The sequence below is a fragment of the Rattus norvegicus genome, chromosome 6 (assembly GCF_021556685.1).
Source record: "Rattus norvegicus strain SHRSP/BbbUtx chromosome 6, alternate assembly SHRSP_T2T, whole genome shotgun sequence".
Classification (NCBI taxonomy): Eukaryota; Metazoa; Chordata; class Mammalia; order Rodentia; family Muridae; genus Rattus; species Rattus norvegicus.
This window is the reverse complement of record NC_141539.1, coordinates 142,280,954-142,353,042: the sequence shown is the minus strand read 5'-3', so window position 1 is coordinate 142,353,042 and position 72,089 is coordinate 142,280,954. Positions and strand designations below refer to the sequence as shown.

General features: G+C 39.4%; 1 pseudogene; it reads left to right on the top strand.

Moving 5' to 3' along the window:
• The first annotated feature begins 41,372 nt into the window (after nt 1-41,372).
• LOC691950 (Ig heavy chain V region VH558 A1/A4-like) lies at nt 41,373-41,830 on the top strand (annotated as a pseudogene).
• The last annotated feature ends 30,259 nt before the right edge of the window (nt 41,831-72,089 follow it).

The following is a 72,089-nucleotide window of genomic DNA, read 5'->3' as shown; positions in this document are numbered from 1 at the left end:
TAGGGAAAAGACACCCTTCATAATAGACCCAAATAATATAAAGTACCTCGGTGTGACTTTAACCAAGCATGTAAAAGATCTGTACAATAAGAACTTCAAGACACTGAGGAAAGAAATTGAAGAAGACCTCAGAAGATGGAAAGATCTCCCATGCTCATGGATTGGCAGGATTAATAAAGTAAAAATGGCCATTTTACCAAAAGCAATCTACAGATTCAATGCAATCCCCATCAAAATACCAATCCAATTCTTCAAAGAGTTAGAGAGAACAATTTGCAAATTCATCTGGAATAACAAAAAACCCAGGATAGCTAAAGCTATCCTCAACAATAAAAGGACTTCAGGGGGAATCACTATCCCTGAACTCAAGCAGTATTACAGAGCAATAGTGATAAAAACTGCATGGTATTGGTACAGAGACAGACAGATAGACCAATGGAATAGAATTGAAGACCCAGAAATGAACCCACACACCTATGGTCACTTGATTTTTGACAAAGGAGCCAAAACCATCCAATGGAAAAAAGATAGCATTTTCAGCAAATGGTGCTGGTTCAACGGAGGGCAACATGTAGAAGAATGCAGATCTATCCATCCTTATCACCCTGTACAAAGCTTAAGTCCAAGTGGATCAAGGACCTCCACATCAAACCAGACACACTCAAACTAATAGAAGAAAAACTAGGGAAGCATCTGGAACACATGGGCACTGGAAAAAATTTCCTGAACAAAACACCAATGGCTTATGCTCTAAGATCAAGAATCGACAAATGGGATCTCATAAAACTGCAAAGCTTCTGTAAGGCAAAGGACACTGTTGTTAGGACAAAACGGCAACCAACAGATTGGGAACAGATCTTTACCAATCCTACAACAGATAGAGGCCTTATATCCAAAATATACAAAGAACTCAAGAAGTTAGACCGCAGGGAAACAAATAACCCTATTTAAAAATGGGGTTCAGAGCTAAACAAAGAATTCACAGCTGAGGAATGCCGAATGGCTGAGAAACACCTAAAGAAATGTTCAACATCTTTAGTCATAAGGGAAATGCAAATCAAAACAACCCTAAAATTTCACCTCACACCAGTGCGATTGGCTAAGATCAAAAACTCAGGTGACAGCAGATGCTGGCGAGGATGTGGAGAAAGAGGAACACTCCTCCATTGTTGGTGGGATTGGAGACTGGTAAAACCATTCTGGAAATCAGTCTGGAGGTTCCTCAGAAAATTGGACATTGAACTGCCTGAGGATCCAGCTATACCTCTCTTGGGCATATACCCAAAAGATGCCTCAACATATAAAAGAGACACGTGCTCCACTATGTTCATCGCAGCCTTATTTATAATAGCCAGAAACTGGAAAGAACCCAGATGCCCTTCAACAGAGGAATGGATACAGAAAATGTGGTACATCTACACAATGGAATATTACTCAGCTATCATAAACAACGAGTTTATGAAATTCGTAGGCAAATGGTTGGAACTGGAAAATATCATCTGAGTGAGCTAACCGAATCACAGAAAGACATACATGGTATGCACTCATTGATAAGTGGCTATTAGCCTAAATGCTTGAATTACCCTAGATCCCTAGAACAAATGAAACTCAAGACGGATGATCAAAATGTGAATGCTTCACTCCTTCTTTAAATGAGGAAAAAGAATACCCTTGGCAGGGAAGGGAGAAGCAAAGATTAAAACAGAGACTGAAGGAACACCCATTCAGAGCCTGCCCCACATTTGGCCCATACATATACAGCCACCCTATTAGAGAAGATGGATGAAGCAAAGAAGTGCAGACCGACAGGAGCCAGATGTAGATCGCTCCTGAGAGACACAGCCAGAATACAGCAAATACAGAGGCGAATGCCAGCAGCAAACCACTGAACTGAGAATAGGTCCCCTATTGAAGGAATCCGAGAAAGAACTGGAAGAGCTTGAAGGGGCTCTAGACCCCAAAAGTACAACAATGCCAAGCAACCAGAGCTTCCAGGGACTAAGCCACTACCTAAAGACTATACATGGACTGACCCTGGACTCTGACCCCATAGGTAGCAATGAATATCCTAGTAAGAGCACCAGTGGAAGGGGAAGCCCTGGGTCCTGCTAAGACTGAACCCCCAGTGAACTAGTCTATGGAGGGAGGGCGGCAATGGGGGGAGGGTTGGGAGGGGAACACCCATAAGGAAGGGGAGGGGGGAGGGGGATGTTTGCCCGGAAACCGGGAAAGGGAATAACACTCGAAATGTGTATAAGAAATACTCAAGTTAATAATAAAAAAAAAACTAAATAGATAATGAGGACACAGCTGCCTACAGGAAATATACCTCAGATACAAAGACAGACACTACCTCAGAGCAAAAGACTGGAAAACAACTTCCCAAGCTAATGGTCTGAAGAAGCAAGCTGGAGTAGCCATTCTAATATCAAATAAAATCGATTTTCAACCAAAAAGTCGTCAAAAAAGATAAGGAAGGACACTTCATATTCATCAAAGGAAAAAATCCACCAACATGAACTCTCAATACTAAATATAATCATCCTGGGTATAGGGTGCATTTTTGTACACATAGATAGCAAAAAACCCACCAGTTTGTTAAGAACCTCCACTCTCATCTTTCTGAATGGGGTGTAAATATTTGATTTCTTTCTCCTTCCTTGAGCAGGCATCCCTATGTGACTAAAATTCCTGTAGTAAAAACAGCAGAATATAGGAGTAAAATAAGAATGGTTGATAAATGAAATTGAATCAAAAATTCAGACAAGGTTATCCTATTCAACCTTGCTTCTCTGTGAGTACCCGGCCCTCATGCCCTCTAGAATCTTCATGTTAATGTTTTCAATAATATTGATAAATACTTGTTGCATGTGTTAGTGAAAGAAAAACATTATAATTAAATTAGCTGTGCAGAACTTGAGGAACAGGTGTGGAGGACTCTGTCACACTGGGTTCTCCCATAGAGATCTCGTGCCTGACTAGGGATATGGTTTGGGTAAAGGGGGAGAGATCTCAGGCAGGGAGGGGCACAGCTTCTCTAGTCCCTGCTTCTAGTTCTGCTCCTTTCCACTGAGTCTGCCTCTTAGGTTGCTTGGGCTGAGACAGCAGGGGACTTACTAGCTGACAAGGGGTGCAGGGGAGCTTCTGGAGGCAATGATATCAGGGAGAGCAAATCTCTTTCCCAAGCAGATCTCTTTCCCAAGCTGCTTCATTGTTACAGCTCTTATGACAGAAGCTCTCAGAAGATGGACTAGTTCCTGCACACCTGTGATTTTGAACAGGACACCTAAATAAATTTTTTTGAATGGATCAGGTTCTGACAGCAGGTACTTCCTATTGCCTTGGCCTGAGAGCTTGGAAAGACCTTATCTACATATTTGGAGGCATGGTCCTGGTTTTTTTTTTGTCCTGATCTGTCATGAGCCTACATGGCCTGTATTCACATCTTAACCTGTGGAGGAGGTGCTTAGGGCATTGTTTTGAGCCTACGTAACCTGTGGTCACTTCCTCACCTGTGGAGAAGGGGCTTGATGCATAGCCCTACATGACTGATCTGTTTCAAAACTCTCTACAGGGAACTTTGGGGGTGCAGCTATGTGAGGCCCAGATATTCTGGGATACTGGTAATGCACCTGCTGTCCCTTTTAGGGTATCCCTTGAATTAGACTTATCTCCTTCAGGAATCTGGGTACCTCTCATTGCCTGCTGCCCCACAATTCCCCCTTTTACTTTTTTTTAAACAAGAGGTGTTATTTGTAGTGAAAATTATGGGTGGGATTGAAGTATCAAAAGAAAAGACTAAATAGGCTAGAGGGGTAGTGCAACTAAGCTAGTGTGGTAACAAGGGATGAGGGTGCGGTTGGCAGGTCAAAGGATCATCGAATGAAGTTTGTGCTCCATGGATTGTACTGCTTGACGGTATTAATATTGGTTATAAACAACATTAGATGTGAAAACATGTGCACTTTAACAGATGTATAAAGTACAAGGAAATGATACATATACAAAAAAAAAAAAAACCTACACCACAACAGTTACCAGTCCCTATATGAGCGAATTCAAATTCTACAAATGATAGAGGGCTTTTATCCAAAATATACAAAGAACTCATGAAGTTAGACTGCAGGGAGACAAATAACACTATTAAAAAACGGGGTTCAGACCTAAACAAGGAATTCACAGCTGAGGAATGCTGAATGGCTGAGAAGCACCTAAAGAAATTTTCAAAATCTTTAGTCATAAGGGAAATGCAAATCAAAACAACCCTGTGATTCCACCTCATATCATTCAGAATGGCTAAGATAAAAAAATCTGGCAACAGCAGATGCTGGAGAGGATATGGAGAAAGAGAAATGCTCCTTCATTTTTGGTGGAATTGCAGACTGGTACAACCACTCTGGAAATCAGTCTGGAGGTTCCTCAGAAAATTAGACATTGAACTATCTGAGGACCCAGCTATACCTCTCTTGGGCATGTACCCAAAAGATGCCCCAACATATAACAAAGGCACATGCTGCACTATGTTCATAGCAGCCTTATTTATAATAGCCAGAAGCTGGAAATAACCCTTCAACAGAGAAATGGATACAGAAATTGTGGTACGTCTACACAATATTACTCATCTATCAAAAACAATGACTTTATGAAATTCATAGGCAAATGGATGAAACTGTAAAGTATCATCCTGTGTGAGGTAACGCAATCACAGGAAAACACATATGGTATGCACTCATTGATAAGTGGCTATTAGTCCAAATGCTCAAATTACCCAAGATGCACAGAACACATGAAACTCAAGAGGGATGACCAAAATTCGAATGCTTCGTGCCTTCTTTAACAGGGGAACAAGAATACCCTTGTTGGAATTCCCTTGTCAGGGAATAGGAAGGCAAAGTTTAGAACAGAGGCAGAAGGAACACCCATTCATGGCCTGCCCCACATGTGGACCATACATATACAGCCACCAAACTAGATAAGATGGATGAAGCAAAGAAGTGCAGGCTGACAAGAACTGGATGTAGATCTCTCCTGAGAGACACAGCCAGAATACAGCAAATTCATAGGCGAATGCTAACATTATACCACTGAACTGAGGATGGGACCGCTGTTGAAGGAATTAGAAAAAGGACTGAAAGAGCTTGAAGGGGCTTGAGACCCCATATGAACAATGCCAACCAACCAGAGCTTCCAGGGACTAAGCCACTACCTAAAGACTAGACATGGACTGACCCTGGACTCCAACCTCACAGGTAGCAATGAATAGCCTAGTAAGAGCCAGTGGAAGGGGAAGCCCTTTGTCCTGCCAAGACTGAACCCCCAGTGAAGTGATTTTTGGGAGGAGGGCGATAATGGGGAGAGGATGGGGAGGGGAATGCCCATAGAGAAGGGGATGAGGAGGGGTTATGAGGATGTTGGCCCAGAAACCAGGAACGGGAAGAACAATAGAAATGTAAATAAGAAATACCCAAGTCAATAAAGATGAAAAAAAAAAAAACAAAAAACAATAAAACAAAAACAAAACAAACCAAAAAAAAAAAAAAAGAATTCACAGTGTAGAAGAATCAGATTTAAAATTCAATGAAAAACATCAACTAATTAGAGAGATTACATGGAATTTAAAGAAAGAAGTAGGCTTCCAAAAAGAAGAGGTATGTAGAACATCAAATAGGAGTATGGAATATTTCAATGTGGATGTCAAATATAAAAAACAAAGAAACAATACTAAAGGAGGCATCCAAAACACCAATTCACATAAAAAGACAGAAACAGCAGAATTACCCGAGACCCTTTGTTAGCAACCACAAAGTCGGGAAAGATGTGGAATGTAATATTTCAAGCTCTGAAAATAAGCAACTGTGAGCCAAGAATGTTATACCCTGCTACATTTTCTTTCAAAATTGATGGAAAAATAAAAGTATTTCAAGAAAGTACAATCTAATGCAGCTCATGATGAACAAATCAGCACTGCAGAAAGTTCTTAGTGGAAAGTTTTGCAGGAAGAAAGATGGAAAGTATCCTCCCTCCTGATAAGCTCCACAAAGGAAGAATTCACCATGCCCAACACAGCAGCTCATAAAACTCTCTGAACTAATCTGGGAATAGGAAAATAAATAATGTTGTGTGTAATTTTACTAAACACACCTTCTGCAGTACTTGGCCTGCGCTCTGACCTCTTCCAGTTCCCTGGTTCCCTTTTTCCATTTGGTTTAGCACAGGATTGAATGCAACCATCCCCAAACCTGGGAAATATATTTTCATCTCTGTATAGTTAGTGCTGCTTTTTGTCCTCTGGAGTACAATGTGAACAAACATCTAATCTTAGAAGACCCGTGGGTCAGCTGTATTGATTCATGAGGAAAGACATGAGGGTCTGACATGGCTGAGTAGGGCAGTTCTGACCCAGTTCCTGTCCCTGGATCATCCATCACCAGCCATTGATCCACATAATCCCCATGTGTACTTATGACATTGTTGACCTGAAATCGATCTATTGTCTGCACTACTTTACTTACAATCTCTGTTTCTGGGGAGTATACTTCCCCCATTACTCATTGAACAAATAACTCCATAATAAAAAAGCAGATGTCCTTCTCAGCTATGAGGAATGGAGGTGGTCATGAGGCTGTGGATGGCAGGAACAGACCTTGTCCTTTGCCTTTAGGGACATGGGAAAGGATCTAGACAATATAACCACAAAGGCCAAAGCCTACATTCTCCTTTGTAGAAAGTGTTCACTGCCAGAGATCAATGTGAATTTGGAATCATGAGGAGATACATGTTCTCTCCGGTCCAATGCCTGCTGCATTAATCAGCCAGGATGAACGTGGGGACATCAAGGATAGAGAGGTAAAGTGGTCTCAGGAAGAAAAGGTATGGATAGAAAAGAGGAGTCTATAAAATGCAAGGAAATGATTGATTTATTATAGAATAAAACTTGTATATATCTAGAAAAATAGTATGTGAAGGAGAGTACATTAGGCTATTGAATCAGTAAGATGATGGAATAAAGATTAGAGAATTAAAAGTTGATGTACAAGATACAAAAAGTTAGTAGTTTTTTTCCTAGTCACTTGTAGGATTGGCTGTGACAATGCCTAGAGAGATACTAGAGAGAGCTGGCTGCTTTATATGAATAAAAGTAAAAACTTTATAAAAAATCATTTCAACCTTAGTAGTGTGCCTTATCTTTCTGTTCTTACATGAAAACAGTTACTGAGGGCTGCTGACAGGCTGTACCAGGAAACCACAAGAGCTACTCCCAACTGCCCATGAAGAACAAGCTGTGTAAACCTGTACGGAAATGTGCTTTTGCTTTGTGTTTAGTTTCTGCTTTAAGGAAGCAGGGATTGGAACAAATGATCTCGAATTCATAGAACTTATGTAAATTTAAGGATTTTATAAATAATTATTTTTTGACCCAATTGGTAAGATATAATTGCCCACTTAAACATACAGGTAATCTCTTTACTCTTTTCTTTCTAAAAACAAACTCAATCACCTTTTAATAATACCTGTAATTAAGAAGTAGCTTGTCTAACTTGGATTTCAACCCAAAATTCCCGTGGAGCCCACGTTAAAAAGAATACGACTATCCTGAAAGACTTTCTAAACAACTTTCTTTAAAAAGCAGCTTTTAATCTCTAACTCTCAGATCTGCCATTACTTCTTACATAGCAGGGGACCTACAGCCTGCCAGCCCAGGTGGCTTCCCCATTTCTTTGTTTGAATTCTTGCACTTAAGAAATCACATGATTTAACATGGCTCCGGCCTCCTCTTACTTAGAAAATAAAAACTTTCTCTCAACTATCAGGATCACTAGTGGATTCTTGCCCATCACCTTGGCTCACCATCTGTTGTTGTAAAAATATAAAAATAAAATGGTATGCTAGATATCTTGGTGGAAACACATCCCCACTCCTCGGCAACCCAGTGTCTCTTGCTGCCACACACTTTCCTATACTCAAACCCTCACATAAAAGAACACACAACACAATAATCTTTGACCCAATTGGTAAGATATAATTGCCCACTTAAACATACAAAGCCCGGTACCATCCATCCCTTAGGAACATTGATAACAAACTGTAAATACACAGAGCAGAATCTTAATATCACCTGCCATGGCTTCTCCCCTCTCTTCCCATAAATAATTATTAATAATGATCAAAGCCTTAAAGATGTAACTTTACTAAGTAAAAGTCTGTGTTTGGGCTCCCTGGTTGGGAGAAAGAAAGAATGAAAGGAGAGAAGGAAAAAAGAACGAGAAGTTGGGGGAAGGCAAAGGCATGAAAGTAGAGGAAGGAAGAATGAAGAGAATCCTTGGATAAACAGAGAGCACTTGAACTGACAGCTTGCATCCAGTACTGACCCTGAGTCATTATTATCTTAGTGCCACTCCCATTGCTGCCTGGCTTCCAGACCCTCCCCATGCTTACGTTGTACCTCTGCACTGTGTGACAATGAGTCATGACTGTCACAGGTGAAAGCCTCCTGTGGCTGTTCACGTTCAGGAAGAACCTATGTGCCCTTAAAGAAAATAGACTAAGTTCTCTATAAGGTGTGGAGCTGTCCCGGAAGAATCAATCAGAATGTCAGTTTTCCCATTCAAGAACAAGTTCACTCTGAAGCAGAGCTCCGCTGCCACTCAGACACAGCTTTGTGTTACTGTGCAGGAGACACAGTGAGCAGGTTCCCTGTGTGTTCAGAAACATCTCCCTTTGAGGATGCTCAGGATCAGCAGGGGGTGGTGTAGATCCAACTTTCACCAGGAGAAAAACAGTAACAGGTGCAGAGAAACATCTGGAGAGTGAGGAAGTCATAGGAAATTCTGAGGCTTCCTTTCCTAACATCACAACAACTTCAGAGACTAAACCGTAGATGTGAAGTAGTTACTGTGACAACACTACAAATTTAGGAGAGCAAAAGTTAAGTGAGCATATGTTTTATTAATTATGTATTAACCTTATTGGAAGGACAAAAACATATACAAATATGCACATAAAAGAATAATAGAAAATTTCAAGCATGTGTCATGTTAGGACATCATCTTCATTGTCAGCTGCATCTGTACATCTGTCTGGAACTTCTTTCCACTGGTAGGAGGCAGGTTCTCAGTTAAATATGACAGAATGTGACTTGGGAATACAGTCATTGACATCCCATCCACAATGTTAAGCATGTGCAGCTCTGTTGGGAAAGTGTAGGGGACCTGGTCCTCCTGCCATGTGATGCCCTCAGCTCAGGTGAAGGAGACAGGGAGAAGCTGGGTGTATTTTTATAGCCCTGCCCTCCTTATAATGATTGACAGCCAGCATTTGCTATCACCTGAGTTTGTGATCTTAGCCATTCTCAGTGGTGTGAGGTGAAATCTCAGGGTTGTTTTGATTTGCATGTCCTTTATGACTAAAGATGTTGAACATTTCTTTAGGTGTTTCTCAGCCATTCGGCATTCCTCAGCTGTGAATTTTTTGTTTAGCTCTGAACCTCATTTTTTAATAGGGTTATTTGTCTCTCTGCAGTCTAACTTCTTGAATTCTTTGTATATTTTGGATATAAGCCCTCTATCTGTTGTAGGATTGGTAAAGATCTTTTCCCAATCTGTTGGCTGCCATTTTGTCCTAACAACAGTGTCCTTTGCCTTACAGAAGCTTTGCAGTTTTATGAGATCCCATTTGTCGATTCTTGATCTTAGAGCATAAGCCATTGGTGTTTTGTTCAGAAATTTTCTCCAGTGCTCTTGTGTTCGAGATGCTTCCCCACTTTTTCTTCTGTTAGTTTGAGTGTATCTGGTTTGATGTGGAGGTCCTTGATCCACTTGGACTTAAGCTTTGTACAGGGTGATAAGCACGGATCGATCTGCATTCTTCTACATGTTGACCTCCAGTTGAAACAGCAGCATTTGCTGAAAATGCTATCCGTTTTCCATTGGATGGTTTTGGCTCCTTTGTCAAAAATCAAGTGACCATATGTGTGTGGGTTCATTTCTGGGTCTTCAATTCTGTTCCATTGGTCTATCTGTCTGTCTCTGTACCAATACCATGCAGTTTTTATCACTATTGCTCTGTAATACTGCTTGAGTTCAGGGATAGTGATTCCCCCTGAAGTCCTTTTATTGTTGAGGATAGTTTTAGCTATCCTGGGTTTTTTGTTATTCGATATGAATTAGCAAATTGTTCTGTCTAACTCTTTGAAGAATTGGATTGGTATTTTGATGGGGATTGCATTGAATCTGTAGATTGCTTTTGGTAAAATGGCCATTTTACTATATTAATCCTGCCAATCCATGAGCATGGGAGATCTTTCCATCTTCTGAGGTCTTATTCAATTTCTTTCTGCAGAGTCTTGAAGTTCTTATTGTACAGATCTTTTACTTGCTTGGTTAAAGTCAAACCGAGGTACTTTATATTATTTGGGCCTATTATGAAGGGTGTTGTTTCCCTAATTTCTTTCTCGGCTCGTTTCTCTTTTGTGTAGAGGAAGTCTATTGATTTATTTGAGTTAATTTTATACCCAGGCACTTTGCGTAAGGTGTTTATCAGGTTTAGTAGTTCTCTGGTGAAACTTTTGGGATCACTTAAATATACTATCATATCATCTGCAAATAGTGATATTTTGACTTCTTCTTTTCCAATCTGCATCCATTTGATCTCCTTTTGTTGTTTGATTGCTCTGGCTAGAACTTCAAGGACTATATTGAATAAGTAGGGAGAGAGTGGGCAGCCTTGTCTAGTCCCTGATTTTAGTGGGATTGCTTCAAGTTTCTCTCCATTTAGTTTAACGTTAGCTACTGGTTTGCTGTATATGGCTTTTACTATGTTTAGGTATGGGCCTTCAATTCCTATTCTTTCCAGGACTTTTATCATGAAGGGGTGTTGAATTTTGTCAAATGCTTTCTCAGCATCTAATGAAATGATCATGTGGTTTTATTCTTTCAGTTTGTTTATATAATGGATTACGTTGATGGTTTTCCATATATTAAACCATCCCTGCATGCCTGGGATGAAGCCTAATTGATCATGGTGGATGATTGTTTTAAGGTGCTCTTGGATTCAGTTTGCCAGAATTTTATTGAGTATTTTTGCGTCGATATTCATAAAGGAAATTGGACTGAAGTTCTCTTTCTTTGTTGGGTCTTTGTGTGGTTTAGATATAAGTGTAATTGTGGCTTCATAGAAGGAATTCGATAGTGTTCCATCGGTTTCAATTTTGTGGAATAATTTGGATAGTATTGGTATGAGGTCTTCTATGAATGTCTGATAGAATTCTGCATTGAACCCGTCTGGACCTGAGCTCTTTTTGGTTGGGTGACCTTTATTGATTGCTTCTATTTTATTAGGAGTTATGGGGTTGTTTAAATGGTTTGTCTGTTCCTAATTTAACTTCAATACCTGGTATCTGTCCAGGAAGTTGTCCATTTCCTGCAGATTTTCAACTTTTGCTGAATATAGGCTTTTGTAGTAGGATCTGATGATATTTTGAATTTCCTCTGATTCTGTAGTTATGTCTCCCTTGTCCTTTCTGATTTTGTTAATTTGGACACACTCTCTGTCTCCTCTGGTTAGTCTGGCTAATGGTTCATCTATCGTGTTGATTTTCTCAAAAAACCAACTTTTGGTTCTGTTGATTCTTTCTATGGTCCTTTTTGTTTCTACTTGGTTGATTTGAGCTCTGAGTTTGATTATTTCCTCCCTTCTACTCCTCCTGGGTATATTTCCTTCTTTATGTTCTAGAGCTTTTAGGTGTTTTGTCAAGCTGCTGATATATGCTCTCTCCTGTTTCGTTCTGCAGGCACTCAGAGCTATGAGTTTTCCTCTTAGCACAGCTTTCATTGTGTCCCATAAGTTTGGGTATGTTGTACCTTCATTTTCACTAAATTCTAAGAAGTCTTTAATTTCTTTGTTTATTTCTTCCTTGACCAGATTATCATTGAGTAGAGCACTGTTCAACTTCCATGTATATGTGGGAGTTCTTCCCTTATTGTTATTGAAGACCAGCTTTTAGCCCGTAGTCGTCTGATAGGACGCATGGGATTATCTCTATCTTTCTTTATCTGTTGAGGCCTGTTTTATGACCAATTATATGATCAATTTTGGAGAAAGTACTATGAGGTGGTGAGAAGAAGGTATATCCTTTTGTTTTTGCATAGAATGTTCTATAAACATCTGTTAAGTTGATTTTGTTCATGATTTCTCTTAGTCTGTCTATGTCTCTGTTTCCATGATCTGTCCATTGATGAGAATGGGGTGTTGAAATCTCCTACTATTATTGTGGGAGGTGTAAGGTGTGCTTTGAGCTTTAGTAATGTGTTTTTTTTTAATGTATTTGAGTGCTCTTGTATATGGAACGTAGTTATTTAGGATTGACAGTTCTTCTTGGTGGATTTTTCCTTTGATGAATATGGTGTCCTTCCTTATCTTTTTTGATGACTTTTGGTTGAAAAGCGATTTTATTTGATATTAGAATGGCCACTCCAGCTTGCTTATTCAGACCATTTGCTAGGAAATTTGTTTTCTAGCCTTTCACTCTGAGGTAGTGTCTATCTTTGTCTCTGAGGTGTGTTTCTTCTAGGCAGCAGATTGCAGGGTCCTCATTGCCTATACAGTTTGTTAATCTATGTCCTTTTATTGGAGAGTTGAGATCATTGATGTTGAGAGATATTAAGGAATAGTGATTATTACTTCCTGTTATATTCATATATCAATGTGAGATTATGTTTGTGTGCTTTTCTTCTCTTTGTTTTGTTGCCAAGACGATTAGTTTCTTGCTTTTTCTAGGGTGTAGCTTGCCTCCTTATGTAGGGCCTTAACATATATTATTTCTTGTAGCGCTGGATTTGTCATGGAATATCTTAGTTTCTCCATCTATGTTAATTGAGAGTTTTGCAGGATACAGTAACCTGAGCTGGCATTTGTGTTCTCTTAGGGTCTGTATGACATCTGTCCAGGATCTTCTGGCTTTCATAGTCTCTGGTGAGAAGTCTGGTGTGATTCTGATAGGTCTGCCTTTATATGTTACTTGACCTTTTTCCCTTACTGCTTTTAATATCCTTTCTTTATTTTGTGCATTTGCTCTTTTGTCTATTACGTGACGGGAGGAGTTTCTTTTCTGGTCCAATATAATTGTAGTTGTGAAGGCTTCTTGTATATTTATGGGCATCTCTTTCTTTAGGTTAGGGAAGTTTTCTTTTACGATTTTTTTGAAGATATTTACTGTTCCTTTGAGCTGGGAGTCTTCACTCTCTTCTACATCTATTACCCTTAGGTTTGATCTTCTCATTGAGTCCTAGATTTCTTGTTTGTTTTGGACCAGTAGCTTTTTCCATTTTACATTATCTTTGACCATTGTGTCGATGATATCTATGGAATCTTCTGCTCCTGAGATTCTCTCTTCTATCTCTTGTATTCTGTTGGTGATGCTTGTATCTACAGCTCCTTTTCTCTTCCTTTGGTTTTCTACATCCAAGGTTGTTTTCCTGTGTCCTTTCTTTATTTCTTCTACTTCCATTTTTAATTCCTGCAACTCTTTGATTTTGTTTTCCTGGAATTATTTCAGGAATTTTTGTGATTCTTCTCTATAGGCTTCTACTTGTTTATTTATGTTTTCCTGCATTTCTCTAGGGGAGTTCATCATGTCTTTCTTGAAGTCCTCCAGCATCTTGATCAAATATGAGTTTAAATCTAGGTCATGCTTTTCTGGTGTGTTTGCTTTGGTAGGAGAATTGGGCTCTGATGATGACATTTAGTCTATGTTTCTGTTACTTGGGTTCCTGCGCTTGCCTCTCGCCATCAGGTTGTCTCTGGTGTTACTTTGTTCTGCTATTTCTGATAGTGGCTAGACTGTCCTATAGTCCTGTGTGTCAGGAGTGCTGTAGACCTGTTTTCCTGTTTTATTTCAGCCAGTTATGGGAAGAGAGTGTTCTGCTTTTGGGCGTGTAGTCTTTCCTGTCTAATGGTCTTCAGCTGTTCCTTTAGGTCTGTGTCCCATATCCACCAGGCAGTTTGCTTGGAGCAGAAAAGTTGGTCTTATCTGCTATCCCGAGGCTCAAGGTGTTTGTGAGGGGCTACTTTTGAGCTCTCTGTGAGGGGGGCTACCAGGAGGACCTGCGCTGCTTTTTCCTGGAGCCCTGTGCACCGGGGTCCCAGATGGCCTTAAGTGTTTTCCTCTGGAGTCACAAATGTGGGCAGAGTATAGTGTCTTCTGGTTTCCCAGGTGTATCTGCCTTTCTGAAGGTTTAGCTCTCCCTCTAAAGGGATTTGGGTCCAGAGAACTGTTGACTGTGTCCCTTCAGGTCCGGGCAGTGTCTGGACTGCGGGGGACCTGCCGCTCTAGTGCCCTTATCTTCCAGTTCCCAGAGGCCCTATACAGTTTCCTTTTGGGCCAGGGATGTGGGCAGGGGTGGGCACTATTGGTGGTCTCTCCAGCTCTGCAGTCTCAGGAGTGCCCACCTGTCCAGGCAGTGAGCTCTCTCTCCCAAGGTGTTTGGGAGCAGTGAGCTGTGGGCCAGGATCAGCGAGGTTGGGGGTCCAGCTAAAAACCGGAATTGTCCGGTCCCAGAGGAATTTTGCCTCTGTGTATCCTGAGACCACCAGGCAGGTCGCTTGGAGCAGAAAAGCTGGTCTTACTTGTTTTCCTGCAGCTCCAGTTTGGTCTTGGGGGACTCCTGATACAGGAGTGGACATCATTCAGGAATCTTTCCTACATAACCCCAGAGCTGATTACAGTAGAATTGTAATCAGTGATGGAGAGAAATTATCTGTATTTCAGGTTTCCCAGACAGCTTTCCTGCATTCATGTGTCTTTGAAAAACGGCATGAATGTCATCCTTCCTGATATGATGGGTTTTGAACTTACAGCAACCACATACACCTGAAATTCTCACCCTTTCAATATTCTCAGAAATTTGCTCTAACAAATGCAGGACAAAACAGGTGATGGAAAAGCAATGGCTGCAGAGTATCAGGACATCCCAAGCCCCCGTTGTCAGCACAAAGATGTTTTGTTTCCCACAATGGGGAGGCAATAGGAGGAAAAATCAGGAGATAAATAATGAGGAGAAGGGGAAGGGAACAAGGGAGAAGAAGGATATGTCTTCCAGTAGCAAAGGGAGGACTTCCTCTGGATAGGGAGGAAAAAGATGCAGCACACAGGAAAATGACTTTTTATAAAAGTAAAATGGAATAACCTATTTTCTGGTGAGGGGTTTATTTTTAATTGGCCAGGATATAATGGGAGATCCTAAGGAGTGTTATTTATTTATTCCTTCATTTGCTTATTTTTCTATCTCTCCATCCATCAATCTATTCACTCACTCATTCATTCATTCATCCATTCATTTTTTATCCTTATTTGTTTCCCTTAAATAGTCCATCCTTCTGTTCTGCTCTCCTGTCCTTTGAGAGGATGATGCCATATTGGCTATACCCCAACCCTGCTGCATCCACTCTCTGTAGGCTTTTGGGGATCCTCTCCTACTGAGTCCAGGCACGGCAGTCTGGGCCTGGGAATACATTCTACAGATAGGCAACTGCTTTAGGCATAACCCCCACTCCAGTTGTTGGGGGCAACATAGAAGACTGAACTGTATATGTGCTACATATGTGCTAGGGACCTAGGTCCAGCCCATGTGTGCTGTTTGGTTGGTGACTCAGTCTCTGAGAGCCCCTGTAACTATTGAATGATTCTCATTGCAAATCTCTAGGATTCAGATCTTTGTCTGGTTGGTCCTTTTAATTTTTTCTAGTCAGAATGTTCACTAATTATCCACTCTTGTTAATACAGGCTTATTACAGCAGTATGTTCAAAATGTTTTCAGCTCTTAACAGTCAGCCAGGTCCTGAGCTGCTGTAGCATTTCAGTTATTTATGTCAACATGCTCAGTCTTGAGTACAGTTATTGTGTAAATCTTTTTACTTTGTCTATTATACAATGTAGCCTGAGTGATTTACACTCTGAACACAGATTTTCTGCCCCAGGTGTAGCCTATTGAGGATAGAAACGAAGTTATTGTCTCCTGTCACTACCTTTTTAGAAAGGAAACTTCAAGAGCTGGTTCCAAATGCCACCAAGGAGGAACCTAGTTTTGGGAGCGATACTGTAGTAATACTAGCACAATGTCAAATCTCTGACGAATAAGTCATTATCCACATGTAATCTCGATCCATTTTTCCCTTCAGCTGAGTTCCATGAACACTGAATTTACAGGGATACATTATTTCTGAAGCCAGACTTCAGTGTAAACCATCTAAAACCTAGCTGTGTGGAAGTTCATGGACAGCAGGGGGTGCAATGAGGCTGATAATCCCCATAGATAGATGAGGAGGGTGTGGAAGGGACTCTGTCTCTTTTGTGGTTTCCTTTCTTAAGTGTATTAACTGATCTGGCCTGATGTGATTGACATATTCGAATTACATGATGATTCTTTGTGAAACACTTCACAGAAATTTTTTCATGAAATTCTATGTTCAGGAATTGAACTATTCTTAGTGAAGAAACAAACTCTCAGTATCTATATTTACCAGTACAACACACACACACACACACACACACACACACACACACACACACACACACAATTCAATCCAGTTAAAATTACCATAGTGGAGATCTTGAAATGGCTGAGTAAGTAAAGATATCTTCTGTTAATCCTACCAATATCCAGGAAATCTCTTGGAGTTGAGTTAGGCAAGTTGTCCCCACAGGTGAATGTATCCACTTTGGTGCATATCTCATCACAAAATAATGTAAGGTATTAAAAAATAATATGTTACAACATGGATCGGGAGGAAACCTTGAGGGCCTACAACAAGCTGAATGTCTTTTGACATTTGATGGCTGATGGGTAAAATATATTCACTTTTTTGGGGGAAGATTTCTGGATATTCACTATTTACAAGTGATGACTCTATGTGTATATGCATAGTACAATACTTTTAGTCATTGTAGTGAGTGTTGAAATATATAACATGTTGGAGAGGCAGCTATTAGTTCCATATATCTGAAAGAAGGCAGTAAATTCTAAAAAAAAATAGCCATTTTTGGAGTATCCCACCATTTTCTTCTTCTTCTTCTTCTTCTTCTTCTTCTTCTTCTTCTTCTTCTTCTTCTTCTTCTTCTTCTTCTTCTTCTTCTTCTTCTTCTTCTTCATCATCACAACAACCATCTGTAGAGCAACCTGATGGCATTGTGCCACAGTGGAGCAAAAGAACCATGCCAAAAATCTTTTGAGAGCTTAATATGTAAAGTTACATCCACAGATTCTGCTCAGAGTGCAAGTGTTTAGGATGCATTTCCTCAGAGAGGATTAGGACTTGTACCTGAGCATCCTGTGGCCTGACCCATGTGCCTTTACTCCCTCTCCGCCAATTCTTCTGCAGCTGGACTAGGTTATTATGTAAGAAGTCCCCTGTTCATTAATATGCAAATTACCTGAGTATATGATTGTAAATACAGGTTTGTCCACACCCTGAAAACAACCTATGATCAGTGTCGTCTCCACAGTCTCTGAACACACAGACACTACTCATGGAATTGTGCTGGGCTTTTCTCTTTTTCCTGTCAGTAACTGATGGTAAGAGGCTCTCCATTTCCCAATCTGAAGAGGAGACAGGGCGTGAGGTGAAAATTACATCCATGCTGCCTTTCTCTACACAGGTGTCTACTCCCAGGTCCAGTTGCAGCAGTCTGGAGCTGAGCTGGTGAAGCCTGGGTCTTCAGTGAAACTTCTCGCTACACCTTCACTGAATATGATATTGACTGGGTAAAGCAGAGGCCTGGACAGGGCCTGGAATGGATTGGAGGTATTAATACGGAAAATGGTGATACTGACTACAATGAGAAGTTTAAAGGCAGGGCCACAGTGACTGCAGACACATCCTCCAACACAGCCTACATGGAACTCAGCAGACTGACATGTGAGGACTCTGCGGTCTATTAGTGTGCACAGTGTTGTAACCACATCCTGAATGTGTCAAAAACATGGAGGAGCAGCAAGCTTCCATGGTACTGAGATGACAGAAAAGTATAATCTGTAGACTTGCTCAGTTATAGTAATGTTGAATGCTCATTTATTGCCTCCTCCTCACGGTCCTGTAGTGCCTTTGTCATCTTTATAAATGAACATCTATGAATAAAGAGGTGCTATTTGGATAACCCTATAATCCAACATACCTTGTGAATCACTTCACCAGTTCACACTTCCATTGGCATGTTTCTTATTAAATAAAGCAATATAAAGTGTAAAGTATGGTGATGCATGTTAAAAATATCACAGGATACTGGGAAACCAGGATTTGTAATTGTTGGAAATAATGTATGATATAAATTTGACCTATAAAATCTAACATAGGAAAGCAAACAGTCTTTCATAATCTCAATGACCTCAGGGGTGTTGTTTTCTCTTGTCTTGTGTTCCAGAAGAAATTCCAGTCTCTTAGAATGCAAGAAATATTTATCAGAATGCACAGACATGCAAATTTAATTCCTGTACATTGGTCAAAATATCATTAAATCACTTTTCATTGAACTCCTCTATCAACACAATGTATGTACCTGTTAATAGAGGTAGGGTCTAAGATTATACATAAATGTTTGATCTCATATTCACTTCATTTCCAGTCTCAGTAATCATCCCTGCATTCACTCCTCTCTTTAGAATATGGACGTATACTGATATAGCATCCACTCTCAGAGTCGACTGTATACTTATTGCCCAACTTTGTTCTATGCAGTATTTGGGAACTTGTGTGTGTCTCCATCCACGTAGGTTTCTTGTGTTTTTTTTTTAAGTAAATTTTTCTTTTGTTTGTTTGTTCTATTTCCATTTGTTTGCTTTTATTTTTAAGGTATTTATATTCTATATGTTTTCTAATTTTAGGAACAGAGTACAACTGGGAGAAGATTGAGAAGGTGTTGGGGAATGGAAACCAGTAATCAGAATACATTGCATGACGAAATCTATTTTCAATAAGCTTTAGGAAAAAGAACTGTAACGTATTAATAAAGAGAACTTTCTGATAAATATCTGTTGTGTAAATTTCTCATATGCTCAAAAGTCTCATGTCTTTGTTTAAATCTTTAAACCATGTTGAAAAGGCAGGACTGAAAGGATTTACCATGAAGCATGTGTAAAAACTGTAATGTTTAGGTATAAAGAATTATGTAAGTAAAATGTTTGGGTTTTAGTGTATCTCAGTCTCTCTCTCTCTCTCTCTCTCTCTCTCTCTCTCTCTCTCCCCCACTCTCTATTTCTGTGTGTGCGCATAGTTGTGTGTTTGTGTTTGTGTATGTATTTTAAGTTTGAAGTTTTGTATTATTCATCTCTAAGAGCACAGAATAATTTCTCCTAGGAAAGTTTTCTTTATTGAAGTCATCCCTGCAAGTGTCATAGAGGGAAACAAACCATGTGCAGACAATAATGAGAATGTGGTGCTGATTGCCTTGTCAACCTGGAGTGGACTTTGAGGAATCTGAGCACAGAATGTTCATTGTAGGTATATTTCAACATAATAAGAGAATTTGGAAAAGAGTCTGTGGGCAGCACCAATTTGCATAATCATTCCAAATGCAGTTGAACAGTAAAGGTTAAGGTGTGGCCATACAGAAACTTTTTACAAAATTCTTGTGACTATGCGTGTAGTTCTATTGCTACAGCCTAGAGTCTAGTGTTGTCTCTGACTAACAGCATACATCTCAGCAGTTCATAAAGTATATGTAGCACCTCCATAGGATGGAAGAGTCTGGGATAATCAATCTGGGTAATTAGGATGAGTTCTGTTCCCACAAATAGTAAAAAAAAAATCACCAGTTTCTTAAGGACCTCCACTCTCAGCTTTCTGAATGGAGCAGTTATTTGATTTTTTTTTCTCCTTCCTTGAGGAGACATCCATGTGCGACTAAAATTCCTCTAATAAAAACAGAGGGATACTGGAGTAAAATAAGAAAGACTGATAAATGGAATTGAACCAAAAATCCAGATGTGGTAAACCATAAAACTTTGCTTCTCTGTGAGCACCAGGCCCTCATGCCCTCTTCAATCTTCATGTCAATGTCACCATTACTAATGACAATTACTTTTGGCATGTGTCAGTGAAAGAAAAACATCTGAATAGATTAGCTGTGCAGAACTTGAGGAACAGGTGTGTAGGGCTCTGGCACCTGGGGCTCTCCCACTGAGATCTTTCACCTGATTGGGTGCATGGGTTATGGCAAGGGGAGAGACCTCAGGCAGTGAGGGGGAACAGTTTTACTGCCCCAGTTGTAGGCTCTGCTCCTTTTAGCTGCTGCCTACTGGTTTGGTTGCTGGGGCTGAGCCAGCAGGGGACTGACTAGTTGGCAAGGGGTGTAGGAAAGCTTGGGGAGGGGATCATTTCTGGAACGGCATATCTCTTTCCCAAGTGTATGTCTTTGCCAAATGGCAGTGTTACAGCTTTTATGACAGAAGCTCTCACATGATGGAATAGTTCCTGCACACCTTTAATTCTGGACAGGACACTTGAATACAGTTTTTTTGGATGGGTCAGTGACTGACAGCAGGTACTTCCTATTTGTTTGGCCTGAGAGCTTGGGAAGACCTCATCTACATATTTGTAGGCATGGTTCTCATTCTATGTCTGATCTGTCTGAGCCTATAAGACCTGTAGCCACATCTTTGCTTGTGGATGAGGTGCTTAGGGTGTTGTCTTGAACCTATGTAACCTGTGGTAAAATTCTGACCTGTGGAGGAGGGCTTTGGGGTGTTGCCTTCTGTGACTGATGGTTTTGGGCGTATGTAACCTGTAGTCACATTCTCACCTGTGGAGGAGGGTCTTGAGGTATTGCCCTACATGACTGGTCTGTCTAAAACCTCTCAACAGTGGTCTTTGTTAGGGGCACAGGTACATTAGACCCTGATATTATGAGATACTGAGGACATACCTGCTGACCCTTTTAGTGTCTTCTAGGAATTCGACCTCTCTAGATCAGGAATCAGGGTGCCTTTCACTGCCTCCTGCCACACAACCCCCCCTTTAATTTTTAAATGAAAGGTGTCATATGTAGTGAAAATTTTGGGTGGAATTGAAGTATCAAAAAAAAAAACAACAAACCACTAAATAGGCAGGAGGGGTAGGGCAATTAAGTAGAGTGGTAACAAGAGATGAGGGTGGGTTTAGGAGGACAAAGGATCGTTGAACGAAATAATTGTTGCATGGTTTGTATGGTTTGAGGGTATTAACATTGGTTTTAGACAACAGTAGATTAATCTAATTAGACATCAAGTTTTCCTTACTATCATGTAACTTTCCCCAAGTTCAGTAGCTATTTGGCTTTGGAAAGAGAGTTCATTTGTAGCTGTAAGGTTTCAAGTCTGTAGGTCTCAGCTGCCTTCTGTGGATCTCCGTGTGTGTCTCGGGGACTCATCAGACAGATGAGTGTCTGGATAAATGAAGCTTTCTTGTCCCAGGTTAGCATGTGGTGGGGACATCCTTGTTGAGAATGGGGGTGGGGTGGGGAGGAGATATGGGATGTGCAGCTTTTGGGGGAGAGGGGGTTCAGGCAGGGAATCAAACCTGGAGTGTAAAAATAAATTTAAAAAAGAGGTTTTTTTTAAGCATTCATTGAAACTCATATTTGTAACAAAGAGTTAAGTTTCCCAGTGCTTATTTAAGCAAAGATTCCCCCAGTATTTAGTTAAACCTAAAGAGTTAAGTTGTCTGTGCTTATTGACACACAGGGCAGTTAAGTTCTTGGTGTTTAATAGAGCACAGAGAATTAAAGATAAAAGAAGCCAGTGGTTTTCAGGCACAGAATAAGCAAGAGAGCTTTAAGATTCCAGAAGCCATTAGCATCTATCCCCCAGTACAGTTAGAGATTGTTACAAGGCCAGAGGTCATCATTCTTTTATCTAACTATCTGTTTCTCCTCATCTCTAAATCTCCAAAGGCTAGGGTAGACCTCAGCAATATTTATGCTATTTATGTAAATTAAAAATAAATTCCAAAAGAAGACTAGTTTTCATTTGTGATGTCTGCTCAGGAAAGAGCAAGGAACGTGTGAGGATAACCCTTACAGGGGATGAATAAAAGTACTTTGGATAAGGCATTGAGTTCTTGGATTAGATCTGGGGAGAGTTATTTAGCAGCAATCACAGGCTCGTTTGTACCAACTTGAAATAATATTTTGGGAAATTTCAAACTTTATGAGAATTATGTCTTCTGAGAGACAAGCATTACCTTATGATAAGGTTTCTAGCCTGATCACTTCAAGGGCCAAATGTTGACTCCAATGTGGCCAGGATCCACTGAGCGAGAGGAGCTTTGTTTCAAGTGGTATTTGATATCAATACTGGTGTGGAATTCTGATATCTGAAGTGCAAAATGTCACTTCAGAAACTCGTGTCTATATTTCTTTGTTCCTAGATACCTTTGGTCCTTGTATACCTAATCACAGACTCCTGATAATAGATGAACTGCAGGTGGTATGAAGTTTGCTATTCTGACTCCATCAGGCTCATGGTATTCAGGGATGACCAAATTTAACACCATGTACTTACCTCAGACTAAGTGTATAGCCCCAACCTTAGTCATTTGGATACATAGCCAACATAAATTCAACAACTGTTTTTGACAGTCAACACCATTTTCACCAGTCCTTGCAGCTGAACTTCATGCAGCTGTTTCTCTAAGAAGATACATGGAAACCAAAACATCACAAAAAGATCTGAAGAAGATGTGAAAACAAGTGCACTTCTAGAGATGCACAAAATTCAAGGAAACAATATAAAAAAAACTACAACATAACCATTATCTGATACACAATACCAACCTGCCAGTTCCTATCTGAGGCAATTCAAAATTATGGAAAGAGATGAAATTTCTCAGAAAGTGTTTGGAATCTTAATATTCAAAGGAACTAATAATCACACATAAGAGCCAAACAAATATGCATAAATTTACAGAATCTATTCAAGATCTTGATAAGGCAGTCTTCAAAGTGAATGCAACAGTTAATAAATTGGAGTGCAAAGCTCAGAGCGTGGAGGAAAACATAGCAAGGTGATTAAGACCTTGAAAATTATACAAAATGCTTGACATGAAGAGGATGGACAACCAAACAAAAATTTCAACAAATGTTATCATTGACAGACAACACCATGAAGAAGAATCAATTTCTTTGATGGAGCATACAGTTGAGTACATAATATAAACAGACATGAATAAGGAAAAAATTCAGTAGCAAGAATGATATTTCTAAGAACTCCAGGATATGTCCAATAAGCCTAACCTAAGAATTCCCAGTGTAGAAGAAGCAGAGGTAAAATTGAATGAAAGAGATCAACTAATTAGAGAGATCACACCAAATTTACCGAAAGAAGTAGGCTTCCAAATACAAGAGGTATGTAGAACACCAAATAGTCAGTAGTGTGGAATATTCTACTCACGATGTCAAATATAAAAAACAAAGAAACAATACTAAAAGAGGCAGCCAAAACACCAATTCACATAAAAAGATAGACGTAGAAGAATTACGCTAGACCCTTAGCAATCTCAAAGACTGGAAAGATGTGGAATGTAATAGTTCATTCTCTGAAAATAAGCAACTGTGAGCCAAGAGTGTTATACCCTGCTAAGTTATTTTTCAAAATTGAGGGAAAAATAAAAGTATTTCAAGAAAGTACAATGTGACACAGCTCATTATGATCAAGTCAGCACTGCAGAAAGTTCTCAGTGGAATGTTTTACCAGAAGAAAGATGAAAAGTAGCTTCACTGCTTATAAATAAGGTACACAACGGAACAAATTAACATGCCCAACACAGCAACTCATCAAACTCTCAGACCTAATCTGGAAACAGGAAAATAAATAAACACTGTTTTGTGCAATTTTACTAAATGCACCTTTTAGGGTAGTTGGCCTGTGCTGTGACCACTTCTGGTTCCCTGGTTCGCTGTTTCCATCCAGTTTAGCCCAGGATCGTATGCAACCATCCTACAACCTGGGCATTATGTTTTCAACTCTGTATAGTTAGTGCTGAACTCTGTGAGTAGAATGTGAACAAATATCATGCAGTCTTAGAAGGCCTGTGGTTTATCTGTGTTGATTCATGAGGAGAGACCTGAGGGTCTGGCATGGATGAGTAGGGCATTTCTGACCCAGTTCCTGTCCCTGGAGCATCACTAGCCTTTTATCCACATAATCCCCAAGTGTGTTTATGACTGCTGTTGACCTGAAATCAATCTACTGTCTTCACTACTTTACTTACAATCTTTCTTTTTGGGGAAAAAACTTCCCCACCTTTACTCAGACCAAATCACTCCATGGTAAATGAAACAGATGTCCTTTTCAGCGATGAGAAATGGAGGTGGTCATGAGACTGTGGACAGCAAGGAACAGGCCTTGTCCTTCTCCTTTGGTCCATGGGAAAGGATCTAGAGACCATTCTCATAAAGGCAAAAAACCTACATTGTCCTTTGTAGAAATGGTTCATTTCCAGACTTGGGATTGAATTTGTAATCAGAAGGAGATACATGTACTCTCCGGTCCAATGCCTGCTGCATTTATTTGCCAGGATGAACATGGGGACATCAAGGATAGAGAGTTAAAGTGGTCTCAGGAAGAAAAGGCATGGGCAGAAAAGAGGAGTCTATAAAATACAAACAAATGATTGATTTCTATTATAGAATAAAATGTATATATCTAGAAAAAATAGTATTTGAACGGCAGTACATTAGACTATTGAATAAGTAATATGATGAAATAAGATTAGAGGATTAAAAGTTGATGTACAAGATACAAAAAGTTAGTAGTTTGTTCTCCTAGTGATTTATAGGTTTGGCTATGACAGTGCCTAAAGAGGTATTAGGGAGAGCTGGTTGCTTTGCATGCATACAATTAAAAACTTCATAAAAAATCATTTCAACGTTAGTAGTGTGTTATCTTTTTGTTCTTCCATGAAAACAGTTACTGATGGCTCCTGTCTGCTGTACCAGGAAACCATGAGTGCTATGCTCAGATTCCTGTGAAGAATAGGCTGTGAAAACATATAAAGAAATGTGCTTTTGTTTTGGGTTTAGTTTCTGTTTTAAGGAAGCATGGGTTGCAACAAATTATCTGGAATTCATAGAACTTATATAAATTTAAGGATTTTATAAATAATTATTAATAATGATCAAAGCCTTAAAGATGTAACTTTACTAAGTAAAAGACTGTGTTCAGGCTCTCTGGTTGGGAAAAAGAAAGAATGAAAGGAGAGAAGGAAAAGGAATGAGGAAATGGGGGAAGGGAAAGGCATGAAAGTAGAGGAAGGAAGAATGAAGAGAATCCTTGGATAAACAGAGAGCACTTGAACTGACAGCTTGCATCCACTACTGACCGAGTCATTATTATCTTAGTGCCACTCCCATTGCTGCCTGGCTTTCAGACCCTTCCCATGCTTAGGCTGCACCTCTGCACTGTGTTATAATTGCTCATGACTGTCACAGGTGAGAGTCTCCTTGTGGCTGTTCAACTTCCTGAAGAACCTATGTGCCCTTAAAGAAAATAGACTAAGTTCTGTATAAGGTGTGGAGCTGTCCCTGAAGAATCCATCAGAATGTCAGTTTACCCATTCAAGAACAAGTTCATTCTGAAACAGAGCTCTGTTGTCACTAAGACACAACTTTGTGTTACTGTGCAGGGGACAGTGAGCAGCTTCCTTGTTTGCTCAGTACCAGCAGAGGATGGTATAGATCCAACTTTCACCAGGATTGACACAGTAACAGGTGCAGAGAAACATCTGGAGTGTGGGGAAGTTCTGAGGCTTCCTTTCCTAACAACACACAACTTTAAAGAATAAACCATACATGTGACGTAGCTACTGTGACAAGACTACAAATTTAGGACAATAAAAGTTCTTTGTTAAGTAATTGAGCATATGTTTTATTAATTACACATTAACATACTGGAAGGACAAGAAACAATTTCATATACAAATGAAATGATAGAAAATTTCAAGCATGTGTCATGTTAGGACATCATCTTCATTGTCAGTTGCATCTGTAAATCTGTCTGTAACTTCTTTCGCCTGGCAGGAGGGAGTTTTTCAGTTGGAAAATAAGATTGATTGTGACTTGGGAATACAGTCCTGGATGTTCCAGCCACAGTGTTAAACCCGTGCACCCCCACTGAGAAAGTGTGGGAGACCTGGTCCCGCTGCCATGTTATGCCCTCAGCTCAGGTGAAGGAGAGAGAGAAAAGCTGGGTGTATTTTATAGTCTGGCCTTTCTTACATTTTTAGTTTCTTTTTATTTCCAATAACTTTGTATTATTCAGTTTAAATACAATATTATTTGTATTCATGGATCAGAGTATGTAATTTCCATATATTTGGATAAAAATCCATGGGAATTTACATTTCCTCTTTTTTTCTTTTGGAAAATTTTTTAGGTATATTTTTTATTTGCATTTCAAATGTTATTCCCTTTCCCAGTTTAAGATCCCACCCTCTCCTCCTCCCCATATGGGTGTTCACCTGACCTCCCATCCACTGCCATTACTGCCTCCCGACATTCCCCTGCACTGGGTGTCCAATCTTGGCAGGACCAAGAACTTACCCTTCCACAAGGCTATTCTCTGCTACATATGCAGCTGTAGCTCTGGGTCAGTTCGTGTATAGTCTTTGGGTAGTTGTTAAATCCCTGTATAGTTTTTGGGTAGTTGTTAAATCCCTGGAAGCTCTGGTTGGTTGGCATTGTTTTTCTTATGGGGTTGCAAACCCCTTCAGGTCTTTCAATCCTTCCTCTAATTATACCAAAGCGGGTGCTGTTCTGAGTTCCAAGATCATACGCATCTAGGAGATTGAATAAACTTCTCTTTGGTTAGAGTTATTGTTTTCTGCTTTTTATTTTAAAGTTTTCACAAATACAGGTCAATATAAAGATGAAGCTAATGATTGTTGAATAAATAGCAATTTCAATTTTGAGACGCGGTACCTTGACACATCAGTAAAGTCAATGAAATTACTCTCTTTCATCGAATTACAGTATTCATAATTGCCAGCTTGAGATGGCATATACTCTTGTACAAGGCAAGAAGTCTACAATTACTGTACCAATTTTATGGAAAATACATAGTGATAAGACTCACTCAGGCCCCAAAAACAGAGCTTCGCATCTGTCCTCCATGCAGAAGCACAGGGAAATGATTCCTAGATGAGTGGGCAGAGTCAGGACCCTATATGTAAAAGTTAGGGTTTCTATCAATAATACTGCAACCCAACCTCACTCAGCAGAAGTGTTTATAGTGAGGAACCTGGTCTTGGGTGTTACGTACTCTCTGTGGGAAGCAGATATGAACTCTCTTGTGGCTCCTGCATCTCCCATCATAGAATGATACAACTTGAGTCCTAAGACTTAAGTACACCATCAGCGTCAACACCTGGTGAGGGAATGCAAATCTCTCCTGGATCCACCCAACCTTGGGTAGAAAAGCCAAAGGTGGGCCTGTGCACTCACTGGTGTGCAGCCATGGACAGGCTTACTTCCTCATTCCTACTGCTGCTTGTCCCTGCATGTGAGTACCAAGGTTTCCTAAGGGATGAACTATTCTATCCTCACATATTCCAACCTTGGCTTCTTCCCTTTCCTTTCTCCACAGATGTCCTGGCCCAGGTTACTCTGAAAGAGTCTGGCCCTGGGATATTGCAGCCCTCCCACACCCTCAGTCTGACTTGCTCTTTCTCTGGATTTTCACTGAGCACTTATGGTATGGGTGTGAGCTGGATTCGTCAGCCTTCAGGGAAGGGTCTGGAGTGGCTGGCAAGCATTTGGTGGAATGGTAATACATACAACAACCCATCTCTGAAGAGCCGGCTCACAGTCTCCAAGGACACCTCCAACAACCAAGCATTCCTCAAGGTCACCAGTGTGGATACTGCAGATACTGCCACATACTACTGTGCTCACACTCCACACTGACACAGCCTCAGCTTTCAGCTGTACAGTATTTCAGGATGATTCTCAGCTCTGTTCCTTCCTATTTAATCATAAGAGGGTATGTTCACAGTTTTCCTTCTGACCTCTGTGGTTTCCTGTTTACTCTTAGGTTAAGATGTTTCTATTCATTTTTTTTTTTCACCATAGGGCCCTATTAAGATGTTCACAAATGATTCTGTCTGTGGATTTATTTATTTATTATTTATTTTTTCCATTTTAAAAAATTGAATATTTCTTATTTACATTTCAAATGTTAGTCCCTTTCCTGGTTTCCTGTCCATCATTGCCCGTAACTCCTCCCCCTCTCCTATAAAAATGTTCCCCTCCCCGTTCACCCCACCTATATGCACCCCTTCCCTGACAATCCCCTACACTGGGGTCCAACCTTGGTAGGACCAAAGGCTTCTCCTTCCATTAGTGCACACCAAGGCCATCCTTTGCTATATATGCAGTTGGAGCCATGGGTCCATCCATTTATAGACTTTTGGTGGTGGTTTAGTCCCTGGAAGCTCTGGTTGGTTGGCATTGTTGCTCTCATCGGGTTGCAAACCCCTTCAACTCTTCCAGTCCTTTCTCTAATTCCTCCAATGGGGGTCCCATTCTCAGTTCAGTGGTTTGCTGCTAGCATTCGCCTCTGTATTTGACATGTTCTGGCTGTGTTTCTCAGGAGAGATCTGTATCTGGTTCCTGTCAGAATTCACCTCTTAGCTTCATCCATCTTATCTAGTTTTGGTGGCTGTACATATATATGAGCCACATGTGAGGCAGGCTGTAAATGGCTATTCCTTCAGTTGATGTGCTAAACTTTGCCTCCCTATGCCCATCTATGGATATTTTTGTTCCACTTTTTAAGAAGGAGTGAAGCGTCCACATTTTGGTCATCCTTCTTGAGTTTCATGTGGTTCTTGCATTGCATCTTGGGTAATTCAAGCTTTTGGGATGATATCTACTTATCAGTGGGTGCATATCATGTGTGTTTTTCTGTGATTGGATTACCTCACTCTGGATGGTATTTTCTAGTTCCATCCATTTGACTATGAATTTCATGAAGTCATTGTTTTTGATAGCTGTGTAGTACTCCATTGTGTAGATGTACCACATTTTTTGAATCCATTCCTCTGTTGAAGGGCATCTGGGTTCTTTCCAGCTCCTGGCTATTATAAATAAGGCTGATGTGAACATAGTGGAGCTTGTGTCTTTGTTGTATGTCAGAGCATCTTTTGTGTATATGCCCAAGTGAGGTATAGCTGGGTCCTCAGGTAGTTCAATGTCCAATTTTCTGAGCAACCTCCGGACTGATTTCCAGAATGGTTGTACCAGTCTGCAATCCCACTAACAATGGAGGAGTGTTCCTCACTCCCCACATCCTCGCCAGCATTTGCTGTATACTGAGTTTTTGATCTTAGCCATTCTGCTGGTGTGAGGTGGAATCTCAGGGTTGTTTTGATTTGCATTTCCCTGATGACTAAGCATGTTGAACATTTCTTTAGGTGCTTCTCAGTTATTTAATATTCCTCAGCTGTAAATTCTCTCTTTAGCTCTGTACTCCATTTTAATAGGGTTGTTGGTCTCTCTGGAGTATAACTTCTTGAGTTCTTTGTATATTTTGGATATTAGCCCTCTATCAGAGGTAGGATTGGTAAAGATTTTTCCCAATCTGTTAGTTGCCATTTTGTCCTAATGTCAGTGTTCTTTGCCTTGAAGAAACTTTGCAGGGTTATGAGATCCCATTTGTTGATTCTTGATCTTAGAGCATAAGTGATTGGTGTTTTGTTCAGGAAATTTAGCGTAGTGCCCATGTGTTCAAGACTCTTCCCCACTTTTTCTTCTATTAGTATGAGTGTATCTGGTTTGATGTGGAGGTCCTTGATCCACTTGGACTTAAACTTTGTACAGGGTGATAAGCATGGATCGACATGCCTTCTTCTACATGCTGACCTTCAGGCGAATCAGCACCATTTGTTGAAAATGGTATCTTGTTTCCATTGGATGGTTTTGGCTCCTTTGTCAGTGATCAAGTGAGTATAGGTTTGTGTGTAGGTTCCTTTCTAGGTCTTCAATTCTATTCCACGGATCTATCTGCCTGTCTCTGTAAGAATACCATACAGTTTTTATGACTATTCCTCTGTAATACTGCTTGAGGTCAGGGATGGTGAGTCCCCCAGAAGTTCTTTTATTGTTGAGGATAGTTTTAGTTATCCTGTTTTTTTTTTATTCTAAATGAACTTGCATATTGTTCTTTCTATCTCTATGAAGAATTGAATTGGAATTTTGATGGGGGTTGCACTGAATCTATAGATTGCTTTTGGTAAAATGGCTATTTTTAATATATTAATTCTGCCAATTCATGAGCATGGGAGGTCTTTCCATCTTCTGAGATCTTCAATTTGTTTCTCCAGAGACTGATGTTCTTATTTTACAGACCTTTCATTTCCTTGGTTAAATCAGACTGAGGTATTTTATATTATTTGGCACTATTAAGAAGGGTGTCATTTCCCTAATTTCTTTCTCAGTTTGTTTATCTCTTGTGTAGAGAAAGGCTACTGATTTGTCTGAGTTAATTTTATACCCAGCTACTTTGCTGAAGTTGTTTATCATGCTTAGTAGTTCTCTGGTTGAACTTTTGGGATCACTTAAGTATCCAATCCCATCATCTGCAAATAGTCATGTTTTGATTTCTTCCTTTCCAATATGTATCACTTTGACATCCTTTTGTTGTCTGATTGTTCTGGCTAGGACTTTGATAACTCTATTGAATAAGTAGGGAGAGAGTGGGCAGCCTTGTCTCGTCCCTGATTTTAGTGGTATTTGTTCATGTTTCTCTCCATTAGTTTAATGTTAGCTACTGGTTTACTGTATATGGCTTTTATTATCTTTAGCTGTGGATTTTGAATCCCTGTTCTTCCCAGGACTTTTATCATGAAGGGGTGTTGAATATTGTCAAATTCTTTCTCAGTGTCTATTGAAATGATCATGTGGTTTTTATCTTTCAGTTTTTTTATATAGTGGATTACTTTGTTGGATTTCTGTATATTGAACCATCCCTGCATACCTGCGACGAAGTCTACTTGATCATGTTGGAGGATCATTTTGATGTGTTCGGTTTGGTTTGCAAGAATTTTTTTGAATATATTTGTGTTGATATTCATAAGGGAAATTGATTTGAAGGTCTCTTTCTTCATTGGGTCTTTGTGTGGTTTAGGTGTAAGAATAATTGTGGCACCATAGAAGGAATTTGGTAGTGTTCTTTCTGTTTCTATTTTGTGAAATATTTTGAACAGCATTGTTATGAGGTCTTCTATGAAGGCGTGGTAGAATTCTGCCCTAAACCCATCTGGTCCTGGACTCTTTTAGTTTGGGAGAATTTTAATGACTGCTTCTATTTCTTTTTGGATTTATGACATTGTTTAGATGGTTTGTTTGTTCATGATTTTACTTTGGTACCTGGTATCTGTCTAGAAAATTGTCCATTTCCTTTAGATTTTTCCAGTTTTGTTGAATATAGGCTTTTGTAGTAGGATTTGATGATTTTTTGAATTTCCTCTGATTTTGTTGTTATGTCTCCTTTTTCATTTCTGACTTTTTAATTTGGACACACTCTCTGTGCCTTCTTTTAGTTTGGCTAAGGGTTTACCTATCATGTTTATTTTCTCAAAGAACCAGCTCTTGGTTTTGTTGAATCTTTGTACAGTCCTTTTTGTTTCTGCTTGGTTGATTTCAGCCCTGAGTTTGATTATTTCCTGCCTTCTATCCTCCTGGGTGTATTTGCTATTTTTTTGTTCTAGAGCTTTTAGGTGTCCTGCCAAGCTGCTGATGTATGCTCTCTCCTGATTGTTTCTGCAGGCACTCAGAGGCATGAGTTTTCCTTTTAGCACAGTTTTCATTGTGTCCCATAAGTTAGGTTATGTTGCACCTTCATTTTCATTAAATTCTAAGATTTTAATTTCTTTCATTATTTTTTACTTGACCATGTTGTCATTGAGTAGAGCATTGCTCAACTTCCATGTATTTGTGGGATTTTTGTCATTAATATTGTTATTGAAGATGAGCCTTAGTCTGTGGTGACCTGACAGCATGCGTCAGATTATTTCTATCTTCCTGAATCTGTTGAGGCCTGTTTTGTGACCGATTATATGGTCAATTTTGGAGAAGGTACCATGAGGTGTTTAGAAGAAGTTATATCCTTTGATTTTAGGATGAAATATTCTATAAATATCTGTTAAGTCCATTTGTTTCATAATTTCTGTTGGCTTCTCTGTCTGTTTAATTTCTGCTTCCATGATCAGTCCATTGATAAGAATGTGTTGTTGAAATCTACTATTATTGTGTGAGGTGCAATGTGTTCTTTGAGCTTTAGTAAGGTTTCTTTTATCAAGGTAGGTGCCCTTGTATTTCGAGCATAGATATTTATGATTGAGAGTTCATCTTGGTGGATTTTTCCTTTGATGAATATGAAGTGTACTTCCTTATCTTTTTTGATGACTTTTGGTTGAATGTCGATTTTATTCAATATTAGAATGGCTATTCCAACTTGCTTCTTTGGACCATTTGATTGGAAAATGGTTTTTCAGCCTTTTACTCTGAGGTAGTGTCTGTCTTTGTCTCCGAGTTGTGTTTCCTGCATGCAGCAAATGTTGGGTCCTCTATACCTATCCAGTCTGTTAGTCTATGTCTTTTTATTGAGGGGATTGAGTCCGTTGATGTTGAGAAATATTAAGGAATAGTGACTGTTGCTTCTTGTTATTTTCATATTTAGAGGTGGGATTATGTTTGTGTGTTTCTCTTCTTTTGATTTTGTTGCAAGGAAATTACCTTATTGCTTTTCCTAGGGTGTAGTTTCCCTCCTTGTATTGGGATTTTCCATCTATTAACCTTTATAGGACTGGATTTGTAAAAAGATTTGGTTTTGTTATGGAATATTGTGGTTTCTCCCTCAATGTTAATTGAGAGTTTTGCTGGATACAGTAGCTTGTGCTGGCATTTTTGTTCTCTTAGGGTCTGTATGATATCTGTCCAGGATCTTCTGGCTTTCATAGTCTCTGGTGAGAAATCTGGTGTAATTCTGATAGGTCTGCCTTTATATTTTACTTGAACTTTTTCCCTTATTGATTTTAATATTCTTTCTTTATTTTTCTTTGTGCATTTGGTGTTTTGACTATTATGTGACAGGAGGAATTTCTTTTCTGGTCCAATCTCTTTGGAGTTCTGTAGGCTTCTTTTATGTTTATGGGCATCTCTTTCTTTAGATGTTTTCTTCTATGATTTTGCTGAAGATATTTACTGATCCTTTGAGCTGGGAGTCTTCTCTCTCTTCTATACCTATTTTCCTTAAGTTTGAACTTCTCATTGAGTCCTGAATTTCCTGTATGTTTTGGACAGTAGCTTTTTCCATTTTCCATTATCTTTTACAGTTGTGTCAATGATTTTGTGGAATCTTCTGTTCCTGAGATTCTCTCTTCTATCTCTTATGCTGTTGGTGATGCTTGTATCTCCAGCTCCTTGCCTCTTCCTTTGGTTTTCTAAATCCAGGATTGTCTCCCTTTGTGCTTACTTTATTGCTTCTATTTCCATTTTTAATTGTTTCACCTGTTTGATTGTGTTTTCCTGGAGTTCTTTCAGTGATTTCTGTGATTCCTGTTTATAGGGTTCTAGTTGTTTAATTATGTTTTCCTGGGTTTCTCTAATGGAGTTCTTTATGTCTTTCTTGAAGTCTTCTATCATCATTATCAAATGTGATTTAAAATCAAGATCTTGCTTTTCTCATGTGTTTGGTTATTCAGTGTTTTCTTTGGTGGGAGAATTGGACTCCGATGATGCCATGCACTCTTGGTTTCTGTTGCTTGGATTCCTGTGCTTGCCTCTCGCCATCAGGCTGTCTCTGATGTTACCTTGTTCTGCTATTTCTGACAGTGGCTAGACCGTCTTATAGGCCTGTGTGTCAGGAGTGCTGTAGACCTTTTTTCCTGTTTTATTTCAGCCAGTTATGGGAACAGAGTGTTCTGCTTTTGGGCATAATCTTTCCTGTCTACTGGCATTCAGCTGTTCCTGTGGCATGTGTCTTGAGTCCAGCAGGCAAGTTACTCGGAGCACAAAACTTTGTCTTACCTGTGGTCCTGTGTCTGACGTTGCTCCTGGGGGGCTGCTTTTGAGCTTTCCATGAGGGCGGCGACCAGAATGGACCTTTCCCGAGGCCCTGGTGCACCGGGGTCCCTGATGGCATTAGGTGTTTTCCTCTGGAGTCAGAAATGTGGGCAGAGTGTAGTCTATTCTGGCTTCCCAGGAGTGTCTGCCCCTCTGAAGCTGCATGTTCTTTAAGAGAGAATTTTTTCCTTAATATATGAATGCATATGTTTAATATGGATGACATATCATATGGTTAATACATTGCATCAGGTAGAAATCTCTTTGGTCAAGTTTGTGTTAGACATCATTCAAACCTACTTTGCAAAATTTATCTTGAAAGTCTCATTCAGCAAATTTTTTCACTGTGCTCATGTACTGTGGGCATCAGTGTGGGTGTTTCACTTGAAGGTGGGAATGGATGTCTCTGAATATTCAACTTTGTCACTCTCAAGCCATACACAAAGGACTATGCATCCTATTAGAGACACCTGCTAATTTTTATTGATGCCATATTGGTATTAGCTGAAACTGGAAATGACCTAGAAGTCATCAGTGGGATAATTATGCAAAGAAGTAGTACTAAACTGAAAGCTACCATAAATATGATGATCACTTATATCACTTATATCGTCCTGTGCTTGCTGCTTCAGTCTTTTCATTCACATGAGCTTTTCTCAGTTGATTTAGATGGTCTTCTTCTCCTGGTATCTTCCTTCCCCTCTGGCTAGTACACTCTTTTAGCTACATCTTCTGTGAATTACCCTGTGCTCCAAAGAGTGAGATTTGATGGTGGGATTTCCATCTAGAGTTGTGTGCTCCAATGTCTCTCTTTCTGCATAAAGTCTCACATGGGTTTCAGTATTTGTTATGACTTATTTTGATGAAATTCCTCATTGTATAAACAAATGGATCTGATTCTTTTCCTTCCATCTGGTACATTTTTCCTCATCTCAATATTCCACTTTCATGTGATGGTTTTACAGTATATTTATTTCTCTAAGTATTGTTTCATATTTTTGCAGACTGTTTTTTTTTGCTTTGTTAATTGGATATATTTCTCTATTTATATTTCAAATGTTATTATCATTCCTGTTTTCTTGTCCATAAGATCCTTTCCACCCCCTTCCCGATAAGTGTATTCCTACCATCCACCCCCATCACATCCCTGACTTTTCCCTTCACTGGGGTTCCAACCTTCGCAGGACCAAGGGCTTCCTCTTCCACTTTTGCCCCAACAAGGCTATTTTCTGCTACATACATAGATGGAGCACTGGGTCAGTCCATGTATAGCCTTTGTGTAGTTTTTCAGTCCCTGGAAGCTCTGGTTGATTTGCACTGTTGTTCTATTGGGGTTGCAAGCCCCTTCAGCTCTTTCAGTCTTTCAAAAATGTGGTATATCTACACTTTGGAGTACTCCTAAGGGAAAAAAAACAATGACTTCATGAAATTCATAGGCAAATGGAATGAACTAGAAAATATCACCCTGAGTGAGGTAACCCAATCACAGACAAACACACATGGTATGCAATCACTGATAAGTAGATATTAGCCCAAGAGCTTGAATTACCCAACATGCAATCCATAGACCAAAGGAAGCTCAAGAAGAAAGTTGACCAAAATATGGCTGCTTTCACTGCTTCATAAAAGGGGGGACAAAAATATCCATAGGAATGGAGAGTTTTGAAACATGTTGGGTACACATGATACTTTAAGTTAAGACCTGGAATTAGTAGAGGGTGGGGAAACTCTCATCAGTATGTATTATATAAAAATAATAATCTATTTTTAATAAGAGGGGTAGAAGAAAAATACATTTATAAACAGAACCTTACAAAACTGTTAAAATATATCAATTTATGAAATTTGCTGGTATGTGGTTTCAACCACAGAAAAAACCTCAACCAATGTGGAGAACCACAGACTCTAAAAGACAAGCATGTATATATTTCCTTAAATGCAGGTGTCAGTTGTTATGTATTCCAAAGGCAGGTTACAATCCTTATGAGTACAGAGATGAGATTTACTGGAAGAATCTACTAGAGATGGATGGATATCCTTAGGCATCAGAAATAAAATATAAATGGATGGATTAATATGGGAGTTCAGAGATCTGAGGTTAAGGGAAGAAACATGAGGAGAGAAATTGAAAATTATGGTCCATTTGAGGGGTTGTATGCAATCCTAATTCAGGAGAAGTTGCTGAAAATATATACACCAATGAATGAAATCCAAATGGAATCATCTAATAGTGGAAGAGACAAAGTCCCAGCTACACATCTCTCTCCATCAAATAAAAATTCTGGTTCTTGGAATGTGTCACAGATAATCAATGTGTTAGGCAATGGACCACAGTTCATCTCCAAAATCATTCAGTCTGCTTCCAAAGCTGTTAGTTTCTTTCCACAAGTTGAATGCAAGTTGTTTTTCCTGAAGGCAACATCTACACCATATATTGAACTGGGCAAGTTGAGCTGCAATCTACTTGGAGTTTTCACTACTCCTGACTAGAATACACAGTAAGGGAAAGTATCTGTAGACTGCCAAAGTAGAAAGCTAAACAACAATCCAGCTACAAACTGATTTCCAATATGATCTCCCTGTAAGTTATGCTGTTGCAATAGTAGCACAAACCTTGATGTAGGAAACAACCCATAACTGACTGGGTTTTAGGCTCACACTATTGCATGAAATTATCACTGATACTGATTTTTTGGGCAAGAAGCTAATACAAAATAGACCAAGTTTACCAAGAACTAGAAGTTTAAACAGAAATTCAAATCATAAATTGACTAAAATGTTTACAAGACAGATGTTCAATCATCTCAGAAATTTTCTCTGACAGCTGGAGGACAACAGTGATGATGGTAAAGCCATGCCTGTACGACCCAAGACACTCAAACCAAATTCTCACTCAGCAAAAAGAAGTCTTGTTCTCCCCTGTAGGCCAAAGGACAGGGAATAAGAGATAAAGACAGGAAAGAAAGGATGAGGGAGAAGGGGTAGGTAACAAAGGAGAGGGAGGATTGGTTACTAAAAGAGACAATTGAAGAACTTCATCTGCATTGGAAAATGGCTGTTTATGAAGGTGACAATGGATAAACTATGGTTGAGGGGTTTAGATTTAACCAGACATGTTAATTAGGATATCCAAAGGGAGTGTTGATTGATTTTACATTCCAATTGCTCGCCTCTCCTCTGGACCCCATAAATAAGTTCCCCCTTCTATTCCCTTACTTACTTCTCTGAGAGGGTAGGTTCACCATTAGATATCCTCCAACGCTGGTCCATCAAATCTCTGCAGGTTTAGGGGCATCATATCCCAGTGAGGTCAGACAAGAGAGTACAGTTAACGGAGTGGATTCCAAGAGAGGTAGCACCTTTAGGGACAGACCCCATTCCTCTTAATGGGGGATCCAAATGGAGACTGAGTTACCCATGTGCTTGGCACCTTGGTCCATCCAATATATGCTTTTTGGTTGGTGTCTTAGTTCCAGAAAGACCCTGCAATTATGGAGTAGTTTTCATTGCACATCTCTAAGATTCAGACATTTTATGTGGTAGGTCCTTTATATCTTTCCCAAGCAGAGGTTTTTGTAATTATCCAGTCATTTCATGTAGGCTTATTTCATAACTTTGTTCAAAGGGTCAGAGAGGTCTTGAGCTGCATCAACATTTTTGTTATTGATATCAGCAGTGTAACTCCAATGTACTATTATTCTGTCTTTTAGTCTGTCTATTACACAATGTAGGGAGTGTGATTTACGTGCTGACGACAGTACTCTGCCTGAAGTGTAGCATGAGGAAGACAGGAAAAAGGATCTTATGTCCTCTTTTTACCTTTATAGAAAGTGGAAGTAGTAGAGTTGAAATGAACTGTCACTAAGGAGGAATCTGACTTTGAGAGGATACTATAGTAATGTCTGCACTCCTCCTAATCGCTGAGGAATAAATCATTATCCTTAGGTAAACTAGAGCCATTTATTCCTTAACCTGAACTCTGTGAACACTGAAGTTAAAGGGATAAGTTATTTCATAAGCCAGACTGTGCAACATTAGTGTGATCCATGACAAACCTACCTGCATGGGAGCTCACGACCAGCAGGGGGCACCATGGGGCCAAGAGTAACCATGGAGAGAGTTGTGAGTGGAGGGGACGCTGTGTCCTTTGTGTTTTCCTACGTGAAGTGTATTAACTGCTCTGTCCTGTTATGATTGATATGTGATATATCAATGTTCAAACCCCCTAAAGATTCTTTTTTAAATATATATATATATATATATATATATATATAACAAACATATATATTTATAGTTTTTATTTGCTTTTTTTTTCATTTTTGAACAATTCACACACTGTATTTTAGTAACTCATTCCTTCATCCTCAACTCATTCCAGAACTTTCCTACCTAACAACTCATTCAACTACACACATTTTTTTTCCTTTTTGAAAAAAAAAGGAAGAAAATTAAAAGGGGATTAAAAGCAAACAAAAATTAAACAAAGCAATATAAAACAACACACACACACAAACACACACACACACAAACACTCACACACACACACACACACACACACACACACACACACACACCAGTAAAACCACAACTCAGTAACTATGATACATAGGAAAACCTAAGTCCCACAAACGGAATTGAAGAAGGTCACATAAAAATGTCTGCACTTCTGGTGCTGGCTCCAGTCAATGCTTCTTGTGGAAGCATTTCAGAGGCAAACCCGTCATAAAATAATAACCTACAAACTTTAGTGTCACAATTCTAGAATCTCTTCTTGTACAATTCAACATACCACACAAAATATTCAAATCTTGGAACACATATCAATGAGAACATAAAACATTTGCTTTATGGACATGAGTGATCTGTTCCAGTATATTTTTCCAGTTTCATGCAGACACTTATCAAGTACATAATTTGTTTTACCACTGAGTCACATTGATTTATCTACATGTAACAATTTTTTACATTTTATTTATGCTTTGTTGGAAATCTGGTATTATTCCTTCCAGTGTATGCTGTTTATAGAGCATGAATAACATGTTATGAATATATATATATATATATATATGAATATATATATATATATATATATATATATATATATGAATATATATATTACATGTCTGTAAATAAGGTGTAGAGTCAATTGAGTACATGCTTGTATCATTATTTCTGGGACACTATAAAATGTTATTGATTTATGTTTTGGTGAATTTCATAGGAAAGACTTTATCCCAGGTAAGTGTGGTCCAAACCCATGTTTAAAGATGATATAGGTTCTAGTAGACCTTGGTTGTATTGTTAATAGTTATGTTGTCAAACTGCCTTATAAATAGTTATATTTAAAACCAGTACATTGCCTGAACCTTGATCACAGAGGCTCATAAGTGCTGGTATAAAGGCTGACACAGACATTCGTGAGTGTTCAGTGTGCTGAGATTGACAGAGAACTCAGCCAAAGGGAAATAATGACACCAATCCCTCACAAAGAAATCAAGGGCCATCATAAAACAGGGGAAGGAACTGATGTATAATGCAAAATGGGGCCAATGGAGATCAGATTCTATCTCAAGGGATTTCTCTATTCTTAGTGCACAGATGAACTCTCAGCAGCTATACTTACCTACACAAACTTACTTACCTACTCAAACCAGTGGATATTACCACAGGGGAGACCTCAAAATGATTGAGCAGGCAAAGATGTCTACTGGTATGCTTAGCAATATCAGGTAATTGCCTTAGAATTGAATGACTTAAATCACCCTCTGAGTTTAATATATCCACCTTGGTGCATATAAACCCTGAACCCACCACTAGAAGTAATAGAACAATTAAAAATTACAACATGGATGGGGAAGAATCCTTGAGGGCCCATACCAGGCTGAAGGTCTTTTGAAATTTGATGACTGATGGGCAAAATATATTCACTTTCTTGGGGGAATGTTTCTGGAGGCTCACACTTTACTAGCAATAATCTTATCAATGTGTAGATAGGTAGAACTAATTAAACTCACTGTTTTATTAGGTAATGAAACAGAGGAAAAAGATTTTGGGAAAGGGACTTACTGGAAGGGTCTAAGGGGAGGATTGTAGTATGATTCCTGAGAGAGGTGGTAGATTATAGCATATTTCATATATGATTGAAAAACTCAAAGAATAAAAATCCTTATGAAATATAGACATAACAACTTTACTCCTGTACAGATTTTTCAAACATACATTTTGTACACTGCATATTTCTCATGATACCTCTTGCCATTCCTAATTTTGTCTTTATTCCACTAGAGAATTTCCTGGATAAAATATCATGGATTTGCATAAATCATTGTATATAACTATGAAATTTCTAAGAGATGATAATAGAGTCTAATTTAATGTCTATGATTTTGAGATTGTCTTCATTAATACAGTTATCACTAAGTACATTCATTTTTCAAAAAGCAATGTTAAGTTCTTATTTATTTCTGGTCAAATATATATATATATATGTATATATATATTTGTGTGTGTGTATGTTTGTGTGTGTACAATTTATAATATATATAATCATGCCTTACTGATAAAATCATTTCTTGACATGCCTTTAGCTTATTGCTATAATTTAGTTATTGTGGATCCTCCTGCAATAAGCTTTTACAGGTAAATATTTTTGAAGCATATTTACTTTTAGTCATTGACCTTTGAAACATATAACCTGTTGGAAAAGCAATTATTAGTTGCAAATATGCGAAAGTAACTGTAAAACTATAAAAATTGACTGTTATTGAAATTTTCCATTATTGTAATCATAATCTTCATCATCTTCATCATCAACACAATGATCACAACCATGACCATCACCATCCACACCATCCCAATAATCACCACCATCACCACCACCACCACCATCATAATCATCATCATCTCATCATCATCGCCATCATCACAAAGCATTATCTGTAAATTAATGTGTTAACATATCACAGAGTGGTACAGGCCAAAAATTGATTGAGAGATTTTTCCCTGTAGTTACATGCAAAGCATCTGTCCATGGTTAATAGAAACTGACTGGGATGCACTTCTGGTTGTACCAAGAACTAAGCATCCTGCTCCCTGACCCATGTGCCTTTTCAGTCCTTCCTCTTTACAGTTGTTCTCCAGCTGGACTAGGTTCTTATGTAATAAGTCCCCTGTTCATAAATATGCAAATTATCTGAGTCTATGGCAGTAAATACGGGGATATCCACACACTGAAAACACCATTTGATCAGTGTCCTCACCACAGTCCCTGAACACAATGACTTTAACCATGGAATGGAGCTGGGTCTTTCTCTTCCTCCTCTCAGTAACTGCAGGTAAGGCTCTCATCATTTAGAATTCTGAAAAGGAGACAGGCCCTGAGATGGCACTGACATCCACTCTGACTTTTCCTCCACAGGTGTCCACTCCCAGGTCCAGCTGCAGCAGTGTGGAGCTGAGCTGGTGAAGCCTGGGACTCCTGTGAAGATGTCCTGCAAGGTTTCTGGATACACCTTCACCAGCTACGTAATAAGCTGGATAAAGCAGACGACTGGACAGGGCCTTGAGTGGATTGGATATATTTATCCTGAAAGTGGCAGTACAGGCTACAATGAGAAGTTCAAGGGCAAAGCCACATTGACTGTAGACAAATCCTCCAACACAGCCTTCATGCAACTCAGCAGCCTGGCAGCTGGGGATTCTGCGGTCTATTACTGTGCAAGGCACAGCATTGTAACCACGTGCTGAGTGTGTCAAAAACTCTGAAGGAGCAGGAAGCTGTGCTGGAACCGAGATGACAGAAAGAATAACCTTTAGACTTGCTTGGAAAGAGTAATTTTTTATTATCCATTTATTGCTTCTTCCTCACAATCTTATATTGCCTTTGTCATTTTTGTAAGAGCAGTTCTTTTAAAATTGTTATGCTGATTTAGGATAAACCCACATTACACCATGCCTTGTTATTCTCTTCAACAGTGACAACCTCCATTGACCTATTTCTTATTCAACAAAATAACAAAAAGGGGAAACATATGGTATATTAGCTTCTTTTTTCTTTTAGAACTTTTAGGTGTGCTCTTAAGCTGCTAATGTGTTCTCTCTACAGTTTCTAATTGGAGGCACTCAGAACTATGTGTTTTCTTCTTAGCACTGCTGTCATTGTGTCCCACTACTTTGGGTATGCTGTGCCTTCATTGTCACTAAATCTTAAAATGTCTTTTATCTTTCTTATATCTTACTAGACCAAGTTATCAATGAGTATAGCATTCTTCAACGTCCATGTATATGTGGGTATTCTGTTGTTTTTGTTGTTATTGAAGACATGCCTTAATCTGTGGTGGCCTTATAGGCTGCATGGGATGATTTCAATCTTTTTGTATCTGTTGAGGCCTGTTTTGTGACCAATTATATGGGTAATTTTGTAGAAGGGACCATGAGGTGCTGAAAAGAAGTCACAGTCTTTTGTTTTAGAATGAAATGTTCTATAAATATCTTCTAAATCTATTTGCTTCATAACTACTGTTAGTTTCTCTGTGTGTATGTTTAGTTTCTGTTTCCATGATCCGTTCAATGATGAGAGTGGGGTGTTTAAATCTCCCACTATTATTGGGTGAGGTGCAATGTATGCTTTGAGCTTTAGTATGGTTTCTTTTATGAATGTAGATTCCCTTGCATTTAGCGAATAGATATTCATAATTGAGAGCTTATCTTGGTGGATTTTTTTTTGCTTCATATGGACTTCATTCTGCATCTTTTTTGATAAATTTTGGTCGAAAGTTGATTACATTTGATATTAGAATGGATAGTTCAGATTGTTTCCTGGGACCATTTGCATGGAAAAAATTTTTTACCCTTTAACTATGAGGTAGTTTCTGTTTTTGCCAGTGAGGTATGTTTCTTGTATGGAGCAAAATGCTGGGTCCTCTTTCTGTATCCATTCTGTTTGTCTATCTCTTCTTATTGGAGAATTACTGCCATCGATGTTAAGAGATTTTAATGAATATTGATAGTTATTTCCTGTTATTTTTCTTGTTAGAATGATGTTTGTGTGGCTCTCTTCTTTTGGGTTTGTTGCAAATAGATTATTTTCTTGCTTTCTTTAGGATATACTTTCCCTCCTTGTCTTGGAGTTTTCTGTATATTATCCTCTGTAGGCTGGATTTTTGGAAAGATAATTTGTAAATTTGGTTTTGTCATTGAATATCTTGGTTTCTTCATTTACGGAAATTGAGAGTTTTGCTGGATATAATAGCCTTTGTTGGCATATCTGTTCTCTTAGGTCTGCAGTATACCTCCCCAGAAACTTCTAGATTTCCAGTCTCTGATGAGAAGTCTGGTGTTATTCTGATAGGTCTGCCCTTACATGTTGAGTTTTTCCTTACTGCTTTTAGTATTCTTTGTTTTGTGCATTTGGTGTTTTGACTATTATGTGGTTGGAATAATTTCTCTTCTGTCCAATCTATTTGAAGTTCTTTCTGTCAGCTTCTTGTATGTTTATGTGCATCTATTTCTTTAGGTTATGGAAATTTTCTTTTATAATTTTCTTAAAGATATTTAGTGGCCCTTTAAGTTGGGAATGTTTGCTCTCTTCTTTACTTATTATCCTTAGGTTTGATCTTTGATCTTCTCATTGTGTCCTGGAATTCCTGGATGTCTTGGGTTAGTAGATATTTTGGGTTATACATTTTCTTTGAATTTTTTTTCAATGATGTCTATGATCTTCTGCCCTGAGATTTTTCTCTTCCATCTCTTATATTCTGCTGGTGATGCTTGCATCTATGCCTCCTGATCTCTTTCCTAGATTTTCTATCTTCAGGGTTGTGTCTATTTGTGATTTTTTTATTGTTTCTATTTCCATTTTTAGATTCTGGATGGTTTTATTCAATTCCTTCACCTGTTTGGTTGTGCTTCCCTGTAATTCTTTAAGGGATATTTGTGTTTTCTATTTAAGGGCTGCTACTTGTTTACCTATGTTGTCCTGTATTTCTTCTTTTTTTTTTTATTAACTTGAGTATTTCTTATGTACAATTCGATTGTAATTCCCTTTCCTAGTTTCCAGGCCAACATCCCCCTAAACCCTCCACCTCCCCTTCTCTATGGGTGTTCCCCTCCCCATCCTCCCCCCATTACTGCCCTCCCCCCAAAAATCACGTTCACTGGGGGTCCATTAAGCAGGACCAAGGGCTTCCCTTTCCACTGGTGCTCTTACTAGGCTATTAATTGCTCTCTATGAGGTTGGAAACCAGGGTCAGTCCATGTATAGTCTTTGGGTAGTGGCTTAGTCCCTGGAAGCTCTGCTTGGTTGGCATTGTTGTTCATATGGGGTGTCGAGCCCCTTCAAGCTCTTCCAGTCCTTTCTCTGATTCCTTCAACCAGGGTCCCGTCCTCAGTTCAGTGGTTTGCTGCTGGCATTTGCCTATGTATTTGCTGTATTCTGGCTGTGTCTCTCAGGAGAGATCTACATCCGGTTATGTCGGCCTGCACGTCTTTGCTTCTTCCATCTTGTCTAATTGTCTGTACAGTGTATTGGTCACATGTGGGACAGGCTCTGAATGGGTGTTCCTTCTGCCTTTGTTTTTATCTTTTCCTCCCTATTCCCAGCCAAGGATATTCTTGTTCCCCTTTTAAAGAAGGAGTGAAGCATTCACATTTTGGTCATCCCTCTTGAGTTTCATGTGTTCTGTGCATCTAGGGCAATTCAAACATTTGGGCTAATAGCCACTTATGAATGAGTGCATACCATGTATATTTTTCTGAGATTGGGTTATCTCACTCAGGAGGATATTTTCCAGTTCCCTCCATTTGCCTATGAATTTCATAAAGTCATTGTTTTTGATAGCTGAGTAATATTCCATTGTGTAGATGTACCACATTTTCTGTATCCATTCCTCTGTTGAAGGGCATTTGGGTTCTTTCCAGCTTCTGGCTATTATAAATAAGGCTGCTATGAACATAGTAGAGCATGTGTCTTTGTTATTTGTTGGGGAATTTTTTTGGGTATGCCCAAGAGAGGTATAACTGGGTCCTCAGGTAGTTCAATATCCAACTTTCTGAGGAACCTCCAGCCTGATTTCCAGAATGGTTGTACCAGTCTTCAATCCCACCAACAATGGAGGAGTGTTCCTCTTTTTCCACATCCTCGCCAGCATGTGCTGTCACCTCAGTTTTTGATCTTAGCCATTCACACTGGTGTGACATGAAATCTCAGGGTTGTTTTGATTTGTATTTCCCTTATGAGTAAAGATGTTGAACATTTCTTTAGGTGTGTCTCAGCCATTCGGCATTCCTCAGCTGTGAATTCTTTGTTTAGCTCTGAACCCCATTTTTAATAGGGTTATTTGTCTCCCTATTTTTCTAACTTATTCAGTTCTTTGTATATTTTGGATATAAGCCCTCTATCTGTTGTAGGATTGGTAAAGATCTTTTCTCAATATGTTGGTTGCCATTTTGTCCTAACCACAGTGTCCTTTGCCTTACAGAAGCTTTGCCATTTTAGGAGATCCCATTTGTCGATTATTGATCTTAGAGCATAAGCCATTCATCTTTCCTTCAGGAAATTTTCTCCAGTGCCCATGTGTTCGAGCTGCTTCCCCACTTTTTCTTCTATTAGTTTGAGTGTCATGGGTTTGATGTGGAGGTCCTTGTTCCACGGATCGATCTGCATTCTTCTACATGTTGACCTCCAGTTGAACCAACACCATTTGCTGAAAATTCTATCTTTTTTTCCATTGGATGGTTTTGGCTCCTTTGTCAAAAATCTAGTGCTCATAGGTGTGTAGGTTCATTTCTGGGTCTTCAATTCTATTCCATTGGTCTATCTGTCTGTGTCTGAACAAATACCATGCAGTTTTTATCACTATGGCTCTATAATACTGCTTGAGTTCAGGGATAGTGATTCCCCCAGAAGTCCTTTTATTGTTGAGGATAGTTTTAGCTATCCTGGTTTTTTGTTATTCCAGATGAATTTGGAAAGTGTTCTGTCTAACTCTTTGAAGAATTGGATTGGTATTTTGATGGGGATTGCATTGAATCTGTAGATTGATTTTGGTAAGATGTCCATTTTTACTATATTAATCCTGCCAATCCATGAGCATGGGAGATGTTTCCATCTTCTGAGATCTTCTTCAATTTCATTCTTCAGTGTCTTGAAGTTCTTATTGTACAGATTTTTTACTCTCTTGGTTAAAGTCACACCGACGTGTTTTATATTATTTGGGACTATTGTGAAGGGTGTCATTTCCCTAATTTCTTTCTCGGCTTGTTTCTCTTTTGTGTAGAGGAAGGCTACTGATTTATTTGAGTTAATTTTATACCCATCCACTTTGATGAAATTGTTTATCAGCTTTTGTAGTTCTCTGGTGGAATATTTGGGATCACTTAAATATCTGCAAATAGTGATATTTTGACTTCTTCCTTTCCAATCTGTATCCCCTTGATCTCCATTTGTTGTCTGATTGCTCTGGCTAGATCTTCAAGAACTATATTGAATAATTAGGGAGAGAGTGGGCAGCTTTGTCTAGTCCCTGATTTTAGTGGGATTGCTTCAAGTTTCTCTCCATTTATTTTAATGTTAGGGACTGGTTTGCTGTATATGGCTTTTACTATGTTTAGGTATGGGCCTTAAATTCCTACTCTTTCCAGGACTTTTATCATGAGGGGGTGTTGAAGTTTGTCAAATGCTTTCTCAGCATCTAATGAAATGATCATGTGGTTTTGTTCTTTCAGTTTGTTTATATGATGGATCACGTTGATGGTTTTCCATATATTAAGCCATCCCTGCATGCCTGTGATGAAGCCTGCTTGATCATGGTGGATGATTGCTTTGATGTGCTCTTGGATTCGGTTTGCCAGAATTTTATTGAGTATTTTTGCATCAATATTCATAAGGGAAATTGGTCTGAAGTTCTCTTTCTTTGTTTGGTCTTTGTGTGGTTTAGGTATAGGAGTAATTGTGGCTTCATAGAAGGAATTTGGTAGCGCTCCATCTGTTTCAATTTTGTGGAATAGTTTGGATTGCATTGGTATGAGGTCTTCTATGAAGTTCTGATAGAATTCTTCACTGAACCCATCTGGTCCTGGGCTCTTTTTTTGTTGGGAGACCTTTAATGACTGCTTCTATTTTGTTAGGAGTTATGGGGTTGTTTAAATGGTCTATCTGTTCCTGATTTAACTTTGGTACCTGATATCTGTCTAGGAAATTGTCCATTTCCTGCAGATTTTCAAGTTTTGCTGAATATAGGGTTTTGTAGTTGGATCTGATGATTTTTTGAATTTCCTCTGATTCTGTAGTTTCGTCTCCCTTTTCATTTCTGATTTTGTTAACTTGGACACACTCTCTGTGTCCTCTCGTTAGTCTGGCTAAGGGTTTATCTATGTTGTTGATTTTCTCAAAGAACCAACTTTTGGTTCTGTTGATTCTTTCTATGGTCCTTTTTGTTTCTACTTGGTTGATTTCAGCTGATTGAGTCTGATTATTTCCTGCCTTATACTCCTCCTGTGTGTATTTGCTTCTTTTTGCTCTAGAGCTTTTAGGTGTGCTGTCAAGCTGCTTCCATATGCTCTCTCCTGTTTCTTTGTGCAGGCACTCAGAGCTATGAGTTTTCCTCTTAGCACAGCTTTCATTGTGTCCCATAAGTTTGGGTATGTTGTACCTTCATTTTCATGAAATTCCAATAAGTCTTTTATTTCTTTGTTTATTTCTTCCATGATCAGGTTATCATTGAGTAGACATTGCTCAACTTCCATTTATATGTGGGCATTCTTCCCTAAAGTTTATTGAAGACCGGCTTTAGCCTATCGTGGTTTCTTTTTTGGTCCAATCTATTTGGAGTTCTGTAGGCTTCTTGTATGTTTATGCACATCTCTTTCTTTAGGTTAGGGAAGTTTTCTTCTATGATTTTGTTGAAGATATTTACTCATCCTTTGAGATGGGATTCTTCACTCTCTTCTATAGTTATTATCCTTAGGTTTGATCTTCTCATTGAGTCCTGGATTTCCTGTATGTTTTGGACCAGTAGCTTTTTCCGTTTTACATTATCTTTGACAGTTGAGTTGATGATTTTTATGGAATCTTCTGCTCCTGAGATTCTGTCTTCTATTTCTTGTATTCTGTTGGTGATGTTTGTATCTGTGGCTCCTTGTCTCTTCTTGTGGTTTTCTATATCCAGGGTTGTTTCTCTGTGTTCTTTCTTCATTGCTTTTATTTCCATTTTTAATTCCTTCAACTGTTTGATTGTTTTCCTGGAATTCTTTCAGGGATTTTTGTGATTCCTCTCTATAGGCTTCTACTTGTTTTTTTTTTTTTTTTATGTTTTCCTGAGTTTCTCTCAGGGAGTTCTTCATGTCTTTCTTGAAGTCCTCCAGTATCATGATCAAATATGATTTTAAATCTATATCTTGATTTTCTGGTGTGTTTGGATATTCAGTGTTTTCTTTTGTGGGAGAATTGGGCTCTGATGATGCCATGTATTCTTGGTTTCTGTTGCTTGGGCTCCTGCACTTGCCTCTTGCCTTCAGCTTGTCTTTGGTGTTACTGTGTTCTGCTATTTCTGACATTGGCTAGACCATCCTATAGACCTGTGTGTCAGGAGTGCTGTAGACCTGTTTTCCTGTTTTCTTTCAGTTATGGGAACAGAGTGCCCTGCTTTTGGGCGTGTAGTCTTTCCTGTCTACTCATCTTCAGCTGTTCCTGTCGGCCTGTGTCCTGAGTCGACCAGGCAGGTTCCTTGGAGCAGAACATTTGGTCTTTCCTGTGGTCCCATGGCTCATGTTGCTCCTGGGGGACTGCTTTTGAGCTCTCTCTGAAGGGGGCAACCAGGAGGGCCTGTGCTGCCTTTTCTGGGAGCCCCAGTGCACCTAAGTCCCAGACAGCATCAGGTGTTTTCCTCTGGAGACAGAAATGTGGGCAGAGTGTAGTCTCTTCTGGCTTCTCAGGCATGTCTGCCCCTCTGAAGGTTTAGCTCTCCCTCCCAGGGGATTTCGGTGTAGAGAACTGTTGATCTGGTCCATGAGTTGTCTAGAGCTTGGATGACCTGCCTCTCCAATGCTCCTATCTTCCAGTTCCCAGGGGCAGTATACATTTTCCTCTTGGGCCAGGGATGTGGGCAGGGGTGTGCATTATTGGTGGTCTATCCTGCTCTGCAGTCTCAGGAGTTCCCACCTGTTCGGGTGGTGAACTCTCTCCCAAGGGGGTTGGGAGCAGTGAACTGAGTGGTGGGACCAGCGAAGTTGGTGCTCCAGCTAAAAATCGGAAGTGACCAGTCCCAGAGGAATTTTGCCTCTGTGTGTCCTGAGACCACCAGGCAGGTAGCTTGGAGCAGAAAAGTGTTTCTCACCTGTGTTCCCGCTGTTCAAGTTTGCTTGTCAGCGGTTCCTTTTGAGCTCTCCATGAAGGCGGCAAACAGGAGGGTCTGTGCCGCCTTTTCTGGGAGCTCCCGTGCACTGGGGTCCCAGATGCCATCAGGTGTTTTCCTCTGGAGTTAGAAATGTGGGCAGAGTGTAGTCTCTTCTGGCTTCCCAGGCGTGTCTGCCCCTCTTCAGATTTAGCTCTCCCTCCTACGGGATTTGGTTGATCAAGTCCCTTCAGGTCTGGGAGGTGCCTGGAGGGCCAAAACCCTCCATTATTGATGTTAATAATATAGTTAGAGTTAAGTATGACTGGGTTCATGAAAAATCCCCAGCCAGCTGCAGAAGACTAATACAAATCTGGTGGTCAAGATGAATAATATGATAAAATTGTGACCTTGCTGAGAAATACATCTGATGTCAAGATGCCCAATGTGACGACCTGTAACCTTTCTGAAAAACCAACATCCTGATGACTAATAGATATGACAATCCTATAACATTTTCCTTGTCTGCTTAGAATCATACCAAGACATTTTATATTATTTGTGACTATTTTGAAGTTGTGGCTCCTCTAATTTCTTTCCTGGCCCATTTATTCTTTGAGTAGAGGAAGACTAATGATTTGTTTGACTTTATTTTATAATGATCCACATTGCTGAAGTTGTTTCTCAGATATAGGAGCTCTGTGATAGAATTTTTGGACTCAATTATATATGCTATCATATCATCTGCAAATAGTGATATTATAACTTCCTCCCTCCAAATTTTTATCTGTTTGGTTTCATTTTGTTGTCTAATTGCTCTGGCTAGAAGCCTGAATACTATATTGAATAGATAACAAGAAAGTGGGCAGCCTTGAATTTTCCCTGATTTTAATCGTATTTCTTCGAATTGCTCTCTATTTGATATTGGCTGTTGGTTTATTGTTTATTACTTGTATGATAATGAGGTAGGAAGTTGAATTCGTTTTCACTCTGAAACTTTTCACATGAAGGGGTGTTGAATTTTGTTAAAGGACTTTTCAGCATCTAATGAGATGATCATGTGTTTTTTTTTCTTTGAGTTTGTTTATGCATAGGATTACATCAATTGGTTTATATATATTGAAGCATCCCTGCACTTCTAGGATGAACCCTACTTGATCAGGATGAATGATGTTTTAATTGTGTTCTTGGATTTGGTTTGTGAGAGTTTTATTGAATTTTTTTTATTAACTTGAGTATTTCTTATTTACACTTCAAATGTTATTCCCTTTCCCGGTTTCCGGGCAAACATCCCCCTAATCCCTCCCCCTTCCCTCCCCATCCTCCCCCCATTGCCGCCCTCTCCCCAACTCTCACGATCACTGGGGGTTCAGTCTTAGCAGGACCAAGGACTTCCTCTTCCACTGGTGATCTTACTAGAATATTCATTGCTACCTATGAGGTCAGAGTCCAGGGTCAGTCCTTGTATAGTCTTTATGTATTGGCTTAGTCCCTGGAAGCTCTGGTTGCTTGGCATTGTTGTTCATAAGGGGTCTCCAGCTCCTTCAAGCTCTTCCAGTTCTTTCTCTGATTCCTTCAGCGGGGGTCCCGTTCTCAGTTCAGTGGTTTGCTGCTGGCATTTGCCTCTGTATTTGCTGTATTCTGGCTGTGTCTCTCAGGAGAGATCTACATCCGGCTCCTGTCGGCCTGCACTTCTTTGCTTCATCCATCTTGTCTAATTGGATGGCTGTATATGTATGGGCCACAAGTGGGGCAGGCTCTGAATGGGTGTTCCTATTGTTTAAGAGAATTTATCTGGCTAAACATTCAGTAACTGTTCCTACCTCTACAGCTTTGTAGAAAGGTAAAGACTATAACAAAGTTAACATTAAAGTTTTATATAGATAAACCCAGTCAAAATTTTTCTTCTGTCCTGGATTCTATAAAGAATTGTTAGTTCCCTTTTAAATTGTTTTATAATCTGTTGAATGCATTCTATGTTGTGTCTGCTTTCTGTCTCAGTAGCAATTATCTAATGATATTCAAAGAGTAGCAGAGTTCTCATTGAAGTTTTGACATAAGAAAGGACTCATTAGCAGGCTTCTGTCTCTGTTTTAATCTTTGCCTCTCTATTCCCTGCCAAGGGTATTCTTGTTCCCCTTTTAAAGAAGGAGTGAAGCATTCACATTTTGATCATCCGTCTTGAGTTTCATTTGTTCTAGGCATCTATGGTAATTCAAGCATTTGGGCTAATAGCCACTTATTAATGGGTGCATACCATGTTTGTTTTTCTATGATTGGGTTACCTCACTCAGGATGATAATGAGGTAGGAAGCTGAATTCCTTTTAGCTCTGAAACTTTTCACATGAAGGGGTGTTGAATTTTGTCAAAGGACTTTTCAGCATCTAATGAGATGATCATTTGTTTTTTTTTCTTTGAGTTTGTTTATGTGTAGGATTATATCAATTGGTTTATATATATTGAAGCATCCCAGCATTTCTGGGATGAACCCTACTTGATCAGGTTGAATGATCTTTTAATTGTGTTCTTGGATTTAGTTTGTGAGAGTTTTATTGAATATTTTTACACTGATATTCCTAAGGTTATTTGCTCTTAAGTATTCCTTTTGATTTTTTTGTGGTTTATCATTTTAACTGTGGCTTCATAGGAGGAATTGGGTAGTGTTGCTTCTGTTTCTATTTTGTGGAATATTTTTAAAGTATTAGTATTAGGTCTTCTTTATAGCTCTGATAGAATTCTGCACCAAAATCATCTGGCCTGGGCTTTTTTTTTGGGGGGGGGGAGTCTTCTAATGACTTCTTATTTTCTTAAGGGGTATGTGGTTGGTCATATGGTTTATTTGATCCTAATTTAACTTTGGTGTTTGGTATGTGTCTATAAAATCATCCATTTCTTTGAGTGTTCCAATCTGATCATTTTTGAATCTCCTCAGTTTCTGTCTCTTTTTTCATTCCTGATTTTGTTATTTTGGATATTCTATCTGTTCCCTTTAATAAAGGTTTTTTAGGATTTTTCTGTCTTGTTGATTTCTTTCAAAGAGCCAGCTCAAAGATTTGTTAATTGTCTGTATAGTACTCTTTGTTTCTACTTGGTTTATTTTAGACTTGAGTTTGATTATTTCCTGACATATACTCTTCTTTGGAGTATTTACTACTTTTTGGTTTAGACATTTCAAATGTGCTGTTAGGCTGCTAGTACTTTCCTTTACCCTGTGAGTTTGAGCACTGACAAGACCAAGGTCTTCTCCTACTATTGATGCCCAACATGGGCATTGTCTTCTAAACAAGTGTTCAAAAGGACACTTTTTAAACTATATCACAGCAGCTTTATTCATGACATCAAGAAACTTGGAACAAAGTAGATGTCTTTCATTGAAGGAATGGTTTCATAAAATGTGGTATGACTACACAATGGAATACTACTCAGCCATTAAAAACAAGGAGCTCATATATATTCAAAGGTGCATTGATGGAACTAGAAAATAATGGCTTGGTGAATTACCCCAGACCCAAATGGAAATGTGTTGTATATACACACTTATTAGTGAATATTATCTACTAATATCAGGGTAGCCCAAAGAAGCTTATTACCTAGGAGGGCTCAAGAAAGCAGTGTTGAAACATTCTCAGAACTGGAAACATAAAAGAAATTGAAGGTGGAAGGAATGAGGTATATGTGAGAAGGAAGGTATGAGGTGCAGAGTTAGAGGAATATCATATGTAGGGAGAGCAGTAGAGAGAGAAGGGTGATCAGTGGTGGAGAGGGCAATCTCTATGATGTGCTAGAGATCTCAAATATGGAGGCGCTCCACGGAATCTATGAGGACGATTCTAGTTGAAAATCTTAGCAGTGCGGGTTTGAATCCTCAAGTGGCCATTTCCTGTATCAATGGAACGTACAACTGGTCCTGAATCAATAGCAAAACAAAACAAAACAAAACAAAACAAAACAAAAAAAAAACAAGCCCCACCCCTCCCCTCAATAATACTGATACAAGATAGGCCATGGACGAAGACCTAGAAGTTCAAAATAAATTCAAATCATAAAGTGAATAAGAAGTTTATAACAAGGATGTTTATATTGTTTAAGAGAATTTATCTGGCTAAACATTCAGTAACTGTTCCTACCTCTACAGCTTTGTAGAAAGTTAAAGACCATAACAAAGTTAACATTGAAGTTTATATAGATAAACCCAGTCAATATTTTTCCTCTGTCCTGGATTATATAAAGAATTATTAGTTCCCTTTTAAATTGTTTTATAATCTGTTGAATATATTCTATGTTGTGTCTGCTTTCTGTCTCAGTAGCAATTATCTAATGACATTCAAAGAGTAGCAGAGTTCCCATTGAAGTTTTGATATAAGAAAGGACTCATTAGCAGGCTTATTACACAAGATCTTAGAAATTAATAATATTATCTAGGGAAGTATGATAGGATCATCACTAAGAATTTAGATATCTTTTATTTGTCCATATAGCATTATTACAAAACAGTATACCTTCACTGCTCTTCTGGAAATTTCCTGGAAAGTGTTGGCAAATGACAAATGATTGTACGAATATCCAGCCATAACAGGAAATGCAGTTTAATAGTAAGAATCTTTCCTCAATCTTTCTGGCCTTGCCTATAAGAGAAAATCTGGCAAGCATTACAATCCCAGGAGGAATCATAGCATGAAGATCACCTACTGGTTTTTACCTTCTCCTGGATGGCTCCTGGCAATGCAGAGTTAGATGCATAGTTAGATGAGGCTATTGTTCCAGGAAACTTGTTGGGGTATCTGCCCCTGAGCTAAGTCAAACATTGAAATTGGTTCATGGTAAACAGAGAAAATTGACAATCTCAGAGGATCCATTGGAATAGGTTATAGATTCAAGATCTCTTTCCATTGTAGGCTGAGACTTCTCTGAAAATGTACTTTAAAAATATAGATTCATTAGCTGGTGCCCGAATCTCCCTGATCCTGGCCCACAGCACCCTGCTGCCAAACCTGGTGGGAGAGAGAGCTAGACCATCAAAGGGTCAGACACAACTTGGACACCAGAGCAGACTACTTTGTTCCCACATTTCTGACTAGAGAGGAAAAGGCCTAGGGCCATATGGGCCCCCTGTACACAGGGAACCAGGAGAAGGAGAGGCAGACACTTCTGGTTGCTGTTCTCACAGAGACCTGAAACCAAGCCCCATGGAGTGACTTCAAACCTGAGACCAGAGGTAAAACCAACTTTTTTGCTCCAAGTGACCTTGGACTGTTGGACTCAGGACACACAAAGGCAAAATTGCTCTGGGATTTGACATTTCTGGTTTCTAGCTGGCCCAGGGCTCCTGCAGTTTGACTGCCCCTATCTTCCTGTTCCCAGAGGCCCTATACAGTTTCTTCTTGGTCTAGGGATGTGGGTAATGGTGGAGAGAAGTGGTGAACTCTCTTGCCCTGCAGTCTCAGGATTGCCCACACTTCTGGGAAATGAGCTTTCTCTCCAATGGCGTTTGGGAGCAGGAAGATCTGGGCCAGGATCAGAGAGGTTCATGGTAAACAAAGAAAATTGACAAACTCAGAGTATCAATTAGAATAGCTGGGCCTGTTGTCCAGACTGCACCTGGATATGAATGTACCTGATCAAACAGTTCACTGCACTCAAATCCTATGGGAGGGAGGGCTAGACCTTCAGAGGGGCAGTAACACCTGGGAAAGCAGAGGAGACAACTCTCTCCCCACATTTTTGACTCTAGAGGAAAACACCTAGACCCCTCTACACAGGGACCCAGATGTAGGGACAGACCTTTCTAGTTGCTAACCTGACGAAGACCTGAAACCCAGCCACAAGGAGCAGCTTCAGGCCTGAGACCGGAGGTAAGCCCAACTTTTCTGCCTCAAGTGACCTGCCTATTGGACTCAGGACACATGCCCAGAGGAACAGCATAAAGCCAGTGAACAGGAATGACTACATGCCTGAAAGCAGAACACTCTGTTCCCATAACAGGCTGAAACAGGAAAACAGGTCTACAGCACTCCTGACACACAGGACAATAGGATTGTCAAGCTACTGTCAGAAATAGCAGAACACAGAGACAACCTGATGGTGAGAGGCAAGCACAGGAACACAAGCAAGAGAAACCAAAACTACATGGTATCATCAGAGCCCAATTTTCCCACCAAAGCAAACACTGAATATCTAAACTCAGCAGAAAAAGCAAGATCTAGATTTAAAATCACATTTGATAATGATGATGGAGGACTTTAAGAAAGACATAAAGAACTCCCTCAGAGAAATGCAGGAAAACATAAGTAAAAAAGTAGAAGCCCTTAGAGAAGAAACAAAAATCCTTCTAAGAATTACAAGAAAACACAATCAAACAGGTGAAGGAATTGATAATAGAAATAGAAACAATAAAGGGAGCACAAAGGGAGACAATGCTGGATGTAGAAAACCAAAAGAAGAGACAAGGATCCGTAGACACAAGCATCACCAACAGAATACAAGAGATAGAAGAGAGAATCTCAGGAGCAGAAGATTCCATAGAAATCATCAACACAACTGTCAAAGATAATGTAAAATGGAAAAAGCTACTGGCCCTAAGCATATAGGAAATCCATGACACAATGAGAAGATCAAGCCTAAGGATAATAGGTATAGAAGAGAGTGAAGACTCATAACTCAATGGACCAGTAAATATCTTCAACAAAATCACAGAAGAAAACTTCCCTAATCTAAAGAAAGAGATGCCCATAAACATACAAGAACTCCAAATAGATTGGGCCAGAAAAGAAACTCCACCTGTCACCTAATAGTCAAAACACCAAATGCACAAAACAGAGAAAGAATATTAAAAGTAGTAGGGGAAAAAGTCAAGTAATGTATAAAGGCACACCTATTAGAAATATACCAAATCTCACCATTGACTATGAAAGCCAGAAGATCCTGGACAGGTGTCATACAGACCTGAAGAGAACACAAATGCCTGCCCAGGTTACTGTATCCAGCAAAACTCTCAATTAACATAGATGGAGAAACCAAGATAGCCCATGACAAAACCAAATTTACACAATATCTTTCTACAAATCCTGCTATACTAAGGATAATAAATGGTAAAACCCAACACAAGGAGGAAAGCTACACCCTAGGAAAAGCTAAAATCTAATGATAAACAAAGAGAAGACAAGCACACAAACATAATTTTACCTCCAAATATGAATATAACAGAAAGCAACAATCACTATTTCTTAACATCTCTCAACATCAATAGACTCAACTCTTCAATAAAAAGACATAGATTAAGAAACTGGATACTCAATGAGGACCCTGCATTCTGCTGCCTACAGGAAACACACCTCAGAGACAAAGACAGACATTACTTCTGAGTGAAAGGCTGGAAAAAACATTCCAAGCAAATGGTCTGAAGAAGCAAGCTTGCGTAGCCATTATAATTCCGAATAAAATCAATTTTCAACCAAAAGTCATGAAAAAAGATGAAGAAGTACAGTTCATATTCATAAAAGGAAAAGTCCACCAAGATGAACTCTCCATCCTAAATATTTATGCTCCAAATACCATGGCACCTATATACGTAAAAGAAACCTTACTAATGCTCAAATCACGCATTGCACCTCACACAAAAATAGTAGGAGATTTCAACACCCCACTTTCATCAATGGACAGATCATGCAAACAGAAATTAAACAGAGAAATAGACAGACTAAGAGAAGTCATGAACCAAATGGACTTAAAAGATATTTATAGGGAGAGGCGGACACGCCTGGGAAACCAGAAGAGACTGCACTCTGTGCACATCCAGGCGCCAGAGGAAAACACCAAACGCCATCTGGAACCCTGGTGCACGGAGGCTCCTGGAAAGAGCGGCACAGATCTTCCCGGTTGCTGCCACAGTGGAGAGGACTTAGGCAGTACCCCATGAGCAAACTTGAGCCTTGGAACTGCAGGTAGGACCAACTTTTCCCCTGCAAGAAACCTGCCTGGTGAACTCAGGACACACAGAGGCAAAATTCCTCTAAGGCCGGGCACTTCCTGTGTTTACCGGAAGTCCCACACCGGCGGATCCCGGACCGCAGCAGCTACCTGCTCCCAAACCCTGTGGGAGAGAGACCTCACCGCCTGATCAGGTGGGCACTCCTGAGGCTGCAGAGCGGAGGAGACCACCAACACTGCCCACCCCTGCCCACATCCCTGGCCCAAGAGGCAACTGTATAAGGCCTCTGGGTTCCCGTAGGGGAGGGCCCGGGAGCGGCAGGACCCCTGCGCCTGAGACACTGCCGGAACCTGAAGGAAACAGACCGGATAAACAGTTCTCTGCACCCAAATCCCGTGGGAGGGAGAGCTGAACCTTCAGACAGGCGGACACGCCTGGGAAACCAGAAGAGATTGCACTCTGTGCACATCCAGGCGCCAGAGGAAAACACCAAACGTCATCTGAAACCCTGGTGCACGGAGGCTCCCGGAAGGAGCGGCACATATTTTCCCGGTTGCTGCCACAGCGGAGAGAACTTAGGCAGTACCCCACGAGCAAACTTGAGCCTTGGAACTGCAGGTAGGACCAACTTTTCCCCTGCAAGAAACCTGCCTGGTGAACTCAAGACACAGGCCCACAGGAACAGCTGAAGACCTGTAGAGAGGAAAAACTACACGCCCGAAAGCAGAACACTCTGTCCCCATAACTGGCTGAAAGAAAACAGGAAAACAGGTCTACAGCACTCCTGACACACAGGTTATAGGACAGTCTAGCCACTGTCAGAAATAGCAGAACAAAGTAACACTAGAGATAATCTGATGGCGAGAGGCAAGCGCAGGAACCCAAGCAACAGAAACCAAGACTACATGGCATCATCGGAGCCCAATTCTCCCACCAAAGCAAACACGGAATATCCAAACACACCAGAAAAGCAAGACCTAGTTTCAAAATCATATTTGATCATGATGCTGGAGGACTTCAAGAAAGACATAAAGAACTCTCTTAGAGAACAAGTAGAAGCCTACAGAGAGGAATCGCAAAAATCCCTGAAAGAATTCCAGGAAAACACAATCAAACAGTTGAAGGAATTAAAAATGGAAATAGAAGCAATCAAGAAAGAACACATGGAAACAACCCTGGACATAGAAAATCAAAAGAAAAGACAAGGAGCTGTAGATACAAGCTTCACCAACAGAATTCAAGAGATGGAAGAGAGAATCTCGGGAGCAGAAGATTCCATAGAAATCATTGACTCAACTGTCAAAGATAATGTAAAGCGGAAAAAGCTACTGGTCCAAAACATACAGGAAATCCAGGACTCAATGAGAAGATCAAACCTAAGGATAATAGGTATAGAAGAGAGTGAAGACTCCCAGCTCAAAGGACCAGTAAATATCTTCAACAAAATCATAGAAGAAAACTTCCCTAACCTAAAAAAAGAGATACCCATAGGCATACAAGAAGCCTACAGAACTCCAAATAGATTGGACCAGAAAAGAAACACCTCCCGTCACATAATTGTCAAAACACCAAACGCACAAAATAAAGAAAGAATATTAAAAGCAGTAAGGGAAAAAGGTCAAGTAACATATAAAGGCAGACCTATCAGAATCACACCAGACTTTTCGCCAGAAACTATGAAGGCCAGAAGATCCTGGACAGATGTCATACAGACCCTAAGAGAACACAAATGCCAGCCCAGGTTACTGTATCCTGCAAAACTCTCAATTAACATTGATGGAGAAACCAAGATATTCCATGACAAAACCAAATTTACACAATATCTTTCTACAAGTCCAGCACTACAAAGGATAATAAAGGGTAAAGCCCAACATAAGGAGGCAAGCTATAACCTAGAAGCAAGAAACTAATCATCTTGGCAACAAAACAAAGAGAATGAAAGCACACAAACATAACCTCACTTCCAAATATGAATATAACGGGAAGCAATAATCACTATTCCTTAATATCTCTCAATATCAATGGCCTCAACTCCCCAATAAAAAGACATAGATTAACAAACTGGATACGCAACGAGGACCCTGCATTCTGCTGCCTACAGGAAACACACCTCAGAGACAAAGACAGACATTACCTCAGAGTGAAAGGCTGGAAAACAATTTTCCAAGCAAATGGTCAGAAGAAGCAAGCTGGAGTAGCCATTCTAATATCAAATAAAATCAATTTCCAACTAAAAGTCATCAAAAAAGATAAGGAAGGACACTTCATATTCATCAAAGGAAAAATCCACCAAGATGAACTCTCAATCCTAAATATCTATGCCCCAAATACAAGGGCACCTACATATGTAAAAGAAACCTTACTAAAGCTCAAAACACACATTGCACCTCACACAATAATAGTGGGAGATTTCAACACCCCACTCTCATCAATGGACAGATCATGGAAACAGAAAATAAACAGTGATGTCGACAGACTAAGAGAAGTCATGAGCCAAATGGACTTAACGGATATTTATAGAACATTCTATCCTAAAGCAAAAGGATATACCTTCTTCTCAGCTCCTCATGGTACTTTCTCCAAAATTGACCATATAATTGGTCAAAAAACGGGCCTCAACAGGTACAGAAAGATAGAAATAATCCCATGCGTGCTATCGGACCACCACGGCCTAAAACTGGTCTTCAATAACAATAAGGGAAGAATGCCCACATATACGTGGAAATTGAACAATGCTCTACTCAATGATAACCTGGTAAAGGAAGAAATAAAGAAAGAAATTAAAAACTTTTTAGAATTTAATGAAAATGAAGGTACAACATACCCAAACTTATGGGACACAATGAAAGCTGTGCTAAGAGGAAAACTCATAGCGCTGAGTGCCTGCAGAAAGAAACAGGAAAGAGCATATGTCAGCAGCTTGACAGCACACCTAAAAGCTCTAGAACAAAAAGAAGCAAATACACCCAGGAGGAGTAGAAGGCAGGAAATAATCAAACTCAGAGCTGAAATCAACCAAGTAGAAACAAAAAGGACCATAGAAAGAATCAACAGAACCAAAAGTTGGTTCTTTGAGAAAATCAACAAGATAGATAAACCCTTAGCCAGACTAACGAGAGGACACAGAGAGTGCGTCCAAATTAACAAAATCAGAAATGAAAAGGGAGACATAACTACAGATTCAGAGGAAATTCAAAAAATCATCAGATCTTACTATAAAAACCTATATTCAACAAAACTTGAAAATCTTCAGGAAATGGACAATTTCCTAGACAGATACCAGGTATCGAAGTTAAATCAGGAACAGATAAACCAGTTAAACAACCCCATAACTCCTAAGGAAATAGAAGCAGTCATTAAAGGTCTCCCAACCAAAAAGAGCCCAGGTCCAGACGGGTTTAGTGCAGAATTCTATCAAACCTTCATAGAAGACCTTATACCAATATTATCCAAACTATTCCACAAAATTGAAACAGATGGAGCCCTACCGAATTCCTTCTATGAAGCCACAATTACTCTTATACCTAAACCACACAAAGGCCCAACAAAGAAAGAGAACTTCAGACCAATTTCCCTTATGAATATCGACGCAAAAATACTCAATAAAATTCTGGCAAACCGAATTCAAGAGCACATCAAAACAATCATCCACCATGATCAAGTAGGCTTCATCCCAGGCATGCAGGGATGGTTTAATATAAGGAAAACCATCAACGTGATCCATCATATAAACAAACTGAAAGAACAGAACCACATGATCATTTCATTAGATGCTGAGAAAGCATTTGACAAAATTCAACACCCCTTCATGATAAAAGTCCTGGAAAGAATAGGTATTCAAGGCCCATACCTAAACATAGTAAAAGCCATATACAGCAAACCAGTTGCTAACATTAAACTAAATGGAGAGAAACTTGAAGCAATCCCACTAAAATCAGGGACTAGACAAGGCTGCCCACTCTCTCCCTACTTATTCAATATAGTTCTTGAAGTTCTAGCCAGAGCAATCAGACAACAAAAGGAGATCAAGGGGATACAGATCGGAAAAGAAGAGGTCAAAATATCACTATTTGCAGACGACATGATAGTATATTTAAGTGATCCCAAAAGTTCCACCAGAGAACTACTAAAGCTGATAAACAACTTCAGCAAAGTGGCTGGGTATAAAATTAACTCAAATAAATCAGTTGCCTTCCTCTATACAAAAGAGAAACAAGCCGAGAAAGTAATTAGGGAAACGACACCCTTCATAATAGACCCAAATAATATAACGTACCTCGGTTTGACTTTAACCAAGCAAGTAAAAGATCTGTACAATAAGAACTTCAAGACACTGAGGAAAGAAATTGAAGAAGACCTCAGAAGATGGAAAGATCTCCCATGCTCATGGATTGGCAGGATTAATATAGTAAAAATGGCCATTTTACCAAAAGCAATCTACAGATTCAATGCAATCCCCATCAAAATACCAATCCAATTCTTCAAAGAGTTAGACAGAACAATTTGCAAATTCATCTGGAATAACAAAAAACCCAGGATAGCTAAAGCTATCCTCAACAATAAGAGGACTTCAGGGGGAATCACTATCCCTGAACTCAAGCAGTATTACAGAGCAATAGTGATAAAAACTGCATGGTATTGGTACAGAGACAGACAGATAGACCAATGGAATAGAATTGAAGACCCAGAAATGAACCCACACACCTATGGTCACTTGATTTTTGACAAAGGAGCCAAAACCATCCAATGGAAAAAAGATAGCATTTTCAGCAAATGGTGCTGGTTCAACTGGAGGGCAACATGTAGAAGAATGCAGATCGATCCATGCTTATCACCCTGTACAAAGCTTAAGTCCAAGTGGATCAAGGACCTCCACATCAAACCAGACACACTCACACTAATAGAAGAAAAACTAGGGAAGCATCTGGAACACATGGGCACTGGAAAAAATTTCCTGAACAAAACACCAATGGCTTATGCTCTAAGATCAAGAATCGACAAATGGGATCTCATAAAACTGCAAAGCTTCTGTAAGGCAAAGGACACTGTGGTTAGGACAAAACGACAACCAACAGATTGGGAAAAGATCTTTACCAATCCTACAACAGATAGAGGCCTTATATCCAAAATATACAAAGAACTCAAGAAGATAGACCGCAGGGAAACAAATAACCCTATTAAAAAATGGGGTTCAGAGCTGAACAAAGAATTCACAGCTGAGGAATGCCAAATGGCTGAGAAACACCTAAAGAAATGTTCAACATCTTTAGTCATAAGGGAAATGCAAATCAAAACAACCCTGAGATTTCACCTCACACCAGTGAGAATGGCTAAGATCAAAAACTCAGGTGACAGCAGATGCTGGCGAGGATGTGGAGAAAGAGGAACACTCCTCCATTGTTGGTGGGATTGCAGACTGGTAAAACCATTCTGGAAATCAGTCTGGAGGTTCCTCAGAAAATTGGACATTGAACTGCCTGAGGATCCAGCCATACCTCTCTTGGGCATATACCCAAAAGATGCCTCAACATATAAAAGAGACACGTGCTCCACTATGTTCATCGCAGCCTTATTTATAATAGCCAGAAACTGGAAAGAACCCAGATGCCCTTCAACAGAGGAATGGATACAGAAAATGTGGTACATCTACACAATGGAATATTACTCAGCTATCAAAAACAACGAGTTTATGAAATTCGTAGGCAAATGGTTGGAACTGGAAAATATCATCCTGAGTGAGCTAACCCACTCACAGAAAGACATACATGGTATGCACTCATTGATAAGTGGCTATTAGCCCAAATGCTTGAATTACCCTAGATCCCTAGAACAAAGGAAACTCAAGACGGATGATCAAAATGTGAATGCTTCACTCCTTCTTTAAATGAGGAAAAAGAATACCCTTGGCATGGAAGGGAGAGGCAAAGATTAAAACAGACACTGAAGGAACACCCATTCAGAGCCTGCCCCACATGTGGCCCATACATATACAGCCACCCAATTAGACAAGATGGATGAAGCAAAGAAGTGCAGACCGACAGGAGCCGGATGTAGATCGCTCCTGAGAGACACAGCCAGAATACAGCAAATACAGAGGCGAATGCCAGCAGCAAACCACTGAACTGAGAATAGGTCCCCCGTTGAAGGAATCAGAGAAAGAACTGGAAGAGCTTGAAGGTGCTCGAGACCCCAAAAGTACAACAATGTCAAGCAACCAGAGCTTCCAGGGACTAAGCCACTACCTAAAGACTATACACTGACTGACCCTGGACTCTGTCCCCATAGGTAGAAATGAATATCCTAGTAAGAGCACCAGTGGAAGGGGAAGCCCTGGGTCCTGCTAAGACTGAACCCCCAGTGAACTAGACTATGCGGGGAGGGTGGCAATGGGGGGAGGTTTGGGAGGGGAACACCCACAAGGAAGGGGAGGGGGGCGGGTGATGTCTGTCCGGAAACCGGGAAAGGGAATAACACTTGAAATGTATATAAGAAATACTCAAGATAATAAAAAAAAAGATATTTATAGAACATTCTATCCTAAAACAAATGGATATAACTTCTTCTCACCTCCCCATGTTACTTTCTCCAAAATTGATCATATAATTGTCACAAAACAGGCCTCAACAGATACAGAAAGTTAGAAATAATCCTATGCATCCTATCAGATCATCATGAACTAAAGCTGTTCTTCAATAATAATAAGAAAGTCATGCCCACATATACATGGAATTTAATGAAAATGAATGTACAACAGACCAAAATTTATGGGACAAAATGAAAAATGTGCTAAGAGGAAAACTCAGAGCTCTGAGTGCCTGCAGAAAGAACCAGGAGAGAGCATATATAAGTAGGTTGACAGCACACCTAAAAGCTATAGAACAAAAAGAAGCAAATATACCTATGAGGAGCAGAAGGCAGGAAATAATCAAACTCAGAGCTGAAATCAACTAAGAAGAAACAAAAGGACTATACAAAGAGTCAACAGTACCAAAACCTGGGTCTTTGAGAAAATCATCATGATAGATAAGATGGAATACCAGAGGACACAGAAAATGTGTACAAATTAACAAAATCAGAAATGAAAAGGCAGACATATCTACAGAATCAGAGGAAATTCAAAAAATCATCAGATTCTACTACAAAAGCCTATATTCAACAGAACTTGAAAATGTGGAGGAAATGGACAATTAACTATACAGATACCAGATACTGAAGTTAAATCATGAACAGGTAAACAATTTAAGCAACCCCACAACTCCTAAAGAAATAGAAGCATTCATTAACAGTATCCCAACCAAAAAGAGCCCAGGTCCAGATGGGTTCAGTGCAGAATTCTATCAGACCTTCATAGAAGACCTCATACCAATACTATCCAAACTATTCCACAAAATTCAAACAGATAGAGGAAATTGATTTTCCTTCTGAAGCCACAATTACTCTTATACATAAAGCAGACAAAGACCCAACAAAGAAAGAGAACTTCAGACCAATTTCCCTTATGAATATTGATTCTAAAATACTCAATAAAATTCTTGCAATCAGAATCCAAGGGCACATCAAAATAATCATCCATCATGATCAAATAGGCTTCATCTTAGGGATGCAGGGATGGTTTAATATATGAAAAATCATCAATGCAATTCACTATATAAACAAATTGAAAGAAAAAACCACATTACCATTTCATTAGATGCTGAGAAAGCATTTGACGAAATTAAACACCACTTCATGATAAAAGTCCTGGAAAGAACAGGAATTCAAGGCCCAAACCTAAATATAGTAAAACTGTGCAGCAAACCAGTAGCTTACTTTAAACTACATGGAAAGAAACTTGAAGCAATCCCACTAAAATCAGGGACTAGACAAGGCTGCCCAGTCTCTCCCAACTTATTCAATATAGTTCTCAAAGTCCTCGCCAGAGCAATCAGACAACAAAAGGAGATCAAAAGGATACAGATTGGAAAGGAAGAATTCAAAATATCACTATTTGCAGATGATATGATACTATATTTAAGTGATCCCAAAGGTTCCATCAGAGAACTACTAAACCTGATAGACACCTTCAGGAAAGTGGCTGGGTATAAAATTAACTTAAATAAATCAGTAGCCTTCCTCTGCACAAAAGAGAAACAAGCTGAGAACGAAATTAGGGAAACGATGCCCTTCAAAATAGTCCCAAATAATATAAAATACCACGGTGTGACTTTAACCAAGCTAGTGAAAGCTCTGTATGATAAAACTTCAAGCCTCGGAAGAAAGAAATTGAAGAAGATCTCAGAAGATGGATATATCTCCCATGGTCATGGATTGGCAGAATTAATATAATAAAAATGACCCTTTTACCAAAAGCGATCTACAGATTCAGTGCAATCCCCATCAAAATACCAATCCAATTCTTTATACAGTTAGACAGAAAAAATTGCAAATTTATCTGGAATAACAAAACACTCAGGATATATAAAGCTATAGTCAACAATAAAAATACTTTCGGGGAATCACTATCCCTGAACTCAAGCAGCATTACAGAGCAGTAGTCATATAAACTGTATTGTATTGTTACAGAGACAGGCAGATAGACCAGTGGAAAAGAATTGAAGACCCAGAAATGAACCTACACACCTATGGTCACTTGAATTTTGACAAAGGATCCAAAACCATCCAATGGAAAAATGATAGTATTTTGAGCAAATAGTGCTGGTTCAACTGAAGTTCAGCATGTAGAATAAGCATATCGATCCATTCTTATCACCCTGTATAAAGCTTCAGTCTAAGTGGATCAAGGACCTCCACATCAAAGTAGATACACTCAAACTAATAAAAGATAAAGTGGGGAAGATTCTCAAACACCTGGGCAGTTGTTCCTGAACGAAACACCAATGGCTTATCCTCTCAGATCAAGAATTGACAAATGGGATCTCATAAAACTACAAAGTTTCTGTAAGGGAAAGGACACTGTTGTTAGGACAAAATGGCAACCAACAGATTGGGAAAAGATCTTTACCAATCCTACAACTGATAGAGGGCTTATATCCAGCATATACAAAGAACTCACAAAGTTAGACTGCAGGGATTCAAATAACCCTATTAAAAATGGGGTTCAGAGCTAAACAAAGAATTCGCAGATGAGGAATGTCGAATGCCTGAGAATCGCCTGAAGAAATGTTTAACATCTTTAGTCATAAGGGAAATGCAAATCAAAAAAAGCCCTGAGATTCCACCTCACACCAGTCAGAATGGCTAAGATGAAAAACTCGGGTGACAGCAGATGCTAGCGAGGATCTGGAGAAAGTAGAACACTCCTCCATTGTTGGTGGGATTGCAGACTGGTACAACCATTCTGGAAATCAGTCTGGAGGTTCCTCAGAAAATTGGACATTGAACTACCTGAGGACCCAGCTATACCTCTCTTTGGCATATACCCAAAACATGCTCTAACATATAACAAAGTCACATGCTCTACTCTGTTCATAGCAACCTTATTTATTATAGTCAGAAGCTGGAAAGAACCCAGAAGCCCTTCAAAAAAGCAATGGATACAGAAATTGTGGTACATCTACACATTGGAATACTACTCAGCTTTCAAAAACAGTGGGTTTGTGAAATTCATAGGCAAATGGATGGAACTGGAAAATATCATCCTGAGTGAAGTAACCCAATCATAGAAAAACACACATGGTATGCACACATTGATAAGCAGATATTAACCCAAATGCTCGAATAACCCTAGATGCACAAAACACATGAAACTCAAGAAGGGTGACCAAAATGTGGATGCTTCACTCCTTCTTTAAAAGGGGAGCAAGAATACCCTTGGGAGGGAATAGGGAGGCAAAGTTTAAAACAGAGGCTGAAGGAATGCCCATTCAGTGCCTGTCCTACATGTGGCCCATATGTATACAGCCACCAAACAAGATAATGTGGATGAATCAAAGAAGTGCAGGCTGATAGGAACCGGATGTAGATCTCTCGTCAGAGACAAAGCCAGAATATGGCAAATACATTTGAAATGTAAATAAGAAATACCCAATTTAATAAAGGTGGAAAAAAAGAAATAAATAATGTCATTTTTCTACCAAAAAAAAACAAAACATAGGGATTTATTCAGGTTATACCCCTGGAAGTATAGTCCTCAGTAAACAAGCCTGATTGACTAAAAGAAAGTTTTATTACTTTATAGTCTAAATGGTGAAACATATAGAAAAATAAATTCAGTATTAGTATTTTCCAGTCATAAAAATATTGGCTCATACATTTTTGTTTGTCTGGAGTGCTTTCGAAAAACAAACCTTGCCACTGTAGTTGCAAGCTGTCATATATTAACTGTGTTAAATTTAGAGATGAAATTTTGATTTATAGGACTAATAACAATAAGAATAATCTGTTTTTATTTTCTAACTGTGAGTGAACTTTTATCTGTGAATGTGTACTGACAAAGCAAATGAATATTCTGTACCAGGAGAATTATCAGTCTGTCTTTGTTCTGTGTACTTTTATAAATAAAGAGGATAGAACCTAGTAATTCCTAGCAGCAGAAATAGCCTGATGGGTAGTCAAAGCCATAGAAGTTGCCCAATTTCTAATCAAAGCCACAGAAGTGGCCTGATTGCTAATCAAAGCCACGTAAGTTTCCCAATTGCTTATCAAAGCCACAGAATTGGCCTGATTGCTAATCAAAGCAACAGAAGTGTCCTGATTGCAAGTCAAAGCTAAAGTGGTAGGATGATTGCTAGCAAGTCACCTGAGATTTTTCCCCTGATTATCTTGCCTGGATCCCCTAGTTGCCTCATTGATGCCTATCTCCTCTGCTGGCCACTCTCACAGCACAGACTCTCCATCTCTCCTCTCCATGCTGTGGAAACGACATCATACCAGAAAGTCACTTCATTGTGTGTTTCTTGTGCTTTTTCTTCTGTCTGTTTCATAATATTCCTCTTTTTGTTTTGTCATTTAGTTTAATTTTATTAGGGAGAGACAGAGAGAGAGAGAGAGAGAGAGAGAGAGAGAGAGAGAGAGAGAGAGAGAGAGAGAGAGAGAGAGACAGAGAGACAGAGAGAGAGACAGAGAGACAGAGAGTAAGAGAGAGTAAGAGAGGGAGAGAGGGAGAGAGGGAGAGAGAGAATGAAAAGATACAAATAATATTTTGGTAGTATCTGCTGTAGAAATATTGTAACTACTCATGTGAGCAGACTTTAAGTCCTGGATCCTAGAGTAGATTTCTTTATGTTTTTTTCATAGTAATAGACATTTTATTTTAAGATATGGAACCAGATAGGAGGAGAAGTGGAAAGAAGAGTAAGGAGTAGAAGGTGGAAATATAATAAGAGTACATATTATATGAGCAAAAAATCTACTCTTAATTAAAAAGTAAAGTAAACAGTAAGTAAAACACACTGTTGTAAATGACCCCATGTATGTATAAGTAGTAAGAGTTGTAATTCTTTCCTATTTTCTTGTATTGTTCTTTTTTCTTTTATCTTCTCTAGGCATACAGATAGCTTAGGCTTCCAACAAGGAGCTCACCATACAGGACAGGGCATGCAATTAATCAATTTGCTTTTCAAAATCATTCCAGACCCGATCCTGCAGCTCTGGCAGAGAAGCACAGCCCTGATTCTCCAGGTCCCATTGCTGAGTGTTCAACACCAAACCCAGAACATTCAAGAAGGGGTTAATGGTAAGGTGACATTTTCTTATTCATCTTAAGTTTCGTAATTATTTTTTGTAGAATTTCATGTGAGTACAGTCACAGCAGATATTGTATCTATAATCTTTGCTATTCCTGAAGTTTGTGCCATGTGTTCTAGAACGGTAATCAAGAATTCAGACTGCACTGCTAGGCATGGTTTCAAAATACCTGATAAGGTAACATATGTCCTTGAGGTTCAAGATCAGTTTTCCCCCTTCTTGATCCTCAATCTACTGAATCTTATTGTAGGCAGACCCCATTGGCTATGATACTGAAGCTGTGGAAGAGCATCCTGACTCCTGGTGCAGGAGTGGACATCATTCAGGGATCTGCCCAACATACGCAGAGCTGATTACAGCAGAGCTGAAATCAGAGATGGAGAGAAATTATCTATTACAGTTTTCCCTGACAGTTACAGCTCCTGTATTCATGTGTCTTTGAGAAAGGGAAATGGATGTCATCCTTCTGGATATGACAGTTTTTGAACTTACAGCAACCACATACATATGAAATTCTCACCCTTTCAATATTCTCAGAAGTTTGCTCTCACAGCTGCAGGACAAAACTGGTGATGGTAAAGCAAAGGCTGTTGAGTCCCAGGACATCCCAAGACAAAGTTCTCCGCAAAAAGAAGTCTTGTTTGCCACAGAGGGAAAAGGGGCAGGCAATAGGAGGAAAAGTTAGGAGATAATGAAGGGGCTGGAGACCCCATATGAACAACAATGCCAAACAACCAGAGCTTCTGGGGACTAAGCCACTACCCAAAGACTATACATGGACTGACCCTGGACTCCAACCTCATAGATAGCAATGAATAACCTATTAAGGGCACCAGTGGAAGGAGAAGCCCTTGGTCCTGCCAAGACTGAACCCCAAGTGAACGTGATTGTTGGGGGGAGGGCGGTAATGGGGGAGGATGGGAGGGAAAACCAATATAGAAGGGAAGGGGGAGGGGTTAGGGGGATGTTGTCCGGGAAACCAGGAAAGGGAAAACAATCGAAATGTAAATAAGAAATATTCAAGTTAATAAAGGTAAAAAAAAAAAGAGATTCCCAACGTAAAAAATATTAACACATTGACTAAATGACCAAAAGGGATGAAATTTACAAATAAACAACATAAAAGTTAAAAAAAGAATGAGGGAGAAGGGAAAGGAAATAAGGAAGAAGGAGGATTTATTTTCGAGTAGTAAAGGAAGAAAACCGCTGCAGCACACAGGAAAATGGTTTTTTATAAAAGTAAAATGGAATAGCCTATTTTCTGATGAGGGTTTTTTTTAATTGGCCATTTTATAATGGGAGATCCTAAGGGGTGCATTTATTTATTTATTTATTTATTTATTTATTTATTTATTTATTTATTTATATTCTATCCATAAATTCATTCATTCACTTATATCCTTATTTGTTGCCCCTTCGTCCTGGTTTCCCTTTAACAGTCCCTACTTCTGTTTTGCTCCCCTATCCTCTGAGAGGGTGAAGCCGTATTTTACACCCCCCAACCCTGCTGCATCTACTCTCTGTAGGCTTTGGAGTATCCTCTCCTACTGAGGCCACACAAGGCAGTCTAGTCCTGGGAACACATTCTACAGATAAGCAACAGCTTTAGGCATAGCACACACTACAGTTGTTGGGGGACACCAAAGAAGACTGAACCCTACATGTGATACATATGTGCTGAGGGCCTAGTTCCAGCCCATGTGTGCTCTTCTGCTGGTGGCACATACTCTGAGAGCCCCTGTAACTATTGAATGGTTCTCATTGCAAACCTCTAGGATTCAGATCTTTGTCTGGTTGGTCCTTTTAATTTTCTCTAGTCAGAATGTTCACTCATTATCCATTCTTGTTAATATAGGTTTACTACAGCAGTGTGGTCAGAATGTTTTCAGATCTTAAGAGCCAACCAGGTCCTGAGCTGCTGTAGCATTTCAGTTATTTATGTCAACATACACAGTCCTGTGTACAGTTATGGTGCAATTCTTTTTATTTTGTCTATTACATAATGTGGCGTGAGTGATTTACACTCTGAACACAGGTTCTCTGTCCCAGGTGTAGCCTAATGAGGACAGAAAAGGCGATGTTATCTCCTGTCACTACATTTTTAGAAATGGAAACTGGAAGAGCTGGATCTAAATGGCACCAAGGAGGAACCTGGCTTTGGGAGCGATGGTATAGTAATACTGGCACAATGTAAAATCTCTGATGAATAAGTCATTATCCCCATGAAATCTAGATCCATTTTTCCCTTCAGCTGAGTTCCATGAACACTGAAGTTACAGGGAAATTTATTTCTGAAGCCAGATTGCACCTTCAGTGTAAACCACCTAAAAACCTAGCTGTGTGGAAGTTCATGGACAGCAGGGGGCACAATGAGGCTGATAATCCCCATAGGTAGATGAGCAGGTTGTGGAGGGGACACTGTCTGCTTTGTGGTTTCCTTTCTTAAGTATATTAACTGATCTGGCCTGCTGTGATTGGTATATTTGATTAACATGTTTTTTTGTGAAACACTTCACAGAAATTTTTTCATGAAATTCTATGTTCAGGAATTGAACTATTCTTAGTGAAGAAACAAACTCTCAGTATCTATATCCACAAGCACAACACACACACACACACACACACACACACACACACACACACACACAATTTAAACCATTTAAAATTACCATATTGGAGATCTTGAAATGGCTGAGTAAGTAAAGATATTTTCTGGTGAGCTTACCAATATCAGGGAAATATCTTGGAGTTGAAATAGGGAAGTCATTCCCACTGGTTAATGTATCCACTTTGGGGCATATGTACCCTCTTCTCATCATAAAATAATTTATAGCTTTAAAAAACAAATGTTACAACATGGATTTGGAGGAAACCACAACAGCAAAGTGAAGAATGTCTTTTGACATTTGATGACTGATGGGTAAAATATATTCACTTTCGTGGGGGAAGATTTCTGGATATTAACTATTTACAAGTGATGACTCTATGTGTATATGCATAGTACATTACTCTCAAGTCATTGTTGTGAGTTTTGAAATATACACCTTGTTGGAAAGCCTAATA